Genomic DNA, 72,089 nt, shown 5'->3' on the forward strand with positions numbered 1-72,089 from the left:
GGTTGAGTACTTGTTGTGTTGGAAGAAGTTTTTCCAAATTTTCCTGATTGAAGTTGGGAACTTGAATGATGATCACATAACACAATTGGTGATGTTCATTCATTAATATTGTAATTCATTTTTCTGTTTTAAATGCACAGTTGCAGGCAAGTTACTTGAGGACAAGCAACATAGTAAGTTTGAGGTTGTGATGACAATTTGTCATTACATGATTTTTATGAGTATTTGTGATGAATTCGATGGAATTTCAAGTTAAAGTATGAGCTAAATATGAAGAAATATGAATAAAGTGAAGAATACTAAGAAATAGAGCAAAGCCAAAAAAAATAGGTAAGAAATATAAAGAAATTGGTATTTTTCAGCATAATCTACATCTTGACTTATGTCCAGTAAATTGATCATATCTGGAGTCCCGTAATTCGTTTTGAGACATTTTTTTCTGCAAAATGAAGCTAAAAGGAATGTCTAACTTCTGGAATAATCATGCACACAATGGAAAGTATCATGCACGTGATGCAGCGTGTGTAAAATCGTGTGCGGGATGGAATAATCATGTGCGTGATGGTACCTTGTTGGGCCTTTTCTGACGCGTTTCTAACCTGTTCTAGCTGTTTTTAAAGGTAAGTTTGGTACTTTTTCAAGGATTATGATTTGGTACATGTGAAGGAAGGGTTTGCAACACCAGAAGTGATATTTAAAGAGCATTTGAAGCCATTGAAGGCTAATTCTTTAAGGGATTTCTTATGCAACCTTCTTTTTTTATTTTGGTATTGTAATTTGCACTATGAGTGGCTAATTCTCCTTAGGTTAGGTTGTGTTTGATGAACCTATTTTGATATTTTTGGGACATATGTTTAATTTGATATTGCATGAATACTTTGATCTATAATTCTATTCAATTACACCTTATTACTAATGATTTTTATGTGATATACTCTTTTAATTTGATTTTGGGCACATACGGAATACTGACCATTAGTCTATGTGTTGGACCTCGGCCAATTGTTGTGCTTACTGTAACACCCTTCTACCCAAACGACATATTTATATATATTATCAGAGTACTACATGTAGAAGAGTTTACATTTCATACAACATGTTATTTCTCGCATCACAACATAAAATATATTCTTTATTTGATTTAAAACTTCGCAGCGGACAACAACATAATTATTATAATAATGTGTCAACATGATCTCCACAAAGCATCTCAACAATTATCCATCATAAACAACATAAATAAAATGTAATTATCTATCGAATCCCATAACCCCGGTGTCACATGACCAGAGCATTTGACTCGACTCCGTAGAATAACTCTACACTTATTCTTCAAACCTCAACAATAGCTACTCCGCTGTATCTGCACATTGCTCATCATAGATGAACATAAACACATGCAGAAGGGGTGAGAATTACATTATTAAATAACAATATAACGACAGAAATATAAACATAAATATATTTCACATATGCCAACACAGCTCATCATAATCATCATAATCAACATACTCATGAACATCAACAAAACAACATATCAAATGCAATGCACACACCCATGCATGACTCAACACGACTCGGTATACCCATTTTGTGACCACTACAGGATCACCACTCCCAGATTCATCACCATAGAATCCGGGTCCCCCATAAGGAACCAAGCCTCTCAACAAGCCCGGAGTCAACAACATCATTGGAACTCATGTCCGTTCATCACTAGGCATCGGCCTTTCATGAATGCATGCACACCAAACATGCATCATAATCAACATCGCAACAACAACATCACATGATCATGTTATCTTTATCATTAATAGCATGACATACAACTCAACAAAACAACAACAACATTACATCTTAACACATGGATTCATCACAATCAACCACAATAGGCCAAATCACAATTTCAACATAAAAATTAGTCATTTTTCAATACTGGAACAGTGTTAACCGGTTAACACCATGCGTTAACCGGTTAACGCAGGACAACAATACCTCCCCAGGCAAAACGCAACAGTGTTAACCGGTTAACGCTATAGGTTAACCGGTTAACGCAGGCAAAACTCAACATATTCACAAATTGTAACAGTGTTAACCGGTTAACACCATGGGTTAACCGGTTAACGCAGACGAAACAGCAGTTCCTGCGCTAACACAAGGCAGAATGCAGAGTTTCCGCATTTTTTCCGCCGTTGGAGGACTTCCGGACCTCCGATTCTAAATCTGTAAAAGCTATACGCTCAGAATTTCACAATACTCTCAACTACGGATTCAATTTCAGCTTAATTCAACTTATTCATCATAACCTTAAACGACGATAAACCCCAACTTTCCCAATCTCCCTAAATCCCCAAAGTCCATCAACAATCCTACATAAATCATGAAAATGCTCGCATATTATTGTTTAATAAGGTTCAGACCCCTTACCTGAGATAATTCGGCAACTCAACTCTTCAGCTTTTCCACTCTTCCGCCTTTGCTCTACCGCTTCTCCCTTCTCTGCAGCTTCTCAACTTCCACGTAAAACTCTTCTGTTCCCAAAAATGAGACTATTTTTCTTATTTCCCACTTATATATTTTCCAAAATAATAATAATAATAATAAATCCAATAATCCAATTTATTTAATTAATTAATAAAATAATATTATCAACTTAATCAAATAATTCTTTTACTTTATTTGGGGTGTTACAACTCTCCCCCACTTTAGAAGTTTTCGTCCTCGAAAACATACCTCAAGCAAATAGAGTCGGATACGACTCCTTCATCTGATCTTCGCGCTCCCAAGTCAAGCTCTCACCAGCTGGACCTCCCCAAACAACTTTCACTAGAGCAATCTTCTTACCTCTCAGGGTCTTCTCTTCTCGGTCATCTATCCGAATTGGCAACACCTCAACGGTCAAATTATCCCTCACCTGGATATCATCCAACTGAACAACATGCGAAGGATCTGCAATATATTTTCTCAACTGAGATACATGAAACACATCATGCAGATTAGAAAGCGACGGCGGTAAAGCTATCCGATACGCCACTTCCCCAACTCTCTTCAAAATCTGATACGGACCCACAAACCTCGGAGTAAGCTTTTTAGACTTTAAAGCTCTACCCACACCTGTCGTCGGAGTAACTCTCAAGAACACATGATCTCCCTCTTGGAATTCAAGTGCCTTACTCCTATTATCATGATAACTCTTCTGACGACTCTGAGAAATCTTCATTTTCTCCTGAATCATCTTAACCTTTTCAGTCGTCTGCTGCACAATCTCAGGTCCGAGTACAACACTCTCACCTGACTCATACCAACACAATGGAGTTCTACACCTCCTACCATACAATGCTTCATATGGAGCCATACCGATACTAGCATGAAAACTATTATTATAAGTAAACTCCACTAACGGCAAATAATTATCCCAAGAACCACTCTGCTCCAATACACAAGCTCTCAACAAATCCTCCAAGGATTGGATAGTTCTTTCAGTCTGACCATCCGTCTGAGGATGATAAGCTGAACTCAACCTCAACTTAGTCCCCAACGCTTTCTGCAAACTTTCCCAAAATCTAGAAGTAAATCTGGGATCTCTATCAGACACAATACTGGATGGAATACCATGCAGCCTCACTATCTCCTCAATATACAACTCTGCCAACTTCTCTAAAGAGTGATTAATCTTCATCGGCAAGAAATGCGCCGACTTAGTCAATCGATCCACAATCACCCAAATAGAATCATTACCTTTCACCGTCCTCGGCAATCCCGTCACAAAATCCATGGAAATGCTATCCCACTTCCATTCAGGAATCTTCAAAGGTTGCATCATACCTGCCGGTCTCTGATGTTCAGTCTTTGACTTCTGACAAGTCAAACAGGCATACACAAACTTAGCAACATCTCTTTTCATACCAGCCCACCAAAACAACTTCTTCAAATCTTGATACATTTTTGTTGCACCTGGATGGATACTCAATCCACTCCTATGGCCCTCTTCAAGAATATTCCTTCTCAATTCAGACACCTCAGGAACACAAACTCTACCTTTAAATCGCAGGATGCCATTCTCATCAATCTCAAAATTACCACCATTACCCTGGTTAACCATAGTAATATGATCAACTAGAGCGACATCAACTTGTTGACCATTCCGAATATCTTCCAGAATTCCACTAGTCAACTTCAGCATACCCAACTTTACACTATCAGCGGAAACTTCACAACCCAAACTCATATCACGGAACTGTTCAATTAACTCAAGCTCCCGAACCATCATCATAGACATATGTAGAGACTTTCTACTCAGCGCATCTGCAACTACATTAGCCTTACCGGGATGATAACTCAATTCAAAGTCAAAATCCTTCAGTAATTCTAACCACCTTCTCTGCCTCATATTTAACTCTTTCTGATCAAACAGATACTTCAGACTCTTGTGATCACTGAACACTTCGAATCTGGAACCATACAGATAATGCCTCCACATTTTCAACACAAATACAACAGCCGCAAGTTCTAGATCATGCGTAGGATAATTCCTCTCATGAACTCTCAACTGTCTAGAAGCATAAGCTACAACTTTACCATTCTGCATCAAAACACCACCAAGACCCATCAAAGAAGCATCACAATAAACAACAAAGGACTCACCAGGACTAGGCAAGATCAACACTGGAGCACTGGTCAACCGCCTCTTCAGCTCAACAAAACTCGCTTCACAAGCTGCATCCCATACATACACTTGACCCTTCTTAGTCAACTGCGTCAACGGCAATGCCAACTTAGAGAAGCCCTCAATAAATCTGCGATAATAACCAGCTAACCCCAGAAAACTGCGTATCTCAGTAGCAGACTTCGGAGTCTCCCACTGTAATACAGCATCCACTTTAGCAGGATCAACGGAAATTCCACCACTCGAAATCACATGGCCAAGGAAACTCACTTCCTTCAACCAGAACTCACATTTAGATAATTTTGCATATAATTTCCTTTCTCTTAACACCTGTAAAACAATTCTCAGATGTCCTGCATGCTCTTCTTCCGTCTTAGAATATATCAATATATCATCTATGAACACCACCACAAAATCATCAAGGTACGGATGAAATATACGATTCATATATTCCATAAACACACCTGGAGCATTAGACACACCGAACGGCATCACAGTGTATTCATAATGACCATACCTCGTACGGAAAGCAGTCTTCGCAATATCATCTGACTTCACTCGGATCTGATGATAACCCGACCGCAAATCAATCTTACTGAAAACATGAGCTCCAATCAACTGGTCCATCAAATCATCAATCCTCGGCAATGGATACCGATTCTTGATAGTCACCTTATTCAACTGCCGATAATCGACACACAACCTCATCGTACCCTCTTTCTTCTTCACTAACAATACTGGTGCACCCCAAGGAGAAACACTTGGACGCACAAACTTCTTCTCAAGCAATTCTTCAAGTTGCTTCTTCAATTCAACTAATTCAGTTGCCGACATTCTATAAGGAGGCATCGACACTGGACTCGTACCTGGTACTAAGTCAATGGCAAATTCAACTTCACGTTCTGGAGGTAAATCACTTACATCCTCCGGAAACACATCCTGAAATTCACAGACAACAGGCAAATCTACACTCACCACTTTCTTATCCGCTTGCAGAGACGCAAATAAAGCGAATATCTGGGCTTCATCTTTCACAAAATCCCCCACCTGCCTAGCAGATAGAAATCTTGCCTCATCATTCTCACCAACTTCAGAAAACTGCACCGTCTTTCTATAGCAGTTGATAGACACGCCATAGAATTCTAGCCAATTCATTCCCAGAATAATATCAATTTGGTGCAAGGGTAAGCACACCAAATCAACCACGAACTCTCTCTCAAAGATCGTCAACTGACAACCTCGACAGACAACAGAAGTCTCCACAGAACCATTAGCAGGAGTATCTATCACCATACTTCCGCCTAGGGACGACATAATCACACCAATCCTAGTCGCACACTCATACGAAATAAACGAATGAGTAGCACCAGTGTCAACAATAGCAAGCAATTCAACATTATTAATCAAGCAAGTACCTTTAATCAGATTATCTTCTTTAGGAGCTTCAGCCCCACTCAGAGCAAACACCCTACCAGTAGTATGAGCTGCAGTAGCCGCCTTCTTCGGTTTCGAGCACTGCGAACTGATATGACCTTTCTCGCCACAATTAAAACATGTCGGACCAGCATCCTTACATTCAGTAACTCTATGACCAGTCTGACCGCATCGGAAACATCTCAGCACTTTCTTGGTACAGCTATCAGCACGGTGGCCTGGTTCGCCACACTTGAAACATTTACCAGCTATGGAAGATCCTCCCCCACTTGGCTTCTTCTCATCTACTACTTTCTGCTTACCTTTACCATTCGGAGATGCATAAGGACCACCACGATCCTTATTCTTCTTCTCACTAAGACTTTTGTAATGAGCAGTCCTAGCCTTGCTATCTTCCTCGAATATCCTGCACTTATTAACCAGTGTAGGAAACCTACGAATCTCCTGGTAACCAATGCCTTGTTTGATCTCGGGACGCAACCCGTTCTCAAACTTGACACACTTGGATCCCTCAGCATCAGCATTATTATAGTGAGGACAATACTGCACCAGCTCTTCAAACTTCGAAGCGTAGTCAGCAACAGACATGTTACCCTGCTTCAGTTCTAGAAATTCCATCTCCTTCTTACAGCGCACATCAGCAGGAAAATATTTCTCCAGAAAGGCCGTCTTGAACCTTTCCCAAGTCATCTCAGCACCTGGTACTTCAATTCTCTGTCGAGTATTATCCCACCAGTTTTCAGCCTCTTCAGATAACATATGCGTACCAAACTGCACCTTCTGTGCTTCAGTACACGTCATCACCCGGAAAATCTTCTCAATTTCCTTCAGCCAAATCTGAGCACCATCTGGATCATAGCGCCCTTTGAATGTAGGAGGGTTATTCTTCAGAAACCTTCCCAAATTCTTAAACTCGTCGACCGGCGGATTCTGCTGCGCCTGCATAGCCTGCGCCATAGCAGCCAAAGCCTCAGCAATCGCACGGTCATTTTCTCCGGCCATACTCTGCACAACACAACCACAACCGTTAAACATTGACAGTGTCGTTTACACTAATCTCCAACAGGGAAACCTTATAATATGACTCGACTGGACTGACCATGCTCTGATACCACTAATGTAACACCCTTCTACCCAAACGACATATTTATATATATTATCAGAGTACTACATGTAGAAGAGTTTACATTTCATACAACATGTTATTTCTCGCATCACAACATAAAATATATTCTTTATTTGATTTAAAACTTCGCAGCGGACAACAACATAATTATTATAATAATGTGTCAACATGATCTCCACAAAGCATCTCAACAATTATCCATCATAAACAACATAAATAAAATGTAATTATCTATCGAATCCCATAACCCCGGTGTCACATGACCAGAGCATTTGACTCGACTCCGTAGAATAACTCTACACTTATTCTTCAAACCTCAACAATAGCTACTCCGCTGTATCTGCACATTGCTCATCATAGATGAACATAAACACATGCAGAAGGGGTGAGAATTACATTATTAAATAACAATATAACGACAGAAATATAAACATAAATATATTTCACATATGCCAACACAGCTCATCATAATCATCATAATCAACATACTCATGAACATCAACAAAACAACATATCAAATGCAATGCACACACCCATGCATGACTCAACACGACTCGGTATACCCATTTTGTGACCACTACAGGATCACCACTCCCAGATTCATCACCATAGAATCCGGGTCCCCCATAAGGAACCAAGCCTCTCAACAAGCCCGGAGTCAACAACATCATTGGAACTCATGTCCGTTCATCACTAGGCATCGGCCTTTCATGAATGCATGCACACCAAACATGCATCATAATCAACATCGCAACAACAACATCACATGATCATGTTATCTTTATCATTAATAGCATGACATACAACTCAACAAAACAACAACAACATTACATCTTAACACATGGATTCATCACAATCAACCACAATAGGCCAAATCACAATTTCAACATAAAAATTAGTCATTTTTCAATACTGGAACAGTGTTAACCGGTTAACACCATGCGTTAACCGGTTAACGCAGGACAACAATACCTCCCCAGGCAAAACGCAACAGTGTTAACCGGTTAACGCTATAGGTTAACCGGTTAACGCAGGCAAAACTCAACATATTCACAAATTGTAACAGTGTTAACCGGTTAACACCATGGGTTAACCGGTTAACGCAGACGAAACAGCAGTTCCTGCGCTAACACAAGGCAGAATGCAGAGTTTCCGCATTTTTTCCGCCGTTGGAGGACTTCCGGACCTCCGATTCTAAATCTGTAAAAGCTATACGCTCAGAATTTCACAATACTCTCAACTACGGATTCAATTTCAGCTTAATTCAACTTATTCATCATAACCTTAAACGACGATAAACCCCAACTTTCCCAATCTCCCTAAATCCCCAAAGTCCATCAACAATCCTACATAAATCATGAAAATGCTCGCATATTATTGTTTAATAAGGTTCAGACCCCTTACCTGAGATAATTCGGCAACTCAACTCTTCAGCTTTTCCACTCTTCCGCCTTTGCTCTACCGCTTCTCCCTTCTCTGCAGCTTCTCAACTTCCACGTAAAACTCTTCTGTTCCCAAAAATGAGACTATTTTTCTTATTTCCCACTTATATATTTTCCAAAATAATAATAATAATAATAAATCCAATAATCCAATTTATTTAATTAATTAATAAAATAATATTATCAACTTAATCAAATAATTCTTTTACTTTATTTGGGGTGTTACACTTACCCTGGTGGACTAGGGATAGAAAACTTTGAGTAAGGGCTTAGAAATTAACGCTCTATTGCACTGCCTAATCTTGCTTACGCTGGTGGACTAGGGATAGAAAACTTCGATTATAGTTTAGTGAGATATACACCAAGAGATTGAGTATAAAGGTTTTGGTAATTCGTCTTAGGATTATTGTGATTGTAAGACCCCAATTTTGACCTTAAGATCCCTCATGCAATTTCATCATATGCATAAGCATTGGGATCATATCTTGTCATCCTCCTTACCCCTCTTTCATTGGGTTTGTTTTGGGAGAGATCACCAAGCACCATGTGATTGTACCATACTTGTATATTTATTATTTTACTAACCAAAATATCAAAAATATGTCTTTGTATTTACCTAACTCTTTTGTAGGTAGGGCATGGTCCCCATTGGTCTATCAAGTTCATATCTAGGGTTTAAGACCCACATGTTTAAGAGCACAACCAAGGTTTGATATACAAAGTCTTTAAGCATCATATATGAGTCCCCATGATCTCTACATGTTATTTTGATCAAGTTTTCTTCAAGAGTTTGGAGTTGATTTTCCTTGGAAACCCTAGTTTGTCTGGGTATCTTGAGTAACTTCTTCAACAAGCTTCCTCACCAATTGATCAAATTTCTCAAGGGACACTCCAAAATTCATCATCTTATGCATATTTGATCTACCATGATCCTAAAAAGTCAAGAGAATTGCAAGTTAGCAAGTTGGTTGATGGTGGTTGGCCAGATGAATTCATCTGACAAAATTGGGTCTCCCTAGATCCTATCTCCTACAATTTTCACCATATGAAAATGAATCCAATATCAAAGTTACTCTAAATGATATTCCAAACAACTTTCATGTTTAAGTATAGAGCTAATTTTGCTTGGAAAGTCATTTTCTATGTTGAAACATTATAGGTCATTTTGTCTAAACCCTAATTTGAAAGTCAACTTCCCAAGGCCATAACTTGCTCAATTTTTATGATATGAAAGATTTACAAATTGCAAAAGCACATTCAATATGTCTACTTAAACTTTGATGTTTGCAGTGAAACCTAAATCAACTTTTATGAGCATGTGATATGAGGATACATTATAGGTCATTTTGGACCAATACCATTGAATAAGTGATTTTCCTCAACTTCAAAAATGCATAACTATCTCATTCTAAATCCAAATGATGTCAAATTGGTGACCATAGTATCATTTGGAACACTATTCTCATTTGGAGCTCACATAAAAAGTTTAGTAAGGTGGAACATTGAGGTATATGGCTTGACACTTAGAAACATTTTCAACATGTTGAAATTTCCGAACTTCCACATTAAAATTCACCTTGATCCAAGTCCCAAATAGAAAAGTCTTCAACATAAGAGTTGTTCCTTTTGATCTAAGCTTTCCAAAGAGTCCTAATTCATTCATTTTGGACCAAGTCTTCTAGGGCTGCGTATGGTTTTAACATGCCTGTATCATTGGTGGAAATCAAAGTTCAAATGATCACATAACATTGCCTTGCCATTCAAGCTTCATTCCAACCTCATTTCAGATGCATTTGGACCTAATTGAATTTATTTATGGGCCTGTACACGCCCATGCAAGCTTGCATCATGCAATTGCCAAAATTGGAAACATTTTCAAGTGTGCAAACAACACTTCCAAATGCTATAAATATGGACTCTCTGAGCTCATTTGAAAGGATCCTTGCGCGCCAGCTTTGTCCCCTCTATTCAAACCCTCAAAATTCAAAGGAAAACCTGATAATTTTCACTTGAAAATTGAGTTTGAATCTCACTGTTTGGAGATTCAAAAACTCCAGGATCCAAATCTTCTTTTCATTCCTAATCCACTCCTGCAAGTCATTTAAGCAAGATCAAACAAGAATTGAAGCAAGGAAGAGCAAGTTCTGCACAACATTGAAGGTATTTTCCAAAAGTTTTCTTCTCTTCGATTCTCACTCAATTCTCATCAATTCTCTTGGATCTTTGGTTGTCTGAAGTCCTACCAATGTAGGCAAGAAGATTGAGTTGCTTAGAGGTCAAATCGAAGCAACTTAGTTGACACACCTCAAAATTCAACTCCTCATATCTGTCTATATATTTGGAGTTAGTTGAAATTGAGGTCAGTTTCGTGCTCTACGCCATTTTTTCTTTCAGATCATGTCCTCATTTTTCATTTATGTGATGATGATGGCTAAACCAATCCGGCGAGGTTCGCCTGAGAAGGTGACCGGAGGTTTAGCGCCGGTGATGTGTTGGACAGATTCTGAGTCACATGATCAATTCAAAATGTTTTAATCTCGTGCGTTGCTTGTAAATACCATTTATGTTACGCGTTGACTAGTGATTATGATGGAAAGCGCGCTTGTGACCACTTGATCTGCCACCTCAATTAATGAGGGAGATCAAGTGGTCCACGTTTTTTTGTATTTTCTGATTTTCATTTTATTCCTTTGATTTTCATTAATTCATATTAATTTTAATATTGATCCAAAAAATATGAGTTTCACCAAAAAAATTAAATAAAATCCTCTTTCATATTTTGAACTAAAATTATTTTTTGGATCATTATTAATATTTTTTATAATTTAATTGATTTTGTGATTATTTTTAATTGTTTAAAAATACTTTTAAGTCTCTAAAAATTCTGAAATTTTTTCTCCAAGGTCCTTTGACCTTGTTTGACCTATGATAAATCTCATGGCCATTTCTTTGGTGTTTTGATGAGGTTTTAGGAATTTGACAAACCATATTTAATTTAATGCATTATTTTTAATATTTTTAAATTGAATAAATGCCAAATAATTGTGTTGAGCCATTTTGATTGTTTGTATAAGTTTGACTTGTGTTGTTGGGCCTTGTCAAGGTTGATTTGACTTTGTTAAGTTAAGATCATTGGATTTAGGGGATTCATGGAATGTACATTCCATCTCCCAAAATGAATGAATGATCTTAATTTGGTAAAAATCTTCCTTTGTCCAATTTGAGTTTTGATCCATTATCCTCCCTCTTCATCTCACTCCCCTTCTTTATGCATTCATATAATGGACCCATGATATCTCCATATCCTAAGGCTAGTTGATTGTAAAATCAACATAAGTATTGATGAGATTAGGCCACCACTTTTGCATATTATTTTTTGTGTGTGGTATGTTTCATGAGCATAGTCCATTATATTATGTCTCTAACATGCATTAACACCAAGATTCTATTACCCGACCTCAAATAGTTGTGACTTCTACATAAGTCCAATTACGATTGCTTAACATAGCGCTAAATTTTTGATACAAAAGGCATAGCATTCTAGTTAGTGAGATTGTAAGTCTTCCATCTTTCATGGTATTGTGTGGAAACTTGGCCTTTTTCCCTTCCTTTGAAAAATGTCTTGGTTCAAGGATTCATGCTTGTGATAAGTGGGTTGAGTGTTCTCCAAAGAATGACTTAAAATAAAAATCCAAAGCAATACTAACTTCTAACTCATTAACAACTAACATTTAATTTCAAGTTTTTTACTTTAATGCACTTTATTTTTTAAGCCTTATTCATTTGCCATTATTCATACCATTCTAATTGTTTATGTTAATGTCCTTTTCACTTTGTCCATTTGGACCATACTTTGTGATATATTTTTCTTGTGTATATTGTGTTTGTTTGTGTGGTCTTTGACCATTAATGTACATAATAAAAACCAAAACCATAAAAAACATCTTGTGTGGACTGTTGGTTTGATATGAGACAATTGGACTTAGAATTTAGGCAACATTCCCTATGCAAAGGACTTGGCCAATGCCAACTTTCATGTGATAAAGTGCTTGTAGTCTGAAACTTCATCTGATACATCATTGAAGATCCATTTGAGTTCATCTGCAACATGATCATTGTGAAGCTGTTATTTTGAATCTGTGACTTATGGCATTGTGGAATTCATCTGCTACATGGGAAAATTTAAAGAAGATCATGGAGTTGCTAAGCTTGGATGTGGCTATCTTTATTTGATGCCTTGCTCTTCAAGTTAATATTGTGTGCATTATTTGTTGCTTGATTCTAATGTCCAAGGGAATTTGAGTTTCTATATGACATTCTTGTCTATTAGATTGCAGCCCATTGGTCAGATCTTTTCAACTCTTAACTTTTAAATTTATGATTAGGATTAGTCTCTTCATCTCCTCCCCACTTCTTTAATTTCAAAATCTCTCCCTCCTTTTTAAAACTTCTTTGTTTGTACTCGTTTTTTTTTCTCTCTAAACTTAAGTCATTGCATTTTCAAATTTCTTTTCTTAATCAAACTTGTAAATAAATTTAACTATACTTGACTTAAAGACTTCAAAACCAAAAAGAACTAACTCATTCAAACCTTTTTTTAGGCCTTTGTGCCTTTCAAACCTAATTTTTGTTAAAAGCAAAACATCCACTTTGAAATTTGTATCACGAACTACGAGGTTTTGATCCCTCACTTTTATGTTGGTACGTAGGCACAAGTCCGAAGGTCTTGTCAAACACAAAAATATAATTAATGAATTCTTTTCTCATCCCCACACTCTGTTTTATTTGCAAACATCATTTGTACAAAATACATATGCACACAAGAAAGGGCTTCCTAGGAGTACCTAGGACACTTTGGGTGCTAACACCTTCCCTCTATGTAACCAACCCATTTACCTGTAATCTCTGACATTTTATTAGTTTTGATTTGAAAACTTCTTATTTTTTTGGTTTTGTTCGTACTTTTCCCTTTTCCCTTGGAAACAATAAAAGCGCGGTGGCGACTCTTGTTATTTGATGTTTTATTTATCCATAACTTGATGATCATGAATTTACCGCTACAGTGATGATATCATTCATGTAATGCATCGAACATCAACAATATAGAAATAGGGGATTATATATACACAACTTGACTGCTTTCGTATTATTGTCAGAACATTTTATTTTATTTTCGTAATTAAAACTCAAAACTCCCCCAATTTAATATTTTCTACATGTTGCACAATGTTGTCTTGTTAATAGTAGTCCGTGTGGATTCAATCTTTTTTATTATTACGACATTATCAGTACACTTTCTGTCAAGTCATCAATCACGTTAAACCATTGTAAAATATTTCTAATTGTATGCAAATTAGAATACCATGGTGAGGCATTTCCTTAACAACTCATTGAATCTTACCAAAATGTCAAATAGTGACTCGTCTTTCCTTTATCAAAATAAAGCAAACACATTCCTCATATTGACATTCTTGACATGAGAGAAGTACTTGGCTAAAAATAAATTCCACCTAGATTATTCCTTGTGGCAACATAGTTGGGATCCAATGAATTTATCTAACTTTTATCATGATCCTTATAGAATAAGAAAATAATATGATTATGAAGGCGTCATTAGTGATCACATACACTTTGATGTTCCTTGAAACTTCCTAGATTTGTCTCAAATGAAAATGAGAGCAGACGTGAAAACGGGGTGGGGCAGAGACGGGTTTTACCTCCCCATACCCAAGCCTGAATCCTTAATCAATCTTTGTTCACCGCCTCAATCTTCGTTGGGAATGAAAAATTGAACCCCAAATTCTTCTCAAATAGATTCGGGTATCCCCACCCGCATCCATAATTTTGTAATAGAAATAATATATTTCTTCAATATTAAATTAAATTACAAATAATAAATTAAAACAATCCCAAACAGTTCTAAAGATACATTTAAATATTTCAAATAATAACATATAAACCAAAATACCAAATCATTGATCATGCAACTAATATTCCAAAATATCAAAACTAAATAATAAAATACATACTGATATAAATAGGGTGACTTTGGGGGCGGATTCAGATGGATACTAGTGTCGTCGTTATTTGACTTGTACCCATATTTTATAATCGAGAAAAATCAAATACCAAATCCAGTCATATAATTAGGATTAAAAAATTGTAATCTTTGATTCTTCTTGCTCTGTCATTGGCGATGCCAATGAAGTCTTGATTTTGCATGACTTTTTCTTCAACTACTTAATCCTCTAATCCATTTCTTCAACTTATTTTGCCTTAGGAACAAGGGGTCCCTCAAACATATAATAAGCTTGTTGAACTCTCTTTAGGATTTTGAATGTTCTTTCTAGATGAGAGTTTGTTCCATGTTTAAGGGAAATCTACACGCGCATAGAAGGTTACATATTCAATCTATCATTTCAACAGAGGATACAAAACAAATAAAATGATCAAATGAATTATCCTACTATATTAAATGAAAAATCAAAGTTTAATGACATGATTTTCAACAAAGACGTCAAAAACTAGTTGGATTAATTTCACATGCTCAAGTATACACAATCAAACTATTATCAAGTGATAAGAAAAATATTGATCCCACGAGGATTTAGATTAAACATTTTGATAAATCATTTTAAATCAAAAAAACAACCTATGATAGAAAATAAATATTTTTATTAAGTATCATGTAACAAAGTTGTAGAACCAAAAAAAAAGTATATTAAGTGTGAAACATAGTATGTGAATATGTTGGAAAACGACATGAATTCATCTAGTTCTTGTGGTGATGAGTGGTGTCGTGTTAGGTGAGCTAAGGCTTAACGTGGTGTTTATCAATAACGTGAAATATGCAATAGTTCACTAAAGATACCTTATGTTTAAGCTCTCGTTAGCACTATTATACTTCAAGTAAAACTTGTCATCTTTACCTTTATGACCCTAATCTTTTATGTCAAAAGTGATTAAATTATCAATCAATGTGTATTCAGTTGCTACTTTGCCATATTTGTTTTTGAAATCAATTTACTAAAACAACTTAATAAACTTTTAACCCTAAGATGGTCATAATCTAAGTTAAGCATGTGGAAATAGTTTACAAGAACTAAATAAGTCATAAACCACATCTATTCATTCATAGTCAAAAGATTATTAGCTTAAAGTGAGCATAAAAATATATAATACTAATATAATAGGCTACACATTCTTAAACAAATAAGAATAAAAATGATAAACTTAAGAAGCTAACAAAAATCCCTTGTAATATTCTAACTACATGTAATCCTTGGTTTCACACCTCTTATCATTAGATTACACAAAATTGGATATGGGGAAAGATGATGATAGTAACCCTTGTTCGCTCCTTTCTTTCCTTAGGCAAATTCCTTCTCAACTTTCAATGTCTTTTTTATTATAGGATTTTCTTTTCTATTTATAGCTCTTATTTTTTTATCATTGGTTCAACTTCATTTTATCTAATAATATTGGCCTAGGAATAAAATATATTCTTTTTTTTTTTTGAGGTACTACTATGATAGTACACTACACATGAGTGACAATTTTCATTCTTCTTAAAGTTTTTCATTTTTATTCGTTCTTTCCAACTCAACATGTATTCCAAAATCTTCAAGCATTCAACTATTTTTAAGTGTCTCGATTTCAATCAGCATCTTCGACACTTAATTTTGATAGGAATCAACACTCAAGCACCATCGTGACACCACTCGTCATAAGAATTGATATTGTACGATATAAACCAAGTGAAATCCATAGACAAGACACATATTATACTAAACTACAAACTATCATTAACGGATTAAAAACATATAAAACTAATACAATTCACTTAAATAAAACTATTAGTGATCGTCAATAAAGGTAATAAAGTGTTCGATTCACCTAAATAAGGCTATTAGTGATCGTCAATAAAGGTAACAAAGTGTTATGTCCCACAAAGAGATCTTTCGAATATTAAGAATACATATGAATGAATAAGATCTAGAATATGCTTTATTTTCTTACCTTTCTTATATTGTCTAATCTTAGAAAAGATATTATCTATTGTTTTCCTTTTAAACAATCTTCATGAGATTCAAGTGGTTGATGTTTGATGTTTGGAAGGTGATATTTAGCAAGAATCTCCAAACATTTCTTGCTCGTGTGGCCTAGTTGCTCGTGTCTTTACATTATTTGTCTTCCCCGCATAATGTACAAAGACCTTTCCTTGTTTCATAAGAAACGTTCATGATTCCTTTGGTGAGCTTCCATATACCAACTTTAAATTGATTGTCATTTCAACATAATAATTAGACGTTCTATCTAAAACAAAATTGCAGAGAGTGACAATTAAAGTGTTCTAATTCTCAAATAAGGAACTAAGAAGTAGAAGTGTTTTCAACTCGTCATCTTTTTTCCATTTATATTTTCTTTGATTTATTTACAATACCTTCAAACATATTTAGATGTATGGTCATGTTTTGATCATTATAGTACTCAAACATCACCCATCGTCTAGTAATGTGAACTTCATTTTTAAGCGTCTTCTCTTGAATCAATGATTCAAATTGTCCATAACGCATATGCATTAATATATGTTGATGCATGAACCATCTTCAATCAATGCATTTTTTTATCACAACTATTGCATTTTTTTTATCACAACTAGTGCATTTTGATTTTCTTTGTTGGTTTTCGCCTCGAGTTTATCCTTCTAAGTGATTGGATCATGTGAATCCTTTAAATACAAGTGGTCTCCAATCACTGGTTCCACTATATGTAATTTCCACCATTAGCTTAAACATATCTCCATCAGAGTGTGGAAAATTCAGTGCTTTTCTAGACTGGGTGTTATAACAGTCACTTGAGAGTAAGGTTGTATTTGAATTAATGAATTTAAAATGGAGCATAATAATATGAAGTGGAACATAGAAGAATTGAACAATTGATGATTCATTCCATTATTTGAATATCTTAACAATAAATAAAAAATCTATTGTATGCGTCTCAAGTTGGATGAAACAATTTTTTCTATTGTATACGCCTCAAAGTTAATATGCTTAGAATAATAAGACGTTTGACATAGAAAAATCAAAGTGTTTTTCTTTAATACATGTAAGTTGTAGAAGATGAAAAATAAATAAATTTAAGGATAAACATAATCCTCGTCACATACAATGTCATATTTTGATACTCAAATAACACATTTATGTGCATATTCTCTCAATCACCATTTGTTTTGCAGCTCAAATGGAGGAATGGTTGGTTTTATTCTCTTTCTCAGAAGGCTACTGCCCGGAGCAATCAGATCCATACCCTCTACATAGCCAATAGCCAATGGCTCAAAGAGTTCTAAATCAAACCTCGTAAAAAAATGTTGAAGTTAACATGATCGCACCTCAAGATGCAATTTTAAATAATACAAATAGCTTGTTCTTCAAAGTTTTCTCTTCCTTGTCTGCTTAATGCATATTGTCCTTCAAGGTTTTTTCTTCCTCTCCTATACATGTTGTCACCAGAGTCTCGGGTTCTTTCTGGTTGGTTTCAACATTTTCTGTTTGATGCACACTTGTACTTTTTTCTGCTTCAGCTTGTCGACGCATAGCTTGTTCTTGTAGTGCTTTCATCATCATCTCCGATGTTTTCTCTTCACCTTGTAGTTGCATTTTCATTAAAAACTCCGCCTCCTTGTCAAGAGGTTTGAAGTATTCTTCAATGGCTACCTCCTCCAATAAATGAACAATTCGCAGTGCGTATATTAATGAAACAAAACCATATATCACACAACAACTTAATATATAACAGCTAAAGATCACAATATGCAATTTGCTAAAGATCACAAAATGTGATTTTTAACCCCCAAAAAAAGCAAAACGAAAGAATGGGAATAGTCTAAACCCAATATCAGAATAACTATGGAAAAAAATTCGAATTTCATAGGGAAGTTAGCAAAGTCGTAGTAGATCTACATATTCGCAAGTGAAGGAAAAAGATTGAAATTTTCAAAGAAAATTACCAAATAATTTTTTTTTTAAAATGCTAAAAGGTTCAGATTTTTCATGAGATTACAACTTACTGTTTCTTCCAGCTTCTTGTTCAAAGCTTGCATCTCTTCAACCATTCGACGAACTTCAGATAAAATGATCTGCTCAGGTACTTTATTTATGGCTGCTTTCTTTGCTTGTGCCTTTCGTGATCAGAGAATATCATACACATTAGAAATTGATCAAATATCCGTCCCAAAATAAATGTCACATTTGTAAAAAATATTTGTCTCAAAATAAGTGCATTTTTAGATTTGATCTTCCAATTGTATCCCTAATTATTACTCATAATTTACTATTTCTCTCACTTTGGATTAATGATAATTGAAATGCATCAATAGCCAATAAGGATAATTTAGTAAAATCGTTATTCTCTCTCTTTCATTTTTCACATTTTCTTAGTTGGTGTGAAAGTATCTACAATAACACTTATTTTTGGACGGTGGTAGAAATAAATATAAGTAAGTCTTTGAGGGAAACAGAGATGGTAATGAATTACAAAATCCCATTTCACTACAGCAAAAAATATGGTCAAATTCATATTTTCCCAAGGTCCGTAGGAACTTTGAAACAAGAAGGAAACATATTATGAGTTAATATCTTAACTAACTACTCTGTTCTACTTACCTGTATTTAATAAGATTGTTAGATCCAACGAACCCCAAACATGATACCGACACCGACACGGCAACACCAATAATAATTTAAAAAATTAATAACTTAGAGGTAATTACAAGTGTTGATGCTACATACTTAGATCATCTCAGTTAAAAGCTGATCCTTCTTAAACAGACTATGGATCAACATGATGAAGCTTAACATGTGCGTGACGGTAACTAGTCACAGATGCTTAACATAAAAAATGTTAAAATAATTCCGAAACTAGTAAATGCACCACACCTACAACGATAACAACCAAGTCTTATCCATTAAGTGGGGTCGACTATATGGATTAACTTCCGTCATAATGTTTTATCCCGGAGGATAATTCTATCCACAACTATTCCACTAAATTCATTACAAACTTCAATTCACTAATAAGGATTCCCCTCCGTCACGTCTTGGTTATTGCAATTTACAAAGAACCTCAGATTCATATGAAATCCCCAAGTCCCACCTAACAACATTCCTATGTTATCATCTCATATGATTTCTAAAAGAGAACAAAACTAATTAAATCAAGAATGTCAAGAGGTGCGCGTAAGATGAGATGTTAAACCTGTTGAACGCGTTGTTCAAGCTGCAGCCTAAAATTTCGGATTCTTCGCTCTTCATATCCAGAAAGTACCCTAGCATAAAACATGAATTTCTTCCCAAACTCCAATAACTTATTCATATTGGTAAATCATCAACACAGTTTACTATATAATTTCCTGCAAAATTAAATCAACTTCAGAATTAAACTAATATGCTAGGTGGTTACTCGCAGGGCGATCGCGGCCTCCGGCAGCTGCAGTGATGTTAGGTGCGGCGCGCATCACTGTCGCGGCTGCCTCAGATGCGTTTCACGAGAACAACAATGGAGATTTTTTGAATTAAAATAGAATTGACAGAAAAGGATGAAGAATTGCAGTAGAATGAGGAGGAATGGTGAAGAAGAAATGAAAATGATAATACTAACCGGCGTGCTTGAATTACAGAGGCTGCTGTATATTTTGCTAGGTTAAACGAAAAGGGAAGAACTCAATTAAACTTTGCAAAGTGCAATAAAATTAATATTATTTAGTAGCTTTTTTTATTAAAAAGAGGACCATAAATCGAATAGAACAAACACTTTTATTTTTGAAAAGAGAATAATTATTATATATTGTGATTGTAAAAAGATTTACATTTAAATTGAATAAATAAGAGTCAACAATATTTTATATTTTTATTTTTGAAAAATAGAAAAAATATAAAGAAAATTTAAGTTTTTGTGTGTTTTTTGAAATATATTTTATAAAAAAATATAAAAAAAAATTTGATTGATTGTTATTTATAGAGAAAATAAGAGAGAAATTAAATTAAATGCAATTTATATTTAATTTTCTTTTGGAAAAGATGATTTTTTTTAGAATGGAATGGTTAAATGAAGTAAATTTGAAATTTTTTTCTTATAATTTATTACAAGAAAAATGAGTATTTTTTTTTCTTATAAATTGATAGGGATGGAGTAATAAATAATATGTTTGGAAAAATACACAAGTAACATTCCTTCTTCTAGAGCTTATAAGGTCTATGCTGGGAAAATACTCATTTTTGCTGATTTTTTTATGAAAGATTTCACCTTTCCATCTTTTTTCCATCTTTTTGGATCGTTGTGTTTAAAAATTTACATTTTTACTCATTTTTTTCCACCTCAAAATACTTTCTTCAAACATCTCTTTCTTTTTTCAATCTCTAAATTTTTAATTCACTTTGATGATTTTTGAGATATGTTTTCGATTTTGTATTCTTCCTTTTACACTTACAGGTTCAATCTTTATACTTTGTTTCATGTCAAACTTGATTTTCTAAAAAAATATTTTTTTCAAATCTCTCATTCTCTTTTCAATCTATGTATTTCATAATTCACTTTTAAGTATTGTTATTAGTTTTATGATAATCTCTTCAAGTTTTCTGCATAAGTTCTTTACAGGCTCTGGATTGCTTTTGCCAAATCTTTTTAATATTTAATTAATTGTGTCCATTTTTGTTAAAAACTCAAATATTTTTTGCTTTTTTAATTTTTATTTTATCATTTGGGTCAATTTTCTACTATTTAGCTTTTAAATATATCAATATGTTCTTAAAAATAAAATATTGAATATAGTTTTGTTAATATATTTCTCATGTTGAAAATATATCAAATCACCATAGTTGTCAACTCTGGTAAGATAGTCATAGTTGGACTAACTTTATGTCTAATGCAGTCATGTCTCAAACCATCTTGCATTGTCATAACAAAAGGAAAATTGAACCAATATACCAGGTCCTATATGCTGCTGCTCCGACACACAAAATAAACTTGCAATAGATTCATTTAGGTTAAATCTAATATTTTAATCTCCAACAAATAGCATTAAAGTATGAAGAAAACATGACATTCTTTATTGTAGACGATTGACGTGAATTACACATGTGACGTTATAGCCTAAAATTCCATCTTTGTCTTTGTGCTTCATAACATTACATTTTTTTAATACTTGATAAATAGATCTTAGGGTCAATATTGATATTTGTCATGATCCAACGCTTAGGATTTTGTAGGGATGTCATTGGATTTTAACGACCCGCTTGATCATAACAGCCACCGGTTCCACACCTCAGCGCATTCTAGGATTCAGTTTAGGTGTTTGGTCGTATGGGTCATGGTGTTGGTTTTGTGTTTTTGTGTTTAGCATGAATTGGTCGCGGGTTTGGTATATGTGGTTTGGTGATCATGTTCAGTTGGTTGTTGGGTGTATGTGGTTTGAGTGTTGTGGGGTTGGTTGCTGGTGTATGTGGGTTGAAATTTTTGTTGGGTTAGTTGTAGGTGGGTTGGTAATCATTTTAGGCGTATGATGATGAAGCTCGTAAGTGTGGGTCGATCAAATACCTCGGGTCAGACACAAACTGAGTTGTTGTAACCGATCTATACCAACTCGTATAAGTTTGAGTTGGTTTAGATTTGTATGGCATGATAGGTTCGTTTAGGGCCCGTTGATGACAACGCTACCACTAACAACATGCATCCTTAGCAAATCCTCTCGAATCGATAAAATTCTAGTGGACATCGACTCTACATTGATGTCATTGTTTGAAACACGACTGGGGAGCATGGATTTATTGAAGCATACTGAACTATAGTTTGACACATTCACTATTGTGCATCTCCACAGTAGTTAACCTGATGAACAATGTTTTTGCAAACCAAACTAAACATCTTTTGGGTTAATTTCATGGTTCATACCCATATATGCCCTCCAGATAAACTGTAGAGAAAAAAATATATTATTAGATTAGAAAATTATTAATATTAAAACTAAATTACCAAGATGATGAGTAGTTTAAAAATAATACATCATCTTGTCCAAGGGAATCAAAAAGATTTCGATAGACCATTATACAATGTTTAGGTTATTTGTTGTAACTCATTCCTCGAACGGACCACCTAAACCAAACTAGTGAAAATAAATTATTTACAATTATTTATAGAATAAAGTAAGTAAATGGAAAAAATATTATAAACTTACTTTGTCGCGGAGGAGAATGTGAAGTTGTTCTCTTTGACGGGGGCTAGGAAAGACATTCTCGACCAAGCTCATGCTTAGAGCAAAAAATTGCATGAATAAAATGAACAAATATTTTTATGTGCGTTTTTACACAAAGAACTATATAGATGGGTTGTCTCTTTCACTCGCTTATTCTCCTTATGCTTATCCTTTTTAAACCTTAAATAGGTCCTATGGTTTTTGGGTGAATTACCTTTCATAACATGCACATCAATGCCCTGCTTAGTGGGGGTAGGATGTTATTCCAAGGCCTCTCCATAACTCTCAGCCTTGGTATCAACCTTCTTAATCTTAGTGCCACCAAGCGAGCTCTCTCCTGACTTATTGGTCGAAGGAGGCTTCAATGCGCTCTCTTGAAAACAATCGATTAACAAGTCAACCAAACAACAAGAATCCCTTAATGAAGGGTTCTTCAACAGTTTTGCTAGAATAAACTCAATATTCTCTTCTCCTACCTTAAAAGTCAATTTCCCTCTCTTGACATCTATGATGTCCCCCACCGTAGCTAAGAAAGGCCTACCTAAATTATCGAGATTTAACAATCTTCATCAATGCCCATTATAACAAAGTCAACTGGCAAATAATACTTTCCAACTCTCAACGGGACATCCTCTTACACACTTATAGAATACTTAACTAATATATCGGTAAGTTGTAAAGAAACATTAATAGGTTTCATGTCTCTTATATCCAACTTCTTACACACGAACAAAGGCATCAAGCTAACATTAGCTCCTAGATCACAAAACACTCTCTCAAAGTCCATACTACCTATATGACAAGGGATAGAGAAACTTCTCGGATCTTTGAGCTTAAGGATAACCATGTTTTGAATCATGACACTATTATCAAGGGTCATGACCATAATTTCATGGTCCTCTAGCTTTCTTTTATTGGAACATAGCATATGAGAACTTAGCATATGAGGGCATTTAAGTTAGGGCCTCGGTGAAAGGCACATTGAGGTGGATCTTTTTGAGAAGTTCCACCAAATTTTTGAATTAGGCCTCCACTTTGGCATTCACAAACCTTTATGGTAAAGGAACAATAGGCTTGTAGGGAGGAGGAAAAACATAGGGTGCTTCCTTATCAACCTCTTTAACGACCTCCTTTTCAGGTGGTGTTGGCATACTCTATTCAGCGTCTCTCTCTCTCTCTCTCTCTCTCTCTCTCTCTCTCTCTCTCTCTCTCTCTCTCTCTCTCTCTCTCTATCACACACTCACTCACTTACTCACCGACTCACTGACTCACTGAAACTACCCACTTGCTTACTATTACGGGTTGTCACATCATTCAAATGTCCCTTGGGATTTTGTTCGGGTTGCCCCGGAAAGGATCTGGGAGGGACGGAAGAAACAACTTATTGTTGTGATACTTTAGAGATTTGAGTTTCCAACATTTTGGTATGAGTGGCAACATTGTAAACCTCAGTGTTCAACTACCTAAGTGCATCATTGGTGAGGAGGTTTCTGTAAGAACAAAATTAGTTCTACAATAGAATTCCAGGATTTTGATGATAACAAAGGATGAAACCAAAAATGACACCCTAACAAAAATTCTCTAAGTGTGCAGGACTCTGAACAGCAACGAAGGACTCTGATCATTTTATCAGATACAAATCTTGATCAGATACAAAGTACTAGAAGATCAGACGCAACTGAGGAAGAAGTACGCCCAAGAAGTTCTGAATCTGAACAAAGTAAGACAGTAAAGAGAACCAGAAGCTCTAAACATCCACGGGTCTCAGTTCTGATGATCTGGAAGACCAGTACTCTGAGAAGCTTTGATGTAACCTCAACGTAATCTCCTTCTGACGCAGGACTCCGAGATAACAAAGACTCTGATGAAGATTCACCAAATCCAGAAAAAGTAACGGAAATAATTTCTTCAAATGGAAAGGAAGTATTTTTAGAAAGAAATTATTCAAGGAGACAAATTGGTTATGGCAAGAAACACAGAAGTAATGACATTGAATGCTTATCAAAGACCAATATTCTATCATCACTCCAACGGTCCTTCTCACTACTATATAAAGGACATCCTACTTCATTGAGAGACACAACAACTCACAGAAAAATCCTTTACATTCTCTCTCAGTTTTTCACGAGTTGCTGCTCATACGTGAAAACCCTTGCTTAAATATTCTGCTGTAATATTCGCTTACTCTTAGAAGCACTTACTATTACAAATTTATTTTGCCTAAATTACTTTTGTTCCTCAAGTGACTTTGCGTAGTCTGTATACTTGAGAGGACTAAGAGATCATTCTCTTAGACGTTTGGTTGTATTAATCTTTCAAGATTAGTGGATTAAGTCCTTTTTGAAGGCGAAATCACCTTGGTCGGGTGGACTAGAGTAGCTTTGTGTTATAAGCGAACCAGTATAAAATTCTGTGTGTTCTTATTTTTGAAAAAGCTTTTAATTTCTAAAACAATTCAAACCCCCTTTCTTGTTTTTCTCGCCTCCAGTTTCGATTTCTAAACTCATAATTTTGACAGGTTTGCGCCAACACAAAATTTTCCATAAAAAGTTCAAGGTTAGATTTCTTAGGCTCGGTTGGTGTATCTTTTCGAAAACCCGGTGGTCCCATATCTTGTTGGGATTGTTGTTCCTATAATAGAAGTTAGGGTGATCACACCACCCCAGATTATAGGTGTTGGAGTATGAATTGTTCCACTGGTTATTGTTCACAAAGTTTGCATTTTCTTGGTTAGATCTTCTAACGAGGATCATTTGACAATCTCTATCGGTATGCCCATTAACTCTGCATATATCACAATAGAGAGTAGCGGGCCAACAAAAGCAACAAGGGCATGAGTAACGAGTGTGGAAGGTACGATGCTTAAACTATCTATCTTTTGGTAAAGGGCATCCACCTTTGCGTTCATATGGTCAAACACATTTACCTCATAAAGACCACCAGTCTTAGGGGTGGACTTAGCGGAAACTTGTCGCATGCTTACCCATGAGTGGTGGTTTTGGCCATCTCTTTTATCAAGTTATAGGCTACATCTTAAGGACTATTCATCAGGGCTTCGTAAGAAGCCGCATCTAAGGTCATCCTTGTGGAGTAAAAGAGACCATTGTAAAAGGTGTGGTTAATCATCACTTCTCAAGCCCATGAAAATGGCATAGTCTTAATTCTTTATAACGCTCCCATGCGTCAAACAATGATTCCCCATCTTATTGGCTAAACTTTTTAATCTCACTCCTAACTTTGTCTGTTCTGCTTGGCAGAAAGTACCGTGCAAGAAAGGTCGTTTTCAATTGGGGCCAGGAAGTAATAGAATTGGCGGGCAAGGACTGAAGTCAAGCTCGTGTACAGTCTCTTAAAGAAAATGGAAACAAATGAAGGCGGATGGAGTTTTTGTCAACACCATTGGCCTTAACAGTACCATAGTTATCAACAAAGATAGAAATATAAAGAATTGGATTTTCCGAAAGTAAATTGGAAAATTTATTTTATTGCACCATACCAATCAAAGAAGGTTTTAATTCAAAATTAGTAGCTGCAATCGGCGGGTGCATAATACTACAATGCAATTCCTCTTTGGTGGGAATCACGTGATCCTTAAGAGGATTAGTATCACAATCGGGGTCATCCATAGCTTGCAATCTAAGATTTTGGCATCTCTCGAGTAAGAAACGGTCGATTTCGTCTACGGAAGTTTCCAACATAACGAGTTCTTCGCAAACAAGAGTGTAAGACCCCAATTTTGACCCCAAGATCCCTCGTTCCGTCTCATCATTTGCATTCGCTTTGAGATCACACCTTGGTATCCTCCTCACCCCTCATTGAAGGAGAATTGCGGTCCAAAACGCAGCGGAAATTAAAATTTTCTCCTTTAGAGATCCTTACGAATGGTCATGATCAGTGATAGAATATTTACCTCTTGTGACGGTAGAAACCTTTGGTGGAGATCTCTTGTGACGATCAAAACCTTTGATGCAGATCCACAAAGCGATCACGAACGTTGAACGATGACAACGTCTCTACTCATCCAAACGAACGGATTCCTTCAATCTCAGTGCTAGCTGGTATGAATGAAGGCTTTGAGTGAGAGGGAGAGAGAGAAAACGAAAATAATGCAACCGCAATTAATGCTTCTGCACAAGGGTTCTATTTATAGAACCACTTGTGTGGGCTTTAAGCTAAAAGCCCACTTAAGTGTATTTTGGCCCATATCTTATAATATGCCCAAAATCACTTAAGCTCATGGTACCTTACCATATTTCGTATTCTACTCAAGTACACCGTACCTTACGATGTTCTATAACTCACTTAAGGGCACCGTACCTTACGGTATTCCTTAGTTACTCTATCTCTCATCAATCCGTCCTTTGTGTGTGACCCTGTAGGTTTTCGTGACGTTGGCAATTATATTAAATCACGCATTTAACATAATAAACAGTGAGCGGTATCTAGCAACACATCACTGCTACCCAAGACATGAAAATGTCATGTGATCTGACAGAACCTTCTGTGATAATACTTATGTATAATTACCCTTTTGCCCTTATGTCTATATTGAACACAAGGCATAGACCGTGTCATCCTTGTCCAGTTCAATATTGGGCCCATAGACATTTATCCTGTTATGCAGGATGGGCAAATTCCATCTAGGTCACTCATGTCCCTCAGCATACTTCGTGGAGTACCCATCAACTGTCTTTATGGTTATCTAGTTACGAACAACGTTGGATCAGCAATAAAGCACTCGACTCTACATCTAGGGTCCATAGTGGTTTCAGGTCGAAGAGTGGTATACACCATTATCACCATGAGAATAACTTATGACACTTTGCATAACTTTCTATATAGTATTCTCATAGCGGGTCAATCCGGTATAAATATTACTCCTAATATTCATACCTATGTTTAAGACTTGATAACTCTTTATCCATGATCCATGAGATGTGATCATGAGTCTACAAACATAATAGTCTTAATGCTTTAATGTTATCCCACTTCATACTAAAGCTCGACTACGGATACTTTAAGAATAGTGTCCTTATGTTTAATGTGTTATCATGATTAAGTCACACTTAATACATTAAACGGACTATCTATTCCAGGGACTTTATTAATCAACCATAATAAATAAAATGCCTTTTATTATTAATAAATAATTCGATACAAGTACCAAAAAGTATTGGCCTCTAGGGCTTACACCAACAATCTCCCACTAGCACTAGAGCCAATCAGGCATACCCCGTATGCCCATTGATCTAGTATGGCCATCATGCTTCTGCTGCGCAAGAGGCTTTGTCATTGGGTTAGCTATATTGTCAAGTGTAGGTACTTTACATGTTTTCACATCTCCTCTATCTATTATCTCTCGAATGAGATGATAACGCCTGAGTATGTGTTTGGATCGTCGGTGAGATCTAGGCTCCTTAGCTTGTGCGATAGCACCATTGTTATCATAATAGAGACCAATGGGATCCACAATGCTAGGGACTATGCCAAGTTCACTAATGAACTTTTTTTTGATCCAAACAACTCCCTTTTCTGTATTTGAGGCAGCAATATACTCGGCCTCGGTTGTAGAATCAGCAACTGTATCTTGCTTTGAACTTTTCAAGCTCACAGCGCCACCATTTCAGCAAAACACATAACCATTGGAATCATTCATATTAAAGCGTCTCAGCACCTTGTCTATGTACTCTGACTTAGGCCAAGCATTTTATGATCTATCTCTATAGATTCTGATTCCTAATATATAGGCTGCTTCACCTAGGTCCTTCGTAGAAAAGCATTTCCCCAACCAAGACTTTACTTGTTGTAGGGTAGGGATATCGTTTCCAATAAGTAATATGTCATCTACATATAATACCAGGAATATGATCATGCTCCCACTAACCTTCTTGTAGACACATGGCTCATCTTCGTTCTTGATGAATCCATATTGTTTTACTGTTTCATCAAAATGAAGATTCCATGAGTAATACATCACCTTGATCAGATATCCATATATCTCAGGTAGGTGATGTATCCTGCCTGACCTACGCTGGTCTTGTTCTACTTGAGCAGGTTGCTCTTACACAACTACTTGTGTTTCCTGCTCCAATTCCTCCATAGGTGTGTCGATGCTTTGTGATTCTTGAATTTATTCAAGCTCTACTTTCCTCCCACTGGTTCCTTTGGAAATAAAATCCTTTTCTAGGAAAACTCCAGTTCGAGCGACAAACACTTTGCCCTCAGAAGGATTGTAGAAGTAATACCCTCTTGTTTCTTTAGGATACCCCACAAATAAGCATTTGTCATATTTGGGCTCAAGCTTAGTTGAAACTTGTCATTTCACATAAACTTCGCAACCCCAAATATTCATGTAAGACATATGTGGTTTCTTACCACTCCATATCTCATATGGTGTCTTCTCAACCTTTTTGGATGGAACACGGTTAAGTGTGTAAGCTGTTGTTAATAGTGCATGTCCCCAAAAGAAGTTTGGAAGATCGGCGTGACTCATCATGTATCGGACCATGTCTAACAGGGTTCGATTTCTTCTCTCAGATACACCATTCCATTGGGGTGTTCCAGGAGGAGTAAGTTGGGATAGGATCCCACACTCTTTCAGATGGTAATCAAACTCTAGGCTTAAATACTCACCACCTCGATCTAATTGAAGAGTTTTAATATTCTTACCTAGTTGGTTTTAACTCGTTAAGTTTCACCCTTTTAGTATTAATGTTATTAATAGGCATTTCGAGATCAAGGACATATAGTCCATTGCTCATTTGTGCAGTAGCATAGAATATATCATTCAACAATTGTTCTTTATTATAAATGAAAAACCAAACTTGTCCAAACAAGAAATGGAAATAATATTCCTGCTAATTGCAGGTACATAATAACAGTTCTCTAACTGAATTATAAAACCACTAGGTAAAGTCAATACATAAGATCCTACGGCTAAAGTAGCAACCTTTGCTCCATTGCCAACTCGTAGGTCAACTTCACCTTTTGCCAAATCTCTACTCCTTTTCAGCCCCTGCACATTTGTACAAATGTGAGAGCCGCATCCAGTATCTAATACCCATGATGCAGAAGGAGATGAATTAATAACAAAAATACCTGAAGTTGAAGTCTCTACTCCATTCTTCTTATCTTCCAGGTACTTTGGGCAGTTTCTCTTCCAGTGTCCGGTCTTACCGCAATGGAAGCATGTGCCTGCCTTTTTTATGCCTCCACTAGGCCTCAAAGCAGCAACAGTGGGTTTGGGTTTGACAACTTCCTTGCCCTTCCCTTTATCACCCTGCCTGGTGGGCCTTTTGTTCTGTCTCTTTCCATTTCCGATCATCAGAATGGACTTCCCTTTTGTCTTCAGATTCTTCTTGGCAGTTCTTAACATGGCGAGCAGCTCAGGAAGAGATTTGTCCATATCAATCATATTGAAATTTAGGACAAATTGACTGAAACTATCTGGCAACGATTGCAAGATCAAATCAGTCGCAAGTTCCTTTCCGAGGGGAAAACCCAACCTTTCAAGGTTTTCCACATACCCAATCATCTTGAGCACATGGGGACTTACAGGGGCTCCCTCAGCTAACTTTCCTTGAAAAAGGGCTTTTGAAACTTCAAACCTCTCATGCCTTGCTTGCTCTTGATAGAGCATCTTCAGGTGTTCGATCATATCGAACGCTGTCATGTTCTCATGTTGCTTTTGCAACTCTGAGTTCATGACATCCAGCATGAGACAAGGAGTTTCATTGACATCATCGACATGCTTCTTATAAGCATCTCTTTCTGCCTTAGGTGCAGAACTAGGAAGTTCCTCTTCAAGAACAGGTGTCTCCAAGACATACAACTTTCTATTATGTTTGAGGACAATCCTCAGGTTTCGGTGCCAATCCAGAAAATTAGTACCAGACAATTTTTCCTTATCAAGGAGTGATTGTAAAATGTTGTTAGAGGTGTTTGCTGTCATGGTAATCTACATAAGGATTAATGAAAATATAAGTATCATTGACATATTTAATTAGGCCTTTAATTAAATATGTTCCCACTATTTTGTTCAAAACAAATGACCCTCATCATTTGATTCGGAAAATCCCGTTGGAAGATTTTCTAGTGGGTCGAGATCCATATTTCACTTCGTTCTAAGCCCGCGTAGGCGGATTACACAAAACTAGGTTATTTAGGTAGGAACTCCTTCCAGTTGTATCTCATACAACTCTCGAAAATTTCAGTTGGGTGAATAACTCCTTATTCCAATCCATCATATGGATTATTCCCAACTCTTACTTCTAAACATATATAATAAAATTATAATTAAGTTTGACTCATCGTTTTAGCAGTTGGATATTACAATTATCCCGTCGCACCTTAACTAATACAAAACATGCACCTCGCGTAGGCGAAACCTATATTATTCGATACCAGTCTTGATGAGTGCTAAAATTTGGAAAGCAAACATATATAATATTATTATAATTTGTTTAGTTAAGTTTTATCCATTGTCTTAGCAGTTGGATATTACAATTATCCCATCGCACCTTACTAATATAGAACATGCACCTCGCGTAGGCGAAACCTACATTATTCGATACTAGTCTTGATGAGTGCTAAGACTTGGAAAGCATAAACTTAATATTTTAGTTTGAGGGAATTGCAATTGTTCTGATCTCACTGGCTTAATTATCATATAAATTGTCTCTCACATGCATCAACATATATTCACATGCATCAACATACATACACATGCATCAACATACATAATGAAACAGTTATGGCCCCTAGCGCAATTATTCTCCCAAGCCAATGAGAGAACCTAAGCTAACCTAATAACGATCTAAGCTTCTCCAAGCAAGATCTTCAAGGCTGTCCTCCTTTGATCTTCAAGGTTGTCCTCCTTTGATATTGAAATCTTCTCTTTCTTCATAACATTGTCTTCTTCTCTTTCTTCATAACATTACATTACAGAAGAAACTCGTTTTACATACGAGGGATTGAGATGAGAAAAGAAGTTACATTAAGAGATTAAAAGGAGAGGCACGACACGCATGTCGTATTTAAAAACCCAAAACAAAATGAAGGAAGACTAAGGCCATAACTGATCACAACAAGGCAATAATAACAAACACATTATTATTATTAATTTTTAATTCCTTTAATTAATTGAAACCAAATTAAATTTCGGCGACCGATCACACTACGCAGAGTTAGTCGGGTGTTCACAAACTCTTGCGTATTCACAAAATAGAGACCCCAAGAATTCTGACTTGGTGAATGTGACGACCGTCACCCAGCCCATGACGAACGTCATGCCCAGCGTGTTACGACCGTCACAGGGCATGTTACGACCGTCACAGGGCCAAAAACAGAAACGCCTACAATTTTGGATTTGTGAGTGTGACGACGTCACAAAGCACGTGACGACCGTCACGTCCAGCTTGTTACGCTCGTCACAACTCCATGACGATCGTCACGTCCAACTTGTTACGATCGTCACAAGTCCATGGCGATCGTCACGCGGCCAAAATAACAGAATTTTGAACCGGTCAACACACGTGTTCCAAAAGGCCATAAATTCACAACTCTTTGACGGCACAACCCTTGCGCCGTCACCAACCCTAATGCGCCAATTTCAGACCGTCAAACACACCTCGATTGTTGATTCAGTATGATTGATCAACAGGTAATTGCTTCACCATACTAATGTCGGATTCCGAAGCAAATGACCATTGATCGCTCAAAGGAAAACAACCATTTAGTGTTTGAATGAACGAAACAGAAACAGTATATCACATATACCGTACTTTGCATTAGGATTAATTATATCATATATAAGTTGATCGGTTTCAATTGCGTAACATATGGACGATCGATGTATCGCTGCTTCACCATACTAATGTCGGTACCGAAGCATAGTCAACATCAATCATCCAACTCGTACACTCATGACGCCAAATTTAATTACCCGTTTAATTAATTGATTCATTCTGTCTTTTAATCATATTAATACAGAAATTAAACAACTATCTGATTCATGGTTTCGTAAGTGGCTCTGATACCACTGAAGGAGAATTGCGGTCCAAAACGCAGCGGAAATTAAAATTTTCTCCTTTAGAGATCCTTATGAATGGTCATGATCAGTGATAGAATATTTACCTCTTGTGACGGTTGAAACCTTTGGTGCAGATCTCTTGTGACGATCAAAACCTTTGATGCAGATCCACGAAGCGATCACGAACGTTGAACGATGACAACGTCTCTACTCAGTCCACACGAACGGATTCCTTCAATCTCAGTGCTAGCTGGTATGAATGAAGGCTTTGAGTGAGAGAGAGAGAGAGAGAAAACGAAAATAATGCAACCGCAATGAATGCTTCTGCACAAGGGTTCTATTTATAGAACCACTTGTGTGGGCTTCAAGCTAAAAAGCCCACTTAAGTGTATTTTGGCCCATATCTTATAATATGCCCAAAATCACTTAAGCCCATGGTACCTTACCATATTTCATATTCTACTCAAGTACACCGTACCTTACGATGTTCTATAATTCACTTAAGGGCACCATACCTTACGATATTCCTTAGTTACTCTATCTCTCATCAATCCGTCCTTTGTGTGTGACCTTGTAGGTTTTCGTGACGCTGGCAATTATATTAAATCACGCATTTAACATAATAAACAGTAAGCGGTATCTAGCAACACATCACTGCTACCCAAGACACGAAAATGTCATGTGATCTGACAGAACCTTCTGTGATAATACTTATGTATAATTACCCTTTTGCCCTTATGTCTATATTGAACACAAGGCATAGACCGTGTCATCCTTGTCCAGTTCAATATTGGGCCCATAGACATTTATCCTGTTATGCAGGATGGGCAAATTCCATCTAGGTCACTCATGTCCCTCAGCATGTTTCGTGGAGTACCCATCAACTGTCTTTATGGTTATCCAGTTACGGACAACGTTGGATCAGCAATAAAGCACTCAACTCTACATCTAGGGTCCATAGTGGTTTCAGGTCGAAGAGTGGTATACACCATTATCACCATGAGAATAACTTATGACACTTTGCATAACTTTCTATATAGTATTCTCATAGCGGGTCAATCCGGTATAAATATTACTCCTAATATTCATACCTATGTTTAAGACTTGATAACTCTTTATCCATGATACATGAGATGTGATCATCAGTCTACAAACATAATAGTCTTAATGTTTTAATGTTATCCCACTTCACACTAAAGCTCGACTACGGATACTTTAAGAATAATGTCCTTATGTTTAATGTGTTCTCATGATTAAGTCACACTTAATACATTAAACGGACTATCTATTCCAGGGACTTTATTAATCAACCATAATAAAGAAAATGCCTTTTATTATTAATAAATAATTCGATACAAGTACCAAAAAGTATTGGCCTCTAGGGCTTACACCAACACTCGTTCATTGGTTTTGCATTGGGAACGATCACCAAGCATATTTGATTATATCATACTTTATTTTCCTATGTTTACTAACCAAAATACCAAATATATGTCTAGTGTAGTTTCATTTCTTTTGTAGGTAGTGTGTGCATCCATATGTGCCCTATTAAGCTCATATATATGGTTTAAGACCCTCAATGCAAGAGATCAATCAAGGAAAGGTTCACAATGATTATAAGCCTCATATATGGATCCCCATGTTCTTTAATTTTCAATTTGATCAAGAGTTCATCAAGAGTTTGAAGCTTATCTGCCTTGGAAACCCTAATTCATCTGGGTATCCTGTGTGACTTCCTCAGCAAGTTTCCTTAAGCATATATGATCCTCCATGAGCCCAAAATATCAAAAGAACTTCAAGTTTGCAAGTTGGTTCAAAGAGGTTGACCAGAGAAAGTTAACTAGTCAAATCTAGGGTTCCCTAGACCATATCTCCTACAATTTTTGTCATATGAAAATGATTCCAAGAGAAAAGTTACTCTTTATGGCATTCCAAACAAATTTCATGTTGGAATTAAGGGCTAATTTTTCTTGGAAAGTCATTTTTTATGGTGAAAATTATAGGTCATTTTGTATGTACCCTAGTTAGGAGGTAAACTTCCAAGAACCATAACTTGCTCATTTTTTATGATATGAAGACCATTAAAGTTTCATGATTAAATTCAATACGTCTTATCTAACTTTGTTTCTTTGAGAAAGGTCAAAATCAACTTGAAAGTGCATGTACCAAGAGGAAATATTATAGGTCATTTTAGGCCATCACCATTGAATAAACAATTTTCCTCAACTTCTAAAATCCATAAGTTCCTCATGAAAGATTCAAATGGTGTCAAATTTGTGACCAAATTGAAGAGGGATGAAATAGATACAACATTGATGAAGGAACCATTTTCATTTGAAGCTCATAAAAAAAGTTATTCAAGATAGAAAAAGTGGTCATTTGACTTTTAACTTAGAAAATTTTCAACTATGTTGGATTCCTCCAACTTCCACCTTAAAATTCATCATGAACCAAACTCCAAATGGAAAATGTTTCTACAGCAAAGTTGTTGGCATTTGGATCAAATTTAGGGACTTGCGCATGGTTACTTTGCATGGCCCTATTTGGAAACCTTTGTGATCAACTTTCAACCAATAATGCACGGCCTCATGAATTGCTTTCAACATCACTTGCGCACGATTTTGGACTCATTATAATCATTCTTTGGGCCTTGTTACATGCCCATGAAACCATGCACACCAGAGTTGCTATTTTCGGCATTTGAATGGAAGTGTGTGAAAATGAATTGGAAAGTCTATAAATGCAACTCATTCTGCTCAGAATCGAGGACCCTTGGCCCAAGCTTTGACCTGCAAACACTCTCACCCTCCATTGATAGAATTTCTTGAAGATTTCTCTTGAAATCGAGTTTTGATTCCCATTTTGTTTTGGAATTGAAACTCCAAGAATTCAAAGCCATTTTGCATCCAAATTATCTCATGCAAGCTAGTAGAAGCAAGCCCAAGCAAATTGAGATCAAGATCGAGCTTCATCACTGCAAACAGAAGGTGAATTTTGTGAAACTTTTCTTCTTTGATTCTCCATCATTTCACTTGATTTTTGGTTGACTGAAGTCCTACCAATGTAGGCAACAAGATTGAGTTACTTTGAGGTCAATCGAATCAACTCAATTCATACTCCTCAATTTTCAATTCCACATATCTTTCAATATAGTGAGAATTGAAGGGTTTTGAGGGCAGATTTGGATTCCTGACATTTTTCTCTTTAAATTAGTGTATGCACTTTTCATTTTCATGGAAATTGGTGGTGGACCAGACCTGTGAGGTCCACCGGAGAAGATGACCGGAGCCCTAGCTCCGGTGGTGTGGTGGCAAGTTCCTATCCATCAGATCATCTTCCCACATTTTAATATTGGCCATTGGTTTAGATGACTCATGTTGCAAGCACATTGACTGAGGTGTACCATGGATGATACACGTTTGGCCATCAGATCTGCCACCTCAATTAATGAGGGAGATCTGATGGCCCTTGTTTTTTTGCCTTTTATTTTTTATTCTGATTTTATATTTAATCCATTTATTTTATTTAATTCATAGAAATTTCATTTTTAATCCAAAAAATATGGGACTTTCACCAAAAATCTTTAAATATTTTTCTCTTTCATATTTTGAATTAAAATAATTTTTTGGATTAATTTTGATATTTTTTGTGAATTAAATTATTTTTGACTTGTTTTTAAATATTTTAAATACTTCTGACTTTCCAAAAATTCTAATTTTTTTGTCTAAGGTCCTTTGACCTTGTTTGACCTAGGATAATTCCCTTGGACATTTTATTTGGTGATTTGAAGAGATTTGAGGTTTTGTCTATTTAAAAATACATTTTAGTTCATTTTAAAATTGGTTTTTATTTGTTTAATTGATTAAAAATATTGTTGAGTCATTTGTTTGACCTTGCGATGTTTGACTTTCTGTTTGGTCTTGGTCATGGTTGATTTGAACTTTTATTTGATCAATACTATTGATTTATGGGGTTGATGAAATATACATTTCATCCCCCAAGATGAATGGGCAGTATTGATCAGATGAATTTCCTCCTGTGATCAATTTGGGTTTCTATTTTCCTCCCCTCTTCATCTTCATCCCTATTCTTCCCTAATCCATCATTGACCAATGAATTCTCTTCAAGTCAAATGTTAGTTGATTCATCAATGACTTTGTGTCAGATGAATCAATATGAGCCTAACTAAGATAGGTCCTTCCCACTTTATTTTTATGTGTGGTATGTTTTAGGAGTTTGATTCTTTGTGCCAAGTCTCTAACATGCATTAACACCAATATCTTTATTGCTCGACCTCAGATAGTTGTGACTTCTACATAAGTCCAATTACGTTTGCTTACCATAGAGCTAAATTTATCCCAAAAAGGCATATCATTCTTGTAAGAGGGATTGTAAGTCTCTCATTCTTCATGGAATTGTATGAAGACTTGGCCCTTTTTCCATTTTGATCTTTTTTTCATTCATGAGAGCTAGTGGCATACTTGTTGATTTATCAAAGTTGGAGCCCTTCTCATGGATGATGTCTTGGTTCATGTCTTCATACTTGTGAATGGATGGATGGTTAGATGCCAAAATTCTAAACTAGAATAAAGAGATTGAAGTGTTGGAAAAACAAGTGCAAGAAGTTGAAAGTGAAAAGAACATAATCCGGAAGGTCAGTCAGCAGCAAATAGATGAAGAGTCCCTGGTTGGAATCTAACATCTAGAGATCGTCAATGCTCTAGGTGCTAAGATTGAAGGTTTCGCCTCGACAATTTCTCATGTTGACCGTCGATTGTCTGCAGCGAGGATCCGTTATGACAAGCTCAAAGCCTTTTTCCCTTTCTAGGACTTTCTTTTTATCCTTACTTTGTTAAAGTTTCTATGTCATTTGACATAACATTTTATATTTCTGTAACTATTAAATATGCCCTTAACGATATTTTGACATTAAGGCGAATATGTTCAGCCTTTTTATTTCTGAAGTGATATTTTTATTTTGTGTTAATATGGATTTTCTATAATATAGGCCTACACTATTTTAAATATTTTCCATTTATTTGCATGATTCGAACTTCAGGGGTCAACTTTTCGACTTCATACACATTGTTTGTAAATGCTTGCAGAATTCTAAATGGTCCTTCACAATTAGGGGACCACTTGCCCAAAGTTCTATCTTTTTTATCCATGGGTAGGATGACTTTCCAAACTAAGTCTCTCAACATGAAAGTTTTCTATTTAACTTTCTTATTATATGCCTTAGCTACTCTTTCTTTTTTCCTCATTAAGACATCTAGAGCAGTTAATCTTTTTTCATCCAAGTCACTTAACTCATATATCATCATACCCCAATAATAATAAGTTGGAATCTCAACTTGCAATTGAATTCTAACTGGATGCAAATGAGTTTCTAAAGGGAGTACTACATCATGACCATAAACAAGTCAAAATGATGTGGAATAAGTTGACTATTTGGGAGAATTTCGACATGCCCATAACACTTAGTTCAACATTCTATCCCAATTCCTTGGCTTTTGACCCACGTGCTTATTCATTAAACCAATCACGATCTTGTTGGCCGCTTCGACCTGACCATTAGCTTGGGCACAATAAGGAGTCGAAGTTAGTAACTTGAACCCAACTTCTGATGCAAACCCCACAATTTTCACCCTATGAAAGCCGAGCCTTGGTCAATGGTAATCGTCTCAAGTATTCCAAATCTATATATAATATGAGTTTGGATGAAACTAATCACTTCTTCTTGGCCAACATTAGTCAAAGGGATTGCTTTTATCCACTTAGTGAAATAATATATCCCTACCAGGATGTATCTATGCCCTTTCATCGATGAAGGCTTAATTCCACTAATTATATCTAACACCCATCCTCTAAAAGGCCATGGCTTGACTATTGTGTGCAAATCACTTGCAGGCACATGCTAGATACCTGAATGCTTTTGGAATTCCTATAAGCTTTGGAGAAATTTATGCAATATTTCAGCTTAGTTAGCTAATAAACCCCTAGTCTAAATAGCAACCATTTTATCTTATGGCCTGTATGATGTGAGCCATATGATTCTATATGTACCTTGGAGATTGCTAAATATTCTTCAGTCTCGCCAAGGCACTTAAGAAGAATCCCTTCAGGAGTTTTCTTAAACAACTCGTTCCCCGTAATTACATAACTTAAGGCTCTGTACTTAAACTTTTGATCATTCACTTCTGTCGTATTTCCCAAGTATTCGACCATGGGTTTTATCCAATCACTATCTGACATTAAGTCAATGGCTAAAACTTCACAAGTTTCAAAATTTTCAAAATACTCAGATTCTTCTAAGTTTGATGTTGTCTTAGTTTCATCTGCCCCCCCCCCCCCCCAAAAATGTTTTGACATTGACGAGGTCTCCGAAGAGCTTTCTACTGAAATAAGCTTATCTTTTATTTCTATCAAATCCTATAATCCCTCGTTAGAGATTTTGTAACCTAAGGTAATCTGAGCTAAGTCATTTGCTTCTTGATTCTCCAATCGAGGTATGTAGTCAATATAGACATGGTTGAAATATTTTAGCAAGGAGTTGGCCATGAAAAAGTATATCATCAATTTCTCTTTGATGCATTTATACTCTTTTTTCAATTGTCTAACCACCAACTCTAAGTCTCCTTTAGTTCGACATCTCTTGCCCTTAAGTCCAACAAAATCTGAAGTCCTATTATTGAGGCTTCATATTTAGCCTCATTGTTCGAACAAAGACCTTTGATTCTAAACTTGAACTTGGTCGGTATGTCCTTTGGATAAATTATGAATACCCCAACTCCATTTCCATCTTTATGCTTAGAACCACCGAAGTACAATTTCCAAGGCCTAGTTTCTACATAACCTTTTATTGCCTCGACCACTGAGTGGTCGACAATGAGGTCTACGACAGTTTGACCTTTTACTGCTTTCAAAGGACAATAAGTGAATGAGTATTCAGTGAATTCTAAATCCCACTGGCCTATCTGACTATGTAATATAGGCTTTGACAACATATGTTTAATAATATCAAATTGAGACTAGACATAAACATCAACTGGTTTTATATAATGTTTAAGTTCTGTACATGATAAATATAGGGACAAACATAAATTTTCAATTGCATTATACCTAGTTTCCACATCAATCAAGATTCAACTGTGGTAATAAATGGCTCTTTCAACGATATTTTCATCCTCTTGAGCTAACATACTTCCTATGGTCGAATCCGGCATAGCTATGTATAATTTCATACTCTTATTTCTACTTTGAGGTAGCAATATAGGAGGCTTTATTAGATAATCTTTAATTTTACCTAAAGCCTCTTGTTGCTCGCTCCCCCATGTGAAGTCACTTTCTTTCTTAAGTCTAAGTAATCGCAAAAATGATTAAGTCTTGCCATTTAAGTTAGAGATGAATCTTCTCAGGAAATTTATTTTCCCCAGCAAAGATTGCAATTGCTTCTTTATCAAAGGAGGCTTGAGATCTAATATTTCTTTTGTTTTGTTCTAATTGATCTCCATGCCTTTCTTGTGCATAAAAAATCCCAAGAAGTCTTATGCATGAACACATAAAGCACACTTCAATGGATTCATTTTTAATCCATATTTCCTCATCCTCTAAAAGAACTATCGAAGATGGCCTAAATGGCCATTTTCTGATGAGGATTTTATGACTATGTCATCGATATAGACTTGCATGAAAGTCTCGAAGAAGTCATGAAACTTTGAATTCATAGCTCTCTGATAGGTTACCCTAGAAAATTTTAAACCAAAGAGCATTACTACCCATTCATAAGTTCCTAGGGACGTCTTCTACAACTATGAGGATCTAGTTGTAGCTATGAGGATCTAGTTGTACCTAGAATACCCATCTAACATACTTAAATATTTAAAGCTTGTCGTTGAATCTACTAGCATTTCTACCACATGCATTGGGTACTCATCTTTAGGTGTAGCATTATTTAGATCTCTAAAATCTATACAAACTCTAATATTTCCATTTTTCTTTATAACTGGTATGATATTAGCTAACCATTCAACATACTTGCCCGTTCTAATGAACTTACTCCTTAGCAGCCTTTCGATCTCGTCTTTGATCTTCGACATAATCTCTAGTGCAAACCTTCTTGGTAGTTGTTTCACTGGTTTCTTGCCAGGACGAATTGGAAGCTTTAACTCCACCATGTTTCGACTCAGTCATGGAATCTCGTTGTAGTCCCCGGCGAAACAATCTTTAAATTCTTTACGAAATTCGACCACCTTCTTCTTGATGTCTGGTTCTACTTTTGCACTGATGTTGGTTGGTCTTTTCACTACTCCATTACCCATATCTACTTCCTCTAAAGGGTCTTGGGCCAACATCTTTTTAGTTGAATCAAGTGGGTCTTTTTCAAACCCCAAAGACTTGTTGTCCTAGATATAATCAAGCCTCAAATTTCTAAAGTTGTTGTCTGACCATAAAGGTAACCTCCAAATTTATCAGAGTTTTTGACATTGGCTTCAAGAGCCAAATTCTGTAATGCTTCAGCCTCAAGGGAAAAATTTAATCTATTTTTGGCCATCTAAGCAAAAACCGAGCCAATGAATTTGACTCACCAGTCATTTTCATCGACCACGGTCCACTCTGTGGGTGGCATACTTTCTTCTTCGATAAATTAATATTCTACCTGTTCTTTATCCCAAATGAACCCATGATTAGGATGAAGGTCCAGGAAATAGGTAGCATCCTTTTGAGGAGTACAAACCTCTTCTACTACATAACATGGCGCAATCTTTGCCAAGTTTCTGTTAAAGTTCTTCTTGCCAACCTTACTGACTTCCGCCATGTAATAACTCTGCTCGACTTTGATGTTTTCCATTATACAATCTTCACGCCGGATGGCAACCATCTGGTGTAGATTCAAAGCCAAGTACACCACGTGATCTATCTATGTGTATTTCAATTCCCAACACAAATGACGCTTCACCGAGATCTTTCATATTAAAGAACTTGGTTAGCATAATTTTGGTCTCATGAAATAGACCAAGATCACTAGTGGCAAGCAAAATATCATCAACATATAACACAAGAAAGATGAATTTTCTCCCACCAACCTTAATATAGATTCACTAATTAACTTTATTTTCTTCAAAACCCAAGGAAATCACCACCTCGTCAAATTTCAAGTACCATTGTCTAGAAGCCTGTTTCAAACCATAAATAGATTTTCTCAATTTTCAAACCAAATGCTCACTACCACTTGTCATAAAACCCTCAGGCTTCTGCATGCACACCTCCTAATTTATATAAATATTCAGAAAACCAATCTTAACATACATCTGATGCAACTCCAAGTCAAAATGTGTTGCAAGAGCCATAATGATTCTAAAAGAGTATTTAATGGAAACAGAAGAAAATGTTTCATTAAAATCGATCCCTCATTTTGTATGAAACCCTTAGCCATAAGTATTTCCTTAAACTTCTCAATTTAACCATTTGAGTCCTTCTTTATTTTGAATATCCACTTGTAGCCAATCGCCTTATAGTTTCCTGGTAACTCCACCAGTTCTGAGGCATCCTTATTGACCATGGATTTCATTTCGTAATGCATTTCATTTGTCCACATGCTAGATTGAGAATAAGTAATAGCTTCTAAATAATTTTTAGGATCAATAACAACACCAATATCATAAGCATCCACACAAAGATAAACTACAAAATCATCAGTGATAATATGTTGCTTTTGTCTTACTAAATTTCTAACATGAATTTGCTCAACTGGCTCAGTAGGCTGTGCAACCTCAACCACAACATTAGGATCAACTACATTCTCAAAAAGTGGTTCAACCATATTTTCAACTGGATGTTCGACCACGTTCTCATTTGGAGCAAAACCTATATGAGTAGTAGATGGGATAGCATTATCAAAACTAGATAGTGGTAGAGTAACAACGTCATACATAACATAATCAATTTTATTAGATGTAATGACAGACTCAACAACATCAAGCTCAAGAAACTTTGCATGCATGGACTCCACAATTTTATTATCTCTACTAGGACACAAAAATATATATCCTTTATCTCGATTTGGATATCCAATGAAAAAACAACGACTAGTTTTGGGGTCAAGCTTTATCTCAAAGGGATTATATATTTAAACCTCTATGGGCAACACCATACACGAAGATGGTTCATGCCGGGTTTTCTACCTGTCAAAATCTCAAAAAGTGTTTTTGGAACTAATTTACTAAGAATTTATTTAGTATATAAAGGTTGTTTTCAAAGCACCACCCCACAAAAATTATGGTAATTTACACCTACTCATCATGTTTATGATCATATCCTTAAGAGTGTGGTTTCACCTTTCCGCTACACCATTTTGTTCCGGAGTACCAAACATGGTGTATTGCGGAGCAATTCCACAATCCTGCAAGTATTTTGCAAATGCTCCATATGTTGCCCAGTAGAATCATATCTACTATAAAACTCTCCACCATGGTCGGAATTCTGAAAAGATGAGTAATTGGATCTCCCTTTGTATCTTACACTTCTGTTCATAACTCTCAATGGGTCAAGTTGTGGAGCCGTCAGATCTGTTTCTGATTCAGTGATTACATAAGGGACCTAGCCATATAATATATAACTCTAGTTCCTACTCATTATGGACCAAGGGTTAAGACCCACACTTTTGCCCACACCAATCATGTTTTAGATACTCAGAGTTTAATTAAAAAGTTTACTTAACCAATAAAGGAGCATACTTTTGAACCCCCATCAAAATCATGATTAATCAATTTTTCACAAAGTAAAATAACAATTGATTGCAGCCCAAAAAATCTTAGATAAATCTAACAGTTTAATCTTGATTGTATTGACATATCTTCGAATTTAATTTTCCACATGTAAAATCAATTCTTCCATCAAATTTCTCTACCCCAAACTGCACATCAGAACTAGTGACTGCAGTTCAACAACTCTTTCACAACAACACCATTTTTTGATGTGGAAGATCCGACAAAACTGCAACGTCCATAGAGCATACTAAGAACTCCTATATCCAGATCGGACAAAAAACTCTGATACTATGTTGGAAAAAATCAACAAAGAGAAATTCAAAAAAACACAATCACAACACAAATACATAGCTTGAAAACATCAAAAATGGAGAAAAAACTATGGTCGTTGTTAAATGGCAACCATATAATACCACTTTATCAAAATTATTACAACACATAATTTACATTCAACCGCCCCATACCCTCAGGACATCTATATCCTCCAAAAAAATTTTTAACTATATCTCAACACTTTAACATAAGAATATAAAAAAACAAAAAAAATCAAATACAAACTCTAAGTGATTTTGACTGATGCATTACGTAATAAATTTTTTGAATATTTTGTATAGCCTTAAACTCTCTCAATTTCTTTACAAAAACTAAACGATGTATACTTAATCAACACCTATATTTTCAACCAACATTAAGAGATCTCTCATTTGCATTTCACACATAGGAAACATGACAACAACTCTTCCATCTCTAATTTTTTTAGCCTTTAGCATGAATCCTTTTAATTGTTTAGGTTAGTATGGTGTTGGTTGAGAATTTCTTTCTTTTTTATATTTTGATTTGTTATGAATTAGAATACCCCTTATATTCCGATTTGTAATGAGTTAGAATACCCGTTGTATTCCTATATCAATGAAATCTTGCTTTAAGAAGAAAAAAAAACTCTTGAACAAATGCTATTGCAAAGTTTGTCCTTAGCAATTCGGATGGTGTCCCAATTGTATTTTATGGATTTAGGCCTTTTTGAATTTTAATCATGTTTTTCTTATAATGTAGTATTTTTCAGAAATAAAAAAGAAAAACTAGACTTATAGAGCTTATCAAATGCTTCATGTGCTTACTAGCCTTTCATTTATTGAAAAACAAGGATTTTTATATGGACATAAAACTTGATATAAATAAACAAGCTCCACAGCTTTACCGATAAAATATCTTGTCATTGACTCCAAGTTTGCTTATGTACTCAAACAAATGCAACCCCTTGTCTGTTCAGAAATACTAGTAGCTAGCAACAACATGCAACTAACTCAATATCAATGAAACACTTTTTTTTCTCCAATCACCCAAACAAAATCTAAATTTTTATCTAAACTCTATACAACAGCTTAATCGGTTTTTGTATACATTTTCTCAAGAGAAGAAACATAAATTGTCCATTCCAACATTATTATAAACTATTGACACAACATTCAAAACAAACCTTTCGATCGATATATCTGAATCGTTGTCGGTTCATAATCTCTTTTTTCTCACTTTTTATTGTCTCTCCTTTGTTTCTCTTCTTCCTTCTTCTTGGGATCTTCCTTCTTCTTGTTCCTCTCTTCTTTGTTTCTATTATTTGCTTCTTTTCTTTGTTTCTCTTCTTCTCTTTTCTTGGGATCTTCCTTCTTCTTGTTCCTCTCTTCTTTGTTCTTCGTTTCTTTTCTTTGCTTCTCTTCTCTTTTCTTGGGATCTTCCTTCTTCTTGTTCCTCTCTTCTTTGTTTCTATCCTTTGTTTCTTTTCTTTGTTTTTCTTCTTCTCTCTTCTTGGGATCTTCCTTCTTCTTTGCTTCTCTTGTTTGTTTCTCTTCTTCTTTTTTCTCACTCTCTATTCTGTGTTTCTCTTCTCTCTTTTTGGAATCTCCTTCTCTTTTCCTTTTCTCCCCTCTAGGATTTGGATTAGAGTAAGGACAGAAACACTGAAAATGAAAGTGTATATCGCTCCAACTGAAGAACATTATTTAGTTTATTTCGTGAAAGTTCTTGAATTGAGATATTGGGAATAAATATATTCTAACTTAACTCTATGATTTGGTTGGGTGCTAATCATAGAGCCATTGATTCACTTTAATAACTCAAAGAAAAGAAGAGAAAACGCGTCGAAAGAAGGGTTCCACTGGGTCCACATGATTAAGCAAATATAGATTAGTACATGGAAGAGCGTTAAGAAGCAACTTGCATGTAACATAGAACTGAGAGTACGAAAGTCGCATGAACATAAAAGTAATTATAAGTAGGGGTATTTTAGTAATTAATTGGATGGAGTCAAGAATGGCGACACATTCATATTAATCAATATTGTTAATCTAGTGTCTTTTTTTACAAAAATTCTCACTTACTCGCTCCGATAATATAAAAAAATAGATTTATTAAGAAGGTCAGTTAAGTATTTTAATTTTTTTATTTTAATTATAAATTAATATAACTATTAATTTATCTTTAATTAATTTATCATTCTTTAAAATATAAAATAAATAATGTAAATATACAAATAATTAATGTAAGGATAGTTTTACAAATTATGTAATAGATGTGCTATAGATATGTATACATTTGTTTATATAGCTACTCCTATGTATCAAGAAGATTGCTTGTGGTACCACAAATATAGAGGAAATGGATAATAAATTGAAACAAGAGTACAAAATACTACTTATGACTTTTACATATAAGTATTTCAGATCATTTTATTATATATTTATATTAGTTTTTAGTTTAAAAATACTCATAAACGTATACTATAAAATGATTAGTAAAATTGACTATCTTATTAGTTCGGTCATTTTATATAATATTTGTTGTGATTTTACAAATTTATCAAATGATAAAATAACCCAACTAAAATTCAAGGAGGCCATGATCAAGTTTCAGGAAGTTAGGACGTGAGCATAGTAAAAATGGAAAATTTCTAATACAAAATAATAAAATTAAAATTTGGTCTAACTCATCTATATAAAACTAGTTTATAAGGTGAATGTATCACTATATATAAATTTTTTATGGACTTGTTGTTTAAAAATGTGTGATGTCACATGCAAGTATATATATATATATATATATATATATATATATATATATATATATATATATATATATATATATATATATATATATATATATATATATATATATATATATATATATATATATATATATATATATATATATATATATATATATATATATATATATATATATATATATATATATATATATATATATATATATATATATATATATATATATATATATATAACACATTTTATATAAACAAATGTATACATATCTATAGCACATCTATAGCGTGATAGAATAATAAGGATGTTGAATCCATCGAGAATGGAAAGTAACTTAGGATAATTTTGTAAAGAGCTCTCTTTTGTAAATAAGTATGAGCAGAATAAAATAGTTTATGGTTGTCATTGGTTCAGTTTAATAGCAAACAAAGGTGAGAACATTTTTACGAATGTAAGTGAGTTCAATAATAGATGTCAATTTGATGTTTCTCTAAATTAGATGTCATGCCAGGAATCTTCAATGTGCTTCTCTCTTGTGTTATCAGTTCCTCAACGGGTTTTAATACATGTGTATCTTCAGTGTGTTCATTAACTTTCTTTTCTAAAGTGTCATGAGTTATCAGATTTTCTTTTGGTGATTCTTCCTTTGTGGATTTTGATCATTCACCTTCTTATCCACTTCTTAAATTGATGACCATGACTTTATTTTCCACGACTTTATAGAAACCGCCATGTAGGTCTATATAGATGACATTATCATCAAATCCTCATCCAAATATAGTCACACTAACCAACTTCGACAATCCTTTGAGAGGATGAGGAAATATGATTTAAAAATGAACCCTTTGAAATGTACCTTTTTTGTTAGTGCAGGAGACTTTCTTGGATTTGTGGTCCTTAAGAAAGGGATCGAAATAAATCAAAACAAGAATAAGGCAATATTAGAAATAAGGCCTCCCTCGACCAAAAAGCAGCTGGATAACTTAACCAAGTCTTTCCAAGTCAGACTTTGAACTACCTGTTCATAATTTGTTTGAAAGTCATTAGAAGCTGAAGCTTTATAGGCTTAAAATAAGAAAAAGTCAACACAATTAAACCCCCCTTCTTGTGTTGTTCTCACCTTCAAGAACATCCAATTTAGGTGGTGCCCTTACAACCGGATAACTCTAAGATTTTATACATAACCCCTCCCAAGGGATAACTCTAGGGTTTCATTTTCAAGGAAAGAACTTAGAGTCACGAATCATATTTAAAATTTCACCTCAATAATGAGCTAGCCACACCATGATGAAAATTTTGAATCGATCTACTCTAAGTGGAACCTTTGTATTGCCCTAGTGAGGTGTATACTCCCCAGTTTAACACTGCACAATCTCTCATCTTGAGAACAAGTTTTGGCTCTAGATAAGGTTCCTAGAGTCACAGACCTTGTTTGAATTCTCAATGCAGTAATGAGCTAGCCACACCATGATGAAAATTCAAATAGATCTACTCCAGGTGAGATCTTCATATCTGTAGCGGTAAAAAAGTTGAGATTAAGAGATTGATTAACTTAACTCATAAAGAAAGAGTCACCGTCACGCTTTTATTATTTCCAAAGAAAGGGGAAAAAGTAAGAACAAAACCCAAAGAAGTTTTAAAACAAAAACTAATAAAAAAGAGATAAGGGTCTGAGGGTTGGTTATGCAAAGGGAAGGTATTAGCACCCTAAACCTCCATGGGAACCTCTTTGAAAATATGTACATTTTAGTTTTAAAAAGGTGTTGTTCGCAAAAGATTGGAGAGATATGAAAAGAAATATTTTTTCAATTTTTGGAGAGATATGAAAAGATTGGAGAGATACCAACAAAGTGAAATGGAGGATCAAAACCTCGTAGCTCGTGGTGAAAATAACAAAGATGTTTGTTTTGATTCATTTTTTATATGCAAAGGCATTTTGTCATTTTTAGGAGAATACTCAACTAGTCACCCACAAGTATGAGAACTCTCCATCATCATGAGAATGGCTCCAACTTGGATAGAGATCAACAAGTATGTCACTAGCTCTCATAAATGAAAAATATCTATCATCAATGCTATGGGGGTAGGAGAATTATATCTCAACTATGGAAATGACTCATGTCTAAACTTTGAGAAAAAGTTTTAAAAGGAAAAATTCACAAAGGTCACAAAATGATTTGAATGAGTTATGCAATTTTTTAAGTCTTTTGAAATTTGTCTGAATATGCTTAAGATGGATTAGCATTTATTAAGAAAATGGTTCAAGTTTAAAAGACAAGAAGGTTTTGAAAAAGAGAGGAGATTTTGAAAACTAAAGAAGGAGAGAAGAAGAAGAGATTATCCTAAAGCATGAAGTATTAGCTAGGGAGGAAAGATCTAACCAAGAGATAGCAAGTTTTTGACATAAGTCAAGCAAGAATTCCCTCCTTTGTATTAAGCCTCAAGCAAGCCAAATAAGCAAAGAATAATTATGCATCAGATGAAATCAAAATAATCAAGCCAAGTCTTCACAAAGAAGTCCAAAGACAAAGGTATCAGATGAATCCCAGGGTCTCAAAGCACAAGCTCCCAAAGCAAAGGTCAAGATCAAAGTTCTAAGTCCATAACTCCACAACAATACTAAGGATAGTAACCACAAGTCCATGAATTGGAGAACCAAATTATTTTTAGGTTTTTTCTTTATTAATGTCTTTTTTCAATAAAATAGGAGTCCAAATGGACAAAGAACAGATAACATAAGTACAAACAATATGATAAGAGACGTTAAAGCATAAAGTAAATGACATTAAAGTAAAAAGCATAAGGTAAATGACGTTAAAGTAAAGTCAATGCAGAGATATGTTATTATATGTTAGTGATCAAAAATGAAAAAAATAGTTTTGTCATCTTTTGGAGAACACTCAACTATTCACTCACAAGTATGAGAATATGAACTTCTACATTACTTGTGAGAAGGGCTCCAACTTGGATAAAATCAACAAGTATGTCACTAACTCTCATAAATGAAAAGGAGATAATGTTTTCACACATTACCATGAGGAATATGAGACTTAGAATCTCACTTATAGAAATGACTTACTTTCGGGATAAATTTAGTGTTATGTTAAGCAATCGTAATTGGACTTAGGTCAATAATAATATTTGTGTTAATACATGCTAGAGAAATGATATATAAATCATTCTCCTAAAGTCATGTCAAACAAAAAGAAAAGAGGATGGATCAATCACAGAGGCTATGAGGATGGTCCTTTACTTCAATCCATACTTCATAGTACTTAGGACAAACTTATGCATCAATCCAATGTACCTTAAATGATCCATGACCAATTAGGAGGTAGATTTTGTAATGATGAAAGTTCATTAAGTACCAATCCATACATCATGAACAAGATGGACACAAGTCATCCAATTGATCAAGGGGAAAAGATAGAGATGAATAAGAAGGGGACAAGAGAGATCAACACCCAAATTGGATCAAAGGTTTGATCAAGTCATCATAAAAATCAATCATCCATTTTGATGGATTAGAGTTTTCACTCCATCAACATCCAAAATCCATTGAGTTTGATGAGACCTAAGATCAAAACAATCATGATCCAAGGCCAATTGAAGTCCACAAAGGTCAAACAAATATAAAATTAAATTAAGTGAAATAAAAATGCAACAAAAGTATTTTTAAAATGAATTTTAAAATAGAAATAAAGTGAAAAATCCATAAAATCCTTTAAAAATTCAAATAAATGGCCAAGAAAAATAAGAAACATATAATAAAATTTTCAGAATTTAAAAATGCATAAAAGTATTTTTAAACCAGTTAAAACAAAGGAGAAAAGAGAAATTTCATAAAAATAGAAAAACAATAAAATAAAATGTAAGAAAATAAAGATCAGATGCAGAAAAATAAAATTGAATTTTATAAATTATTTTGGGATTTTTTGGATGAAAAATGAATTTTAAAAGAAAAATAAAATTAAAAATTAAAATAGAAAAATAAATAAAATCAGAAAAACACAAAGCGTTGGATCTGGCCTCATTAATTTATGTGGCAAATCCAACAATCCTTTGGCTGGGATGCACTGTGGAAATTAACTAAAATAAAACACGGGATCTAATTCAAATTGAACCAATCAAAACATTCCAATTATTCAGCGTGTCTCCAAACTCAGATGATCTGAGATAAACTTTGGTCGTCTTCTTTGATAGTCCTTCAACGGAGTTTCATTATTTGGAAAATTTAGAACACGAGACCACCACCAATATGATCGCCTCCTCATCATGAATTCAACCCCATGTTCCAAATTCATTTATCTAAACTGAGCATGGGGAATTTTAGAGAAGTTTCAGAAACAAGCAAGCCACGAAAAATAAAATTAAATGATGAACATGATCAATCAACACCAGTTAAGTTAGGGAAAACATCAATGAGTGAAGGACTACATTGTGGTAACTTGTTTGAGTTTAAATGGTGCTCAGAACAACCTTGTCCAAATGGTGATCAGAAGTTGATGAAGCTCAATCTGGTCTGGTCACTTCAAAAGGCCTAAGAGCTTGGTAATTGTTGCAAAAGCTTCAGAGGAGGCCGAAGATGCTAACGGAATCAAGAAATTGGATTGAAAAAAGCTGAAATTCAAAACACAATAGTTGATTTTTTTTGTAAAATTTCATATTGAAGCAGGGGTTTCTTGGCTTTCAAAATCTTGGAAATGAATGCAGTAGCTTCCTCTGTTTATAGGAAATGTGTTTGGATCTAAATACGTGTGAAATCAAGCTTAATTCGTGCAAAACGAATTTGATCATGAAGTGAGAAAAGTGTGACTTGCAATCCATCAAAACGCAGCCAAATGATGTGTTTCTGAAGGAGAAGGGCAATCCAAAACGCAACGGAATTAAAAAAAAATCTCCTTTAGTGATCCTTACGAATGAGCATGATCAGTGATAGAATCGTTACCTCTTGTGACGATTGAAACCTTTGATGCAGATCTATGGAGCGATCACGAACGTTGAACGATGACAACGCCCCTACTCAGTCCACACGAACGGATTCCTTCAATCTCAGTGCTAGCTGTTACGAATGAAGGCTTTAAGAGAGAGAGAGAGAGAGAGAGAGAGAGAGAGAGAGAGAGAGACGAAATTGCAACTGCACAAATGCTTCTGCACAAGGGTTCTATTTATAGAACCACTTGTGTGGGCTGCAAGCTAAAAAAAGCTCACTTAAGTGTATGTGACCCATATCTTATAATATGCCAAAATCACTTAAGCGCGTGGTACCTTACCATATTTCGTATTCTACTTAAGTACACCGTACCTTACGATGTTCTACAATTCACTTAAGTGCATTGTACCTTACGGTGTTCCTTAGTTACTCTATCTCTCATCAATTTGTCCTTTTGTGTGTGACCCTGTAGGTTTTCGCGGCATTGACAATCATATTAAATCACATATTTAACATGATAAACAGTGAGCGGTATCTAGCAACACATCACTACTACCCAAGACACGAAAATGTCATGTGATCTGACAAATCTTTTTGTGATAATACTTATGTGTACAATTACCCTTTTGCCCTTATGTCTATATTGAACACAAGGCATAAACTGTGTCATCCTTGTCCAGTTCAATATGCGGCCCATAGACATTTATCATGTTACGCAGGATGGGCAAATTCCATCTAGGTCACTCATGTCCCTTAGCATGCTTCGTGGAGTACCCATCAACTGTCTTTATGGTCATCCAGTTAAGGACAATGTTTGATCAGCAATAAGGCACTCAACTTTACATCTAGGGTCCATAGTGGTTTCAGGTCGAAAGGTGGTATACACCATTATCACCATGAGAATAACTTATGACACTTTGTCTAACATTCTATATAGTATTCTCATAGCGGGTCAATCCAAGATAAATATTACTCTTAATATTCATACCTATGTTTAAGACTTGATAACTCCTTATCCATGATCCATGAGATGTGATCATCAATCTATATACATAATAGTCTTAATGCTTTAATGTTATCCCACTCCACAATAAAGCTCGACTACGGATACTTTAAGAATAGTGTCCTTATGTTTAATGTGATCTCATGATTAAGTCACACTTGATACATTAAATGGACTAGCTATTCTAGGGACTTTATTAAACAAACAGAATAAATAAAAAGCCTTTTATTATTAATAAATAATTCGATACATGTACCAAAAGTACTGACCTCTAGGGCTTACACCAACAGTTTCAAGGGTCAATTAACTTCTGGAGACTTGGTTAAACATGTTTAGGTCCAAAACGCGTGCTAATTTGGCTTGGAATTGAGATTAGTGAAGTTCAAATTTCGGGCCATGGTGATTTCTTCAGTTCCAAGTCATCGTGTTCAACTCAATGGGGCATCTTGCTCATGAGGCTTTTTGATCCCATTCTTTTTGCAATGTGTTGACATCATAAGAAAGATTACAATGTGCCAAGAAAGCTTGCATTTTTATGATTGAGCACAAAGTTATTTCATGTTGAATTTGGCACGAAAAACTAGTCATGTAACTTAGAAAAATTGAAGTCTCAAATGTCTGAAAATGGCATGTAATGTCTCAATGAAATCCGAGGCCTTCCAAGCATAATTTGACTTTGATCCTTGAAGAAAACTTGTAAACGGAATCACAACTGATATTTTACAAAACAAATCAGCCTCAAATATTGAAAATTGAAGAAGTTGTGAACCTTGAAAGTTGAGGAAAAGTCACTTGAAAATAGGTCAAATTTCAATAAGTCCACAAATGACATATAATGTCTCCAAACTTTGGATGATCCTACACGAATAATTGGCTTTTATCATGTAAAAAGAAGTTATATAGGATATTTAGAAGAGTCATATGCAAAAAGAAGCATTCAAAAATGTTGAGAATATAAGGAGTTGGGATCCTTGGAACTTTGACTTCAAATGTTGACTCTTTAGTCAAACCTCTTGGAATAAACTTGTGCACTTGGACTTTCCTTGCATTCCAAGGTACATGGATGATCATATGAACTTAAAATAAGGTGTATTTAAATTTCTCTTAGTAAAATGCTCAAATCTTGAGGTAGCTTGTTGAAGAAGGCATGGAAATAAACACATATGCCTTTGACTTTCTTTGAGAAGTTAGCTATAAAACTTTGAGATGCCCTTGATCCCAATGAGATTGAAAGGTGCTTTAGAACCTTAGAGATAATTCCTTGAAATATATCCCCTTGAGAATCAATGGTTGGCCACACTTTGGCTTGAGGAATCAACACAAACCCTAGCTGAGGAGTCATGATTGATGCTCTTGATGGGAAACCCTACCTTGCACAATAAACTTAAAAGAAAAAATACATATTTTTTCTATTTTGATTAGTGGTTAGATAAGTAATGAAATATAAACACAAAAGTAAAATACTAACAAAGAGGTGTTTGATGATCCCAACAAAAAGGCAAATCCAAATATGAGAGAGAGAATACCAAAATGTGATTTTGTTTCTATGCAAGGATGCAAATGACATGTGGGATCGTAGGGTTAAAAATTAGGGTATGACAGATGCCCCTATTTAAGTTTCTTCGATTCGGAGATATGAAGATTGAAATCTTTTTCTCGACGAGATTGAAGGGACTTAAATATAAAAGACCCAATTTTTGGCCCTAAGATACCGCAAAATGCTTATGATACAATATGAATGCAGACAAGGATATTTATGGGGAATATAGTGCAACGAGAGACAAATAGCTGATGGAGAAAATAGGAGACTAAAATTCTATAGGGGAATGACATATTCCAAAGGGGGACCAGGCAGGGGACAAACAAAGTTCCGTAGGGGAAAAGAAAAAACTCAGGAATAACCATTATATTGGAAAGAAACCAATGCACGGTTAGAAAACAAATGATCCAAAGGACCAACGGGGGAAGACTTGTCAAGGCAAGACTCCGTCGGGGAAAGGATCAATCAGAGAGGAAGCCCAACTCCACTAGGGGGAGAAATATTACCTAACTATCAGCCAAGTGGTAGCTTAACAAAGGTAATAAGTTTAAAATGAATGATTACCAACCACTAGCCACATGATAGCTTAACAAAGGTAATAATCCAAAGGTAACAATTCAAAGGTAACAATCCAAAGGTAAGAGAAACATTAACTAACTATCAGCCAAGTGATAGCTTAACAAAGGTAATAAGCTCAAAATGGAAAGATTACCAACTACCAGCTAAGTGATAGCTTAACAAAGGTAACCAACCAAAGGTAAGTGAAATATTACCTAACTATCAGCTAAGTGATAGCTTAATAAAGATAATAACCTCAAAAGGGAAAGATTACCAACTACAAGCCAAGTGATACCTTAACAAAGGTAACCAACCAAAGGTAATCAACCAAAGGTAAGAGAAATATTACCTAACTATTAGCCAAGTGATAACGTAACAAAGGTAATAAGCTCAAAAGGGAAAGATTACCAACTACCATCCAAGTGATAGCTTAACAAAGGTAACCAACCAAAGGTAAGAGAAATATTACCTAACTATCAACCAAGTGATAACTTAACAAAGGTAATAAGTTCAAAAGGGAAAGATTATCAACTACCATCCAAGTGATAGCTTAACAAAGATAATAAACCAAAGGTAAGAGAAATATTACCTAACTATTAGCCAAGTGGTAGCTTAACAAAGGTAGTAAGCTCAAAAGGTAAAGATTACCAACTACCGGCCAAGTGATAGCTTAACAAAGGTAATCAACCAAAGGTAAGAGAAAATTTACCTAACTATCAGCCAAGTTATAACTTAAAAAAGGTAATAAGCTCAAAAGGGAAAGATTATCAACTACCAGCCAAGTGATAGATTAACAAAGGTAATCAACCAAAGGTAAGAGAAATATTACCTAACTATCAGCCAAGTGATAGCTTAACAAAGGTAATAAGATCAAGGGACCAAAGTTCAATCCAGGAATGAACTGGAGAGAAACGGTCAAAGAAGACTCAACCCAATAAGGAAATAAACTCAATTTGGGATTAATTTCATCCAGATAATGAATTGGATAGGGAAACTGAAATAAAACCTTCCACGGGGAATAAGAAATGGTAAAATCTTTCTGCTTAAGGTCAACACTTTATTGGAAAGAGGATGCACACACTCTACGGGGGGAAATGTGCCAGAGAGCAGGGTGTTGTACCCCAAAATTTTCCCTCCCTCTTCGCTTCTCATCTGACTCATGGCTTAGGACTCATTCATATTTCATTCATGTGCATCGTTCATTCATGAATAACACTTGCTAACAGGCATCATAGATTCAAGGTTTATGGCTAATGAAAATCAGGGTTTTGGCTTGAGGATTGTGGTATTACTCATAGTGTGGAGAGAAACCCTAATTTTTGGATTCTTTGGGACCTTGGCTCTTGTGGCTTACATCTTGACATTCATTTGTACATCCCAACCCTAGTCCTTGGCTTTGAGGTTTATGAACCATATGGTTTGCATTAAGGTAGTGGAAACCCTGGTTGTGGTTCATGGCATTGATACACCACTTAAGTTAGCTTATCCCCTGACTCGAGATTCTGGATTGATAGATAGCTTTGAACTTTAACCTAGTAATTCCTAATGCATGGTGTTATATGATTGATTCAAGGCATGTTTGCATTCATGTTTCATTGAGCTCATGGTCTCATGATCCATTTGATTTGAGTCTTATTTCATTCCCGCTTCATCCATTACTTTCATGGTTTTATTAAAATGTCAAGATTCATTCATGCTTTGATTTATAGTCTCATTGATACAAGTTCATTGTCCATTTGATCAAGTCATCCCATGACCCATTAATTCCATTTCATTCATTCAAAGAAATCCAAACAATTATGCCTCACACATGAGCCCATGCATTAAAACAAAGCAAAAAAACCATTTTTTCATGATGGTAATTGATTACCATGTTTGGATAATCGATTACCCTGCTTCCAGTAGCCAAACAATTTATTTTTTTCATGATGGTAATCGATTACCATGTTTGGGTAATCGATTACACTGTTTCCAGTAGCCTAAAACCCATTTTTTTAATGGCAATTGATTACCATGTCTAGGGTAATCGATTACACCTGCTGGCAGTAGCTAAAATGCTGCATTTTTCAGCAGTAATGCAGTATCCTTTGCACTCCAAACCAATATTAATGCTTGCATCAATACACATTGAAATTTTTACATGATTATTCAAAAATCAACCATATCATTCATGCATTGAACTAAGACCTTAACACTTCAATTCACCAAACTTCTCAACATTTGTGAATTACTCATAACAGTCCCAAGCTAACTCCAAACCTCTTCAAACTAATTCCAAACCATTTTAAATAACTCCAAGCCTCGTTTAACTAATTCCAAGCCACATCAAAACTAACTCCGAACCTCCATTTTATCCAAACCTATAATCTATATAAACTCATCACTCTCATCAAATCAAGGACAATGCCCAAAATCAGAATTCTCTCAAATTACTCATTGCAAACTCAATTTTTCTCCTCTCACTTCATCTTCTCCAATTCCTCTCCCTACAACAAATCTCAAACCACCATTGGAGAAAACTTCACATTGAAGTTTGTTATCAATTGAGCTAAATCTTTTGCCTTCAACAATCATCCCTACATTCATATAATCAACATCAACAACAACAATTCAATTCCGAATTTTTCAGAGTTGATTCTTGAAGAGGAGGAGTTCATATTAGGAAGTAGAAGATTAAAAGAGTCCAAGTAGCATACATATGGTTTTAACTTCATCTTCTTCATCTTCATCACCTTCAAATTTCAACAAGTTCCAAGACAATCCTCCGTCTTGCAAGTCGGTGAGTTTTCATCTTTGCTTGTGTTGCTGGATTTTTGATACCACAATGTAGTTTATGTAGTGAACAATCAAAACCCCAAGGTTTAGTGGTTTGATTCTCCTCCATCTCCATTTAATTTCAGATTTTGTGCTTAGGATTCTTGACTTTAATGGCTCAATTTCCAGAATTTATTAACTTCTAGTTAGAATAGACGAGAGATTGGGATAGAAGAGGTTGATAGGAGTAGGAAAATTGTGCTTTTTCTTGATTTTGGCCAACTCTGCCGCCTCCAACGCGGTGGTGCCGAAGCTCCGGTGGTGGTTCCTTTTTTACATGAAAATTGGAAGTTGATGTGTAGAGAAAACAAAATGAGTTTGCTGAATTTTTGCACTTCCCTTTGCAAATTATGTTTTCTTTCCACACCCCTGTTTTGCTTAATACTTGCTGAAACCAACTACACTTATTGGTATTTGGACTCATTCTTTTGGGCCCCAAAACCCCTTTTTTCTTAATTTTGCACTATATCCAGGGCATGCACCCCCCTTGGTCCAACATTTTAATTACCACTTTAATTACCTTTAATTCCATTTTATTTTGTGTTGATATTTTTGGTAATTGTTTTGTTAGCATTTTAATTAGGTTTAATTAGGCTTTAGATTTTAATTAGAATTTAGGAATTAATTAGATTTTTGTATAGTTTTCTAATTAGATTTTAATATAGTTAGAGTAGGAATTACAAAATAATTAGATTTTAGTTAATTTTAGAATTTAGTTAATTCTTGAACATTTGGGTAATTTTAGAATTTAGGACTTGATCAATTTGAAGTTTATAATTAGACTTTAATTGGAATTAAATTTGTGTCCACGATTGGTTATTTTTGTGAATTGACTATTTTACCCCTTAGGGGTTATTTTGGCATTTTGACCATATAATTGCACGTTCCCATAGATTTTAACATAAATTTCTAATTAAACTTTGCACCACATATTCATATGATCCCTTAGGATAGCTTGATTCTTCTCTAACCTTTTAGATTAGGTTTGACCTAGTTCTCAAAATTAATTCAAACCTTTCTATTCAAATTGATCAAAAGTAATTTTGATCAATTAAATCCTTTGATATTGTATAATTCCACTGTCTAACTTGAGTGACCAAAAGACCCTTGGTCATTTAATAAGACTTTTTTCTCTAAGTTGTGGAGCTCGAAGCCTCAAGTCAGATCTTCAATCAAGGCGTCCTCAGTCATACTAAGCAGTGGATAATACAAGCATATCAAAGGTGGCATCTTCAAGAGCTTGACAAATCAAAGTTAGAATCGTGTGGCATGAGCCTTGAGTAATAGAGAAGGAACGCGACTGGAAAATTCCTACCCCCATTCTGAATATCTTTGGGTATGGGACGAATGACCCAGCGCTCATCGTATTCACCTATATTCATAGACTTGAGCACAATTCTAAGCATACGATTGGCAAGTCTCTCCCTCTTCATAAAGCAATACAACAAGCAAGGACTACATCAACAACTTATCAATCATGATTCAAGTTGTACGACACGAGCCTTAAGCAATGGAGAAGGAATAGGACTGGATAATTCCTACCCCCATTTTGAATATCTTTGGGTACGGGACGAATGACCTAGTTGCTCATTGTATTCACCTTCATTCATAGACTTTAGTACAGTTCGAATTGAATGATTGATAAGGTCTTCATCATCACAAGAAACAACAACAAAGATCCTTCTCTAGCAACTTGAAAGTTAAGACGAGAATCACATGCCACGAGCCTTAAGTAGTAAAGAAGGAATGGGACTGGAGTTTTCCTACACTCATTCTGGATATCTTTGGGTGCAGGACATTTGACCTGTTGCTTATCGTATCCACCTTTACTTATAGACTTTAGAGTGATTCTTATCAAGTAACTATCAGGTCTATTCCATTCTCTCATTCAATTATTTCAATCTCTTCTTTTGCCTCCTTAATCACCTTGTTTTCAGCCCTAGTGGGCTGAACTATAAAAGCTCTGATTTCCTTATTGCACTATAAGGATATGTAGGCAGGAGAATTCAGATTCTTTGCGAGCTACCCTATTTATTAATATATCATTCTTTTATCAATCAATACCATCTTTTTGAGATCAAATATCTCCTTTCCTTGGTTTCCATTTCATCCTTTTAGGATGCCTAATGAATAGTCTGCCTCGTGAACCAAGAGTTGTTTGGCTTGTACCCAAACATTTAATTCCTTTGTTTTTGGTTATTCCACTACAAGGATACCATGCCCCGGGCCCCTCACTTATTGGTTTACCTTTGCTTTTCGGTTCAGAGTTTATTCCTTCATGGATCCAAGATATCATTCTCTTTGATCTCGAATGATCTATTCCCTAGCAAGTGATATATCTTATCCTTATGCCAATCAATACTTCCTTTTGGGTTCCATATTCACCCTTTTGGGACGACCTAATCAATTTCTATATTTGTATCAAAAGTTGTTGCCATACAAGTAATTCTCTTTGTTTCCAGTCATTCAACGACAGTGATACCATGCCTCGGGCCCCTGCTCTGTCTGTTTACTCTTTGATTCAAAGTCAATTTTCCTTTATGGATTCCCATGTTACCATTCTGTTGGTACGAGTTATAATTTTCATCGCTCTCAATCTTTTTCTTTGTTTTCGTAGTTCCACGAACTACGATTGCTCTGACTTTCTCATTGCATAATAAGAATACATAGGCACGAGGATGCGAAACATTGGCGAGAATACTCATACTTATTCCTTCCACCTTAGGGAACCACTCACATATTTCATAATCCATTACCTACCATAAATCATAAACCGTTCACTCCAGTGACATACTGTTTCTTTGAAATTTGATACACTTTCTTGGGATACCCATACATACTCTTTTAGGGCGCCTAATGAAAAGTATGCATTTGTGCCTAGATTCGTTTGGATTGTCCCCAGCCATTTAATTCTTCTTTTTTGGCCAACCATATAGTGATGTCATGTCTTAGACCCCTCACTTATGGTTTGTGCCACCTTCCCTCTATGGTACAAATTCTATTTATCCTATGGATTCTAATATACCTTTACCTTTGGGTTTAAATTATACCTTTTCGGTCACTTGTTACCAAGCCCTTCGATTCTTTGACTTTGGTCATTCATTCCATTCATTTCCATGATACATTCACACTCTACCTTTATTCATCTCATGTGATATACCTATTCTTTGAGCCAAATACAATATATCTTTGAGCTCCATCTTGAATCTCTTTGTGAACCAATAGCAGATTTGTTTGTCTTGTCAGACCTTGTAGCTTAGACAAATATCTCCTTACTTACTTTGCAGTCGTATATAGGCAACCCTTTCTTTTTGGTTATTCCAATACAGCGATACCATGTCTTAGACCCCTCACTTGTTGGTTCATACTAGTTTTACTCTTGGGTTCGTATCTCACCCTTTGTTGGAGTTCAAACAACACAATTCTTTGGTTTAGACCATACCTTGATCACTCTTATTTTCATCTCCCGCCACTAGTTCTTCAAACTACGTAGCTCTGAATTCCTTATTGCACTATAAGGATACGTAGGCATGATGGCCCTAATCCTCACCGAGCATTTTATCTATTTTTTTTCTTTTCCTCCATTCTTTTGCGAGTAATCTTTGGATATCACACATATTCGAGCTAGAACAATCAAAATGGGTCCCATGAAGTACCATGGATGTTAGGGGTGTTAATACCTTCCCCTTGCATAACCGACTTCCTTACCCATCATATCTCTTTCCCCCAAGTTTTATCGATGTTTTCCCTTTCCTTCAGGAATAAATAAAGTTCGATAACGACTCTGTTGTATGTTCGAGCGTGCGATACGTTCAGGTATATTTCCGCTAGCTTCAAGGGGAAGCACCAAGGAATGCAAAATGCGCAAATAAACATCATGATGTTATGCACATACGTATGAACACATGTATGAATATGATGACAAAACGGGCATAAAGGGTTAGACTGATAATATAGTACAACAGGATACTCGGCTAATCTCAACAAGATGGAGATGCTCCCGGAGCTCTTGCTAGAGATTCTACGTAAGAGAAACATGCAATAAATGATCATAAGCACATCAAAGAAGCTAAATCCTGATACAAGGCTAAAAATCCTTCTGGAAAGAGAGAAAAGATATTGCTTGGAAACCCAAAGCTTAATCTTTTAGATTCATGAACTTTGTTATGAAGGAGGGAAAGGTTTGTCGAGGATAAGGAACATCCGAACAAACTTCGTGATAAAGACCTGTTGGCGACCTCACTAGGGATTCTATCATTCCTGTAATCTCATGTTGGGGAAACTAATGTTCTTGGATACGTGCAACAAAGGGGAAATCCTGTCTAGGGGGACCACTAAGCTCTGCTCTTCAAGATATTACCATCATTGAGATTGTTGTTAACATTCCTCTCTTATATTCACAAGTCGAGGAAGAATATATTTTTGTAAAGTTCAAAACATGATTGTTTATATATCTTTTGTTTCAAAAATTATTATAAAAAATAAATGAAATTTCGTAAACTGAAATAAGATAAGAATAGGAAACAAATGGGCAAAGGCTTAAATTTTATTTATAGAATGGTAGTCCGTAAATGGCGTGACTCCATGGATCATTACGAAGTTGAAAAACGGTAAATTCATGGAAAAGGCTACATTGAAATACAATGACCACTATTCTCTCTAACAACTTTGAATTCTTCTATACTTTGAACTTCGATCGAGGATGACTGAATGAGAATCTTTTATAGGCACGGTTGCTTCAAATGATCAAGTATGGCCTGATGCAGTTACTTGCCATAATCCCTATCTTTTGCCTAGATTTCCCTTTCGGGTTCAATCTATGGGGATGATTATTTTCTGTTTATGTCTCTAATTTTTTCCTGGACCGCCCTTTTGGTTTCAATCTGTCGGGATGATTATTTTTGCCTAAGCCGCCCTTTCGGATTTTTAACTTAGCGAGTTGTTCTTTTATTTTTCTAGGAGAAGTATTTCTTGACTGCATCGGCATTCACAGGACGAGGGAGCTCCTCACCACCCATAGTTGTAAGAGTCATTGCGCCGCCCGAGAAGGCTCTCTTAATAACATATGGACCTTCATAATTAGGAGTCCACTTTCCCCTAGAATCAGTGTTGAAAGACAAGATCTTCTTGAGCACGAGGTTGCCTTCTCTAAATACACAAGGTTGAACCTTCTGGTCAAATGATTTCTTCATTCTCTTTTGATATAGTTGCCCATGACACAAAGTTGTCATCCTCTTCTCTTCAATCAAATTCAACTGATCATATCTGCTCTGACACCATTCAGCCTCAGACAATTTTTCTTCCATCAAGACTCACATTGATGGGATCTCAACCTCTACGGGGAGCACTACTTCCATGCCATATACAAGAGAGAAAGGGGTTTCCCCTATTGAAGTGCGGGCGGATGCACGATACCCATGCAGAGCAAAAGGGAGCATCTTGTGTCAATCATTATATGTCACAACCATCTTATGGATAATCTTTTTGATATTCTTATTTGCAATTTCAACAACGTCATTCATCTTAGGTCTATAAGGAGAAGAGTTATGATGTTCAATCTTGAAGTCGTCACAAAGCTCTTTCATTATCTTATTCTTCAAGTTTGATCCATTATTAGTGATGATCTTATTTGGAACACCGTATCGGTAAATAATCTGATTCTTGATGAATCTGACCACAACATGCTTGGTCACATTAGCAAAAGATGTTGCTTCAACCCATTTTGTGAAGTAACCAATAGCCACCAGAATGAAACGATGTTTGTTCGAAGCTTTGGGTTCAATCATACCAATCATGTCAATTCCACACATAGAGAAAGGCCATGCAGACGAAATAGTATTCAGAAGCGTCGGATGCACATGAATCTTATCAATATAAATCTGACATTTGTGGCACTTCTGCACATATTTACAACAATAGGATTTCATTGTCAGCCAATAGTAACCTGCCCTTAACATCTTTTTAGCCACTGCATGTCCATTGGCATGAGTACCAAAAGATCCTTCATGAACTTCTTGCATTAACATGTTTGCTTCGTGTCTATCCATGCATCTGAGCAAGACCATGTCAAAATTTCTCTTGTATAACACATCTTCATTCAGAAATAAATTTCTATCCAGTCTTCTCAAAGTCTTCTTAACTTTGTTGGATGCCCCAAGTGGGTATTCCCGACTTCTAAGGAAACACTTAATATCATGATACCGAGGCTTTTCATCTGTAACTTCTTCTACTGCAAACACGTGAGCAAGTTGATCAAGACGTGTAATTCTGATATTGGACGCTTCATTCCAACAGTTTACTTTATATATAGAAGACAAAGTATCCAGATCATTTGTTATCTGATTCTCTTTGCGAGGTATATGATAAAACTCAACCTTGTTAAAAAAAGTCAACAACCTCCTTGCACAATATTTGTAAGGAATCAAACCTGAGTGACAAGTCTCCCATTCTCCTTTAATCTGATTAACCACCAAGAATCACTATCTAAATCATTTCATGACTTAAGTTATATTTCTAACTCATTTACCTAGTATTCTTCAGGTTTACCTCACTCGTAAGTTTTAGTCATATTATTGTGTAACCAATACAATCAACCAATCATAAGCTCTTAATCTTTCATGCATTGCACACAATTACCACAAACAACAACATGTATAACATACATTAACATATAGTTCATAGCATACATTAAAGTCCACAAGATGACATAACATGCTACAAGGTCCATAGGCAAGGTTATCACTCAACCCGCCTCATTCTAACTTATTCCACTTCCAAGTTTAAAATAACATCTGTCTGATCATCCTAAGATGGGGGTTCATCAAACTAAAAGGGAAAGATTTAGTCTAATAAGTCATATAGACATCTCTCTATATAATAGGCCTCTACGTTAGATTCCTAACGCATCTATTCATTTATCAATATGAGTTATCAAACTCATCAACCGATCATTTTAACCTAATCAGGATTCTAGGTTAAAACATACACAAAAGGTTAATTTATATCTAGAACTCACCTCTTATGGAGAGGATGATGAAGTTGGTGAAGAAGATGGTGGATAATGATGAAGATGAGATGATGGTGGTGATGATGAGTTCCTTCTTCCTTCATCTTTTTTTCTTCTTCCTTCTCTTTTCTCTCCTCTTCTTCTTTATTATTTTATTTTTCTCTTCCTCTTTCTCACGTTTTCTTCCCTTTCTGATGCTTCTTTTCCTCCTTATCTACTTTATTTCTCTTTTATCATATACACTTCTTCTTACTTTAATTATATACCACACAAATATATATATATATATATATATATATATATATATATATATATATATATATATATATATATATATATATATATATATATATATATATATATATATATATAATTATGTAATGATACAAAATATCCTCAAGTGATATTTTTATCTTCTAATCCCAATTGACCAATTATTAATATTACCAAAATATCCCCTATTGTACTTATTAATAATGGTCGGTCTATTTTAATATTGATTGATCTCTCCAGAGTTCACTGATTACTTTATTGTTCCAAACTGACAACTTTCAGGGCAATTAAGGGTATATGGGATATTACATTCTCCCCCCCCCCCCCCCTAAATTGAAATTCTCCCCAGAATTTTCTCCACTCAACAAATAAACCCTTCTTGCATCACCATATTAGGTTAACACTTGACTTTGCTTCAATTTCAAACCTCTGACATACTCATTCTTCTAACTTATCTTCCTTTACAAACACTCGGAAACGTCCTGGTCTTTAACCTTATTCTCATTCCAATATTGAAACTGTGTTCCCATTTAATTTATCTGATATACCACTCTGAATCACTAGGTCACTTTCCTTCCGGAATCTACAACTCCTTTTTTGTACTGAGTCCACAAAACATAACCACACCATCCGAACTTGATTTGGATAATCAACCCTCTTCAAATCTTCATGAGACAATTTACTGATTCTTTGACTACATGCAACACTGATGACTCTTCTCTTACAATTCCTTCAGCAATTAAGGTAAACTTTATAATCCATTAATTGATATCCTCATTAATTTCACTTAACCTGGTATTATATGTTGCAAGCGTCTATACTTGATGCTTCAATTATCTCGTACTACTTCGACATGCACGAGATTGTCTTACTTTCATTTTTACGAATAATTACTCTTTTGATCCTCCATAATTTTAGTTGGGTTCTTCCATACATCACCTTCCACCGTGTTACTCTGATTGCAATAATGGAACACCTGGGGTTCCTAGATATTACTGGTTAGTTAACAATCTACATAGAAACACACTTCCTCTCTAGAGTGCCCACCACCCAAAATAGTACGAGTACCTTACCGATACCCATCAGTAGAAAACTTTCTTGTTGTCACACAAAAGTTTAGAATAGGATCAACATCCTCTAGTAGATAAATATGTAGGAGTCACACAACTACAACCATAAAAGTGTACATCATTCAGATTTTCCCTATGCTCGAGTCAACTTATCCAAATTAGTTTGACAATATCCTATTCTTGTTATTATATTCCATATCAAATCCTCTTATAAGGTCATAATTCATTCAACGTTTATGTCGGTACATGATCTCAACTAATAACAAAATAACACCACCAAGGAACTTCAATCATCAATGAGACACCACTTCCAAGGACTTAAACAATCTAGAACGTAATTGTGAGTGTCCATACCAGTCACAAAGTCACACACAACAATTCACATACATCTAGAGATAACATTTCATTTTCCATTTAAAATCATTCATCTCATTCGTCTTGTTTCATCTTCCCTAATCTTAGCTCATGCGCTCACTAATATATAGTCTAAATTACATGTTTAACTTTAGAAATATATTATTCTCGTTCCATACTAGAAGTATAACTCACAAATCCTTTCAATGGAGTAGAGTATCATTGCATACCTTAAGTACCATTATCATGGGGTCTATATCTAAGACCATGAATCTGAGAGAATTAATCAATACTACATTCTGACTAACTGCTTCAGACCTTATTAACACATATGCAAAATACTGAACTGGTCTTTGCAAGATCACTACCTAGTAAGTCTCTTCCAACTTCACTCCTTATGATTCTCATTAGTCATAATAGTGATACACCCAAGACTTCCTCACACTGATTATGGTTCACTAGGTTATTTTTCCAAACTTCTAACTTATGTGACGCCTCTGCAAAGGATCAACTACGCAATTATACTTTCCGAAAATTCCAACTTCAAAGCTAATAATCTGACTTGCAATAACTCAACTCCATTCTCAACCTCGCACATCCACAATGGTACACCAATAAGATTTAGGATATACTTAGTGTCAACAAGATGTAACGTCATACTTTGTGATCAACCAAACCAAACACCACTCAGAAAGATGAACAACAATATAGCTTCCAACAACCCACTCTTACTCTTGCAACTCAAAATTACGCACTCAAGATGAACCTTGACATCACTTCACGTTTATTGACAGGAATTATCTTCCAAATCAATATCCACTACACATCTCATCACACCTAGGCTACTTATTTAGATAACTTACTACGGACAATCCTTATCGCCTCCTCATGAGCTCATAAGACATAGTTTGTTTCACGTTCCTACACTTAGTCCCTGTACTCAAGCTTGGCTTGTCTTTCATTATTTACCATAGATTCAACTTCTGGGAACACAAGATTCACTACTCAACAAAGAGTGTGTCACTTCACATCCACTTCAAGACAAAGAATCAATTACACATACTTGTGACCATAATTCTGCTACCACATGCTTATCTTAATACCAAGGTTTAACTTTCTCCACTACAGTCCATCCTCTATAAATCTCTTCATGCGAATGATCATCAACCACACGCCCTTATCTTAGCCTTAATAAAGTCCTTATGACTCCATAGTCTCCTTATTTTAAGTGCATTCCATAATGGTCTTTTACTAACGCTGAATCCATGACAACTATCCTGAACTTGGTTTCTCTTTTCAGATTGAACATAATTTATTTATCTTCTACCTTTCATTAGTTGTTTACACGTATCACTTGGAATAGGCAGTCGTGTCCTCGAGACTCCTCTTACACTTCGCCAATGTTTTATATTCTTACAAAGATGTTAAACGTCCTCCTCTCTCAAGCCCTTAACTACTTGGAAGATACCATTATGTACATACTCTCTAAAATACTTTTGTTTTTATAGTATGCCCTATTGACCTTAGAAGTTGAAACACTGATATACTACCTCACTTCCAGACCTTATACCATAAGAGAAACAAAACAATCCTCTTTCTTTTACTGTATCATATTAATTATAACACTTGTTCCATATTAGTGAGTCATTCTTGTTCTACTAGAAGATTCACTTATTCCTCAAAATTCTGACAAACTCATCTGATAGAATTCCTCAACTTCTCAACTCTATTAACACTGCAGGATTGCTTGAACGATACACTACTCTTCAATTCCATATTATCTGAATCACAACTCCTACTGAAACTTCAACTGAGTTATCGGTTCTCCTTAATTTCTAACTATTGGCTTGAGCCTACCCTCAAATAACATGTTCCGCCAACACTTCAGAGTCCTCTTGGTCGCTCAACCATGTTCCTTTCTACCATGCACATAGAACTAGGTTGATCAGGCCTAGTACTACATATAGTGATATTAAGAATCATGTTGGCTAAACACACATATGAGACGGGAATAGATTTACTTATAATGTTTCAAGGTTAGGTCGAGAATCGACCTGCTCTGATGCCAACTGTAACAACCCGTATAATATATATCTAGAATAATATCATACAAGTCTTATTATTTGGTATTGATACAACATAAGATCCTAAAGGCATCATTTAAATACTAGACCAAGATAAAAGATACAACCTATGGTACAAGATATTGAAAGTGATTAAATAAAAATCTAAGATCTATGTACAACATCTACCATTGTACAAAATCCACAGCGGAAGATCATTGCATCACAACAGCGTCGAAACTTCATCAAATAGCTCCTTTTAATCAAACCTACGAAACACCTGAAAATAACAACATTTATAGGGTGAGATAATAATCTCAATGATTTCCCATATCCTATGGGTTCACTCGTCTCTATAGGGTTGCTACCTAAATTCTAACTCAAGTATTCACCTTCCGTTACTTGTGTATCACTCACACAATGTAATTAGGACTTGAGCACTGAGGAATGATTGCAATGTATAGAAACATGTCACTTGAGTTCACATAACTCAATAAATCACTATTCGGATTCATGAAACGTCAACCCCCGGACAGACTTACATCTAAGCCAGGCTCGGTCCATGAATACTCATATAATTCGAATTTCATGGTGGATATAGGGTCCTCTATGAGGCTTAATCCTCATTTCAAGTGACTGTCACTCGTATGGGATTCTAACCCGCTTTGAGTATCTTTCACTAGGGGTGTTCACGGTCCGGTTTGGATCGGTTTTGAGACAAAATATCATCCGATCCAAAATATATAAAGCATACGGTTTGGTTCGGTTTTTGGATGACAACAAGAAAAATCCAATCCAATCCAATCCAATTTATACGGTTTACTTCGGTTCGGTTGAATCGGTTTTATTCGGTTTTTAAATCAACACTGTGAAATTTAAAACGAATATATTTCAATACCAGTTACAATTATGCCTCCAACGTCTACTAAGACAATATCTAATTTTCATATTATATGGCTATTTGATGTCATTGTTGCAAAGATTCATTATAATATATGGACAATATCTATCCCAACGAAATAGACATTGCTGTAATAAATATTTTATATGGAGACCTGCTTACTTAGTGCTTATAGGGAGACTTGTAATATAAATTAAATATATGACAAATATATATGACAGTAACATACCAAAGCTGCATTAAAGTGAATATAATAATAAAACTTCAAGAAAAATATCAATGACAGCATAATTGATAGTTTCAAAATCACAGCCTGCAACATTGATAGACAAATCAAAAATTTTCTAATTATCCTGAAATTGCTCCAGCTTCACAATAATTATCCTGCAATTGCTCCAGCTTCACAATCTACCCAATTCTTTCAGATATCAAAAGCTAATCAGAGTCTATAATTAATTTAATAGGATGAGTAAATGGAAGTAATACCGGTTCGGTTTGGACCGGTTCGGTTTTCATGAAGCCAACCGTAAACCGAACCGAACCGATCGGTTATGCAACATGGTGATCCAAATACATCCAAAAAAAATCGGTTTTTTTGGATTTCGGTTTTTTCGGTTCGGTTTTTGGTTTTTTTTTTGGATTGGATTGGATCTGAACACCCCTATCTTTCACTGTATGGGACTCTAACCCACTTAGGTGTCCACCTTTCCCCCATGTCCGCCATGGTTGGGGCTCAAACCCAATTTAGGCATGAATCATTGGTGCCACATCCCCACTTACCGCTTTACCTAAACCTTTGAAGTGGTATATGCACAATCACAAATAATTCCGAATATGTGATTAGTTCTCATATACTCGTGATTGTTCTCATCAATCACTAGGTGTTCACAACCACCAATTCTCATGATATCATATCAATTATCATGGAATCATAACATGATCCATGCTCATTACATAAATCACACATGTTCCATACAAAGCATGGCAATGCATTATTCCTGTGACTACTTGTTCGTTGTACATACTGCGACACGATTACGTCCAAGCATCGCTATCTAAATCTATTCATGACTTAAGTTATCTTTCTAAGTCATTTACCTAGTATTCTTCAGGTTTACCTCACTCGTAAGTTTTAGTCATATTATTGTGTAACCAATACAATCAACCAATCATAAGCTCTTAATCATCCCTGCATACACACAAGTACCACAACCAACAACATATATAGCATACATTAACATATAGTTCATAGCATATACATTAAACGTCCACAAGATGGCATAACATGCTACAAGGTCCGTAGGTAAGGTTATCACTCAACCCGTCTCAATCTAACTTATTCCACTTCCAAGTTTTAAACAACATATGTATGATCATCCTAAGATGGGGGTTCATCAGATTAAAAGGGAAAGATTTAGTGGAATAAGTCATATATAAATCTCTCTATGTAATAGGCCTCTATGTTAGCTTCCTAATGCATCTACCTATTCATCAATACGAGTTATCAAACTCATTAACCGGTCATTCTAACCTAGTCGAGATTCTAGGTTAAAACACACACAAACTCATATACATCGATTGATTAATGTTAATCTAATGCATACACATCATGGTACAAGTTATAATAAATCCAAGGTGCTTTAGAAACATGGAAGAAGTGGATTTAGGCAAAACAAGACTGAACCAATTGATTGCACTAAGAACCAATCGATTGTATGAAGTTACTAACTTCTATTTTTGTGAAATTGGACAGGACCAATCGATTGGGGTACTATATCCAATCGATTGACATCATCAAAATTCATCTTTCTTTTTTCACAATCCATTAACCAATCGATTGGTTTTGCAAATTTTCTGTAACCAATCGATTCGCACCTGTATAATCTCCAAAAATACCTCTTCTAAACACTCTTTCTTCCAACTTTAATCATACCCAACCATTCTGAAACATATATTATCATGAACTCATGTGATTAACCTCCATAATTTCAACAACAAACATAAGCATCAAGCAATCAAAGACAACAACTTCAACAACAACAACATGGTACCAACACATAGCATCAATGAGAAGTATGAACAACAAGAATTTCATCATAGATTCACACAAATCCTAACTTCCAAAACATATATTTTATTCCCCCAAAGGCTAATTCCTATCTATAACTCACCTCTTATGGAGAGGATGATGAAGTTGGCGAAGAAGATGGTGGATAATGATGAAGATAAGATGATGATGGTGATGATGAGTTCCTTCTTTCTTCCCCATTTTTCTTCTTCCTTCTATTTTCTCTCCTCTTCTTATTTATTCTTTACTTTTTCTCTTCCTCTTTCTCACGTTTTCTTCCCTTTCTGATACTTATTTTCCTCTTTATCTACTTTCTTTCTCTATTGTTCAAATCCACTTCTTCTTACTTTAATTCTCTACCACACAAAATATCCTCAAGTGATATTTTTATCTTCTAATCCCAATTGGCCAATTATTAGTGTTACCAAATTGTCTCTATTGTACTTATTAATAATGGTCAGTCTCTTTTAATATTGATTGATCTCTTCAGAGTTCATTGATTAATCTATTGGTCCAAACTGACAAATTTCAGAGCAATTAAGGGTATATGGGATATTACATTGATAATCCAGATTTGTTAAAGAGGATTAATAGAGCTTTGGGAGAGATTCACCATCAAGGAATGGTTGAACTGGGAAAGAAGAACTGTATAGCAAAAGAGGCCTACACACAATATGTTAGAGAAAGAGTCAAGGAAGTCTTGATGTCTTTTCCACTTGAACCTTCCACGAGCATTCA

At 35.4% G+C, this 72,089-nt stretch overlaps 1 protein-coding gene and 1 non-coding gene across 2 annotated transcripts; one reads left to right on the forward strand and one right to left on the reverse strand.

Moving 5' to 3' along the window:
- Positions 1–17,781: 17,781 nt before the first annotated feature.
- LOC127082977 (uncharacterized) lies at positions 17,782–20,472 on the reverse strand. The gene is made up of 4 exons (XM_051023209.1): positions 20,327–20,472; positions 19,925–20,078; positions 18,738–18,848; positions 17,782–18,387 (listed from the first exon to the last, which is right to left on the reverse strand). The coding sequence occupies exons 2-4, from the start codon at positions 20,039–20,041 to the stop codon at positions 18,124–18,126; spliced, it is 492 nt and encodes a 163-aa protein (XP_050879166.1). The 5' UTR covers positions 20,042–20,078; positions 20,327–20,472; the 3' UTR covers positions 17,782–18,123.
- Positions 20,473–26,051: 5,579 nt separating this feature from the next.
- LOC127089610 (small nucleolar RNA R71) lies at positions 26,052–26,155 on the forward strand. The gene has a single exon (XR_007791184.1). It is a non-coding gene; the product is annotated as a small nucleolar RNA R71 (small nucleolar RNA).
- Positions 26,156–72,089: the final 45,934 nt, after the last annotated feature.

Source organism: Lathyrus oleraceus, chromosome 5, assembly GCF_024323335.1.
Source record: "Lathyrus oleraceus cultivar Zhongwan6 chromosome 5, CAAS_Psat_ZW6_1.0, whole genome shotgun sequence".
NCBI lineage: Eukaryota > Viridiplantae > Streptophyta > Magnoliopsida > Fabales > Fabaceae > Lathyrus > Lathyrus oleraceus.

Coding starts and splice junctions, on each gene's coding strand:
- LOC127082977 (XM_051023209.1), bottom strand. CDS start 20,041: ATGAATAAGTTATTGGAGTTTGGGAAGAAATTCATGTTTTATGCTAGG. Junction 18,849..19,924: donor TTGAACAACGCGTTCAACAG/GTTTAACATCTC, acceptor TGATCACGAAAG/GCACAAGCAAAGAAAGCAGC. Junction 18,388..18,737: donor ACAAGAAGCTGGAAGAAACA/GTAAGTTGTAAT, acceptor CATTTATTGGAG/GAGGTAGCCATTGAAGAATA.